Source organism: Mirounga leonina, unplaced genomic scaffold, assembly GCF_011800145.1.
Source record: "Mirounga leonina isolate KUSES-001 unplaced genomic scaffold, KU_Mleo_1.0 Mir_91, whole genome shotgun sequence".
Lineage (NCBI taxonomy): Eukaryota > Metazoa > Chordata > Mammalia > Carnivora > Phocidae > Mirounga > Mirounga leonina.
In genome coordinates, this window is record NW_023270839.1 from 19,007,889 (window position 1) to 19,073,967 (window position 66,079).

The 66,079-nt window shown below is 48.0% G+C and overlaps 2 protein-coding genes across 2 annotated transcripts in view; both read right to left on the reverse strand.

Annotated features, from left to right (window-relative positions):
- Nucleotides 1-13,627: 13,627 nt before the first annotated feature.
- PLA2G4D (phospholipase A2 group IVD) lies at nt 13,628-32,204 on the reverse strand. The gene is made up of 20 exons (XM_034994602.1): nt 32,199-32,204; nt 31,214-31,286; nt 30,888-31,024; nt 30,175-30,306; nt 29,405-29,445; nt 29,001-29,043; nt 27,615-27,678; nt 27,152-27,288; nt 26,278-26,388; nt 26,121-26,158; nt 25,806-25,941; nt 25,374-25,510; nt 23,728-23,950; nt 17,962-18,079; nt 17,485-17,622; nt 17,150-17,257; nt 16,817-17,008; nt 16,376-16,542; nt 15,535-15,721; nt 13,628-14,442 (listed from the first exon to the last, which is right to left on the reverse strand). The coding sequence occupies exons 1-20, from the start codon at nt 32,202-32,204 to the stop codon at nt 14,216-14,218; spliced, it is 2,415 nt and encodes an 804-aa protein (XP_034850493.1). The 3' UTR covers nt 13,628-14,215.
- A 28,624-nt stretch (nt 32,205-60,828) lies between these two features.
- Nucleotides 60,829-66,079, reverse strand: part of PLA2G4F (phospholipase A2 group IVF) — a 16,779-nt gene continuing 11,528 nt past the window's right edge. Inside the window, exons 17-20 of the mRNA XM_034994178.1 lie at nt 65,734-65,928; nt 65,303-65,469; nt 64,290-64,476; nt 60,829-63,995 (exon numbers count right to left, since the gene is read on the reverse strand). Of these exons, the coding sequence (XP_034850069.1) occupies nt 63,742-63,995; nt 64,290-64,476; nt 65,303-65,469; nt 65,734-65,928 (803 nt within the window). The 3' untranslated portion in view covers nt 60,829-63,741. The remainder of the gene's footprint in view (nt 63,996-64,289; nt 64,477-65,302; nt 65,470-65,733; nt 65,929-66,079) is intronic.

Here is a 66,079-nt window from a genome sequence, read left to right on the forward strand (position 1 = left end):
ATGTCCATCAACAGATGAATGGTTAAAGAAGATGTGGTATATATATATATATATATATATATATATATATACAATGGAATATTATGCAGCCATCAAAAGGAATGAAATCTTGCCATTTGCAATGACGTAGATGGAACTGGAGGGTATTATGCTGAGCGAAATAAGTCAATCAGAGAAAGACAAGTATCATATGATCTCACTGATATGAGGAATTTGATAAACAAGACAGAGGATCATAGGGGAAGGGAGGGAAAAATGAAACAAGACTAAACCAGAGAGGGAGACAAACCATAGGAGACTCTTGATCTCAGGAAACAAACTGAGGGTTGCTGCAGTGGAGGGGGGTGGGAGGGATGGGGTGGCTGGGTGATGGACACTGGGGAGGGTATGTGCTATGGTGAGCGCTGTGAATTGTGTAAGGCTGATGAATCACAGACCTGTACCTCTGAAACAAATAATATATTATATGTTAATAAAAAAAAGAAAATGTTTTATGAAAAAAGCCTAAAATTGGTAATAGGAGTGGGAAATGGGAATCAGAGTGGGGGAGGGGAGGCTGTATATTCCTGTTCTGTTATTGCTGGTAACAGGAATGTGTTTTTAAAATTTAAAACTTATGTAAATTTAAAATTTAAAATAAGAAAGGGAAAAAAGTACTTTCCAGAGCAAGTTCAATGAAACCAATTTAATTTCTTGACCGATTTTCAAAAGAATAACACTTTTCCACTTATTTTCATTGGGGTCAAGTCTTTTCCATGGATCATGAAATTTTACCTCTTATAATGGAGCGGAATACAAGGTATTCCTCTACTTGTCTTAGGTCCTTGGCTGGAGCTCTGTAACAAAAGACAAATTAACAAGAGGAAAACACAAATTTTAATAGGTTAAAAAAAAAACAACAACATGTACAAGGGAACCCTCACAAGAAAAATGTAGATCCAAAGAAGTAGCTAGAGCCAAACACTTAGATATACCAAGTTGGACAAAGGGTAGTAAATTGTGAAAATGTGGCAAGACAAAGGGGCTTACGCTAGGGCAATTAATCGTGGAAAAGTAACTAGGAAGATAAGAGTTCATTTAACCAGGTCTGCTGGACAGATTCCTCTCTGCCTCAACACCTCATCTTTGCTGATAAGAATGTTTCTTTTCAGGGTGCCTGGGTGGCTCAGTTGGTTAAGCGACTGCCTCCGGCTCAGGTCATGATCCTGGAGTCCCGGGATCAAGTCCTGCATCGGGCTCCCTGCTTGGCAGGGAGTCTGCTTCTCCCTCTGACCCTCCTCCCTCTCATGCTCTCTGTCTCTCATTCTCTCTGTCTCAAATAAATAAATAAAATCTTAAAAAAAAAAAAAAAAGAATGTTTCTTTTCTCCTGGTAGAGGGAAGGCATCTTCTGCGTGGGAGTTTTACCTCCGGCTTTCAGGAAGAGAAAGGAAGATCAGGCATCCTCTTGCACCTGTTGTTTTTTAAAGTGCCTTTTACTCAAAATGATCAACGTACCAGAGCAGCCTATTTGGGGTGTCAAATCTGGTTTTCTTCAATAGCTTCACCTTGGTGAATTTTCTTTTCTGACTACTATTTCTTAACAAGCCTACTTTTTGGTAGGTCATTATTTTTATCCCCAAGATGTGATTCTTTAGAAATTCACCATGTAAAATTTTAGCTGTTGGTTTTATTGGCTTTGGTTCTTCCTAAAAGTCATGCTCACTGGAAACTGGATACATGACTGATAATTTGTTTTTCTTTTTCATTGCAGAAAGCATTGGTAAAGAAAAGGTATTTCCATGGTATGGTTAAAATGGCAGGATGCTTTGTTAGACTAAAATAATAGTTAGAATGTGGGAAGTCCTACGCATGAAAAAGAAAAAGACATCCTCAGTTCTCTGGGGCGAGTTCTTTAAGGAAAGAAGTTTTCCAATAAGAAAACCCCTCATGAGACATAGAGGGAGAAAACCATGTAGAGAAAGGGGTTGTCAAACAGTATGGCGATATCAAGCCAATCCATAGTAAGTGTTAAAATTAGACCCATTGGTGTTTAAATTAGAATTTTGGGAACAGACTCATGGCACATTTAATTAATTAATTGTGTAAGCAACATTGTATGTCCAGGTTTGGGGAACAGTGGACTTACTTCATAAGCATTGCATCTATCTGTGGGCCTTCGATTTTAGGGAAATGAAAAAATTCACAAATAGAAACATAATACACCTAATAATGTATGTTATTTATTTATTTAAAGTTTTTTTTAAAATTTATTTGACAGAGAGAGAGCAGGGGGAGGGGCAGAGAGAGAAGGAGAAGCAGGATCCCCGCTGAACTGGGGAGCAATGCAGGGCTCGATCCCAGGACCCTGGGATCATGACCTGAGCTGAAGGCAGTTGCTTAACCGACTGAGCCACCCAGACGCCCCTAATGTATGTTATTTAAGTGAACAATGGTCATCTTATATTGTCTGGAGGACTGCCTTTTCTCCAATATCTGTATCTAGCAAGAAGGGAGGATTTGACAGAGTAGTTGGGGAGAGTTATTGGGAAAAATAATACTGTTTCCTGTTTATCCTGGAAGGAGTTGGCTCTGTTTGTAAAGGGCTTACGGTAGAGCCTGGCAACTGGTAGCTACCACTGTCCTCAGCTGTGGGCTCCTGAGGGCACTCTGGTTTCAGGCAACAAAAGCCCCCTTCATTTAGCTCAGAAAAGGCTTAATCAGGGCGCCTGGGTGGCTCAGACGGTTGGGCGTCTGCCTTCGGCTCAGGTCATGGTCCCAGGGTCCTGGGATCGAGTCCCGCATCGGGCTTCCCGCTCCTTGGGAGCCTGCTTCTCCCTCTGTTTCTCTCTGTCTCTCATGAATAAATAAATAAAATCTTAAAAAAAAAAAATTAAAAAAAAAAAAAAGAAAAGGCTTAATCAGAAAGGAGCTGATTCATCTTCAGCCATGGATACAGGAAGGTAATAATCAATTAGTCTTTCTCCTTCCAGATCCATGGAAAAAGTACTGAGTGACATGAGGAAAGTCACAAAAGGCTTGCTGCTTCTCCAGTAGTCCTTGGTGCCAAACTGGATGGAGTAAGCCTGTAGGAAGCTGGCCTGGGCTTTGGGAAGCGCAGGGGTTCCCACAACTCCAGAGCGTTCTACTGGCAAGCTACCCAACCTTTCTGAGCCTTGGTCGCTTCATTTGTAAAACAGGGATAAAAATGATGGTGCCAGCTTCAGAGAAGCGTGAGGCGCCTGGGTGGCTCAGTCGATTAAGCGACTGCCTTCGGCTCAGGTCATGATCCTGGAGTCCCGGGATTGAGTCCCGCATCGGGCTCCCTGCTCGGCGGGGAGTCTGCTTCTCCCTCTGACCCTCCTCCCTCTCATGTGCTCTCTCTCTCTCATTCTCTCTGTCTCAAATAAATAAATAAAATCTTTAAAAATAAATAAATAAATAAAATACTTAATGCTTAAAAAAAAAAACACGCCTGGCACAGAGTAGGCTGCGATCAATGTCAGCCCCTTCTCTGCCCAGAAAGTGTAGCTTCAGTAACCCAGTTTACTACCAGAATTGATTCATAGAACTATTACAGTTCTGTTGAGACTCCTAAAATGATCCCAATATAACAATGATTTTTTTTTTTAACAACTAAAGAACAATATATTGTCTTTTTTTCTTATCCCATGAATGGGAGAGTGGCCATTTTCCTAACTTTCCTTCAAGAACTAGCTTTAAGCATCACTCCCCGGCCCCAGCCCCTTCTGCACACCCTGAGGAGTTCCTCATCAAAGAGCAGGAAATGGGGCAGGGTTTGCTTGAGTTACAATTTCCCTCCTTCCAGGGGCCAGAATGCCTACAGAGGGAAAGGAAGGTAGCTCAGGGCCGGCGTGTGCCTGAAGCTATGGTCTAGAAAACCCTTTGGACCCTGGCACCCTGACAACCCAGGCCTTTCGGCAAGTGGCTGTGGGCTGGTGCATACGGCAGGAGCTGAGGAACCAGAGGGGGTCTGAGCCAGGAAACTGGCGGGCCAGCCAAAACCACCTGCCCCGGGAGGGAGAGGGAGCAGAGGGGCACATCAGGCACATCAGGCAGCAGCTGCCAGTGGGGTCCACGGCCAGCCAACCCAGACCACCTAGCAGTGGGCAAGGAGGACAACCCCAGAGTGAAGGGAGCATCTGTGCTTCACCATCAGGCCTCGAGACCAAGCAGTGGGAAGCAGGCCCATGCTGGGATTGCTTGTGCTACAACAGTGACACCATGTGGCACTGAGAGCAAAAATAGCTGAGAATCTTGGAGGAAGGGAGGTTGTCCATTTTCTTCTCCTCAAGATTTTAATGGCCAAGACCTGCCATCTTTGGACCAGCAAGCATCCCTGGAGGTTGTGTGCTGATCACTGATGGGAGAAATCCAGGGAGGAAAGACTTTATTTATTTATTTATTTTTAAGTAGGCTCCATGCTGGGGCTTGAACTCACATCCCTGAGATCACGAGTCAGACGCTTAACCCACTAAGCCACGCATGTGCCCCAGGAAAGACATATTTTGAAGTGGACTAGGTGGAGGCTGGAAGTCAACTACATTGATAGTTAAAAAGAATATAATCTCAGTATGAACCCCCAGCTAGGGGACTGATTATATGCTATTACCTCGGGCACTAATCATCACCCCCTTGTGTAGATAAAGATCACGTCAAACACGAATGTCAAGTTATGGAAACTTCCTGACATCCAGAAGAGCTCTCATCCCCTTCCCGGAGGATAGGGACTCCGTGATGCTCACACTTTGTCCAGAAGAGAGTGCTCCTCCTCTTCCTATTGCATACTCCAGTAGATGCTCTGTCATCCACCAGTTGCTCAATGGATTAGTCAGGACTATTTCAGTGGTAGGTATCAGGAGCAAGCTTAAGCATAAAGAGCAATTTATGGCCTCATCTAGCTGGGAGAGACACTGGGTTAGGTCACGGAATTGAGAAATGAACATCTTGGGAAGTCAAGGAAGGATAGAATGTGGGGTTTGAAGCAACAGAACTCTCTGTCCTGCTCCCAAGTCCTCTTCCTCTCCTTCTCTTTGCCCTTGACCTCGTTCTCTCCTAATGTGGACAGTCCCCCTCCGCCTGTGGGGTGTATAGTCACTGGCAGCCAAACTCAGCAAGCCCCACATCAAGCGAGAAGTTTTTTCACCAGGTACCCTTGTCTTAGAGAAGGGCTCTGTTCAGCTTGCTTGAGGCCAGTCTCGGCCCCTGGGCTCCCCAGGGTCAACAAGATGGCACACTGTGATAGGCCAGCCCTGGCTACACCCTCGCACCTGAGGCCACTGGGCAGGGGCTGTTGACAGAGAAGAGTGATGGGAACAATTATTAGGTGAGCACAAATTGAACAGCAGTATAATCCACTCTACAGATGCTAATATTCCCAGCATTTTAAAATAAACTCTCAAGTGAAGCCTTCTGTGTGGAGAAAAAAGTGCCTGAATCATAAGTGTGCAGTTCAATGAATTTTCGCTGTTGAGCACATCTACGGAATCGGCACCCTGATCAAGAGACAGAACATTACCAGTATCCTAGAAACCCTCCTTATGCACTGCTCTCCTGAACCCCGAAGGTAAACAGTAAGCTGATTTCTAATATCACAATTCATTTCTTCTATTTTGGAACTTTATATAAATGCAGTCATTCAGTATTCTTTTATGCCTGGCTTCTTACACTCAACATTGTGTTGATGAAATCCATCCATATTGTTGTGTGTAGACGCACAGTGTTCATTTTTACAGCTGCATAGTATTCAGTTACATGACTACACCAAGATTCATTTATCCATCTTATGGTTGATGGACATCGTAGCCATAAAGAGAGAGATTCCTAGTCCTGTTGGGTTGAGATAGTAGTTCAACGAGAGGCTTTATGTAGGCCTCTGAATTATGTACTTCCTTGAATGTATATGCATGCGCTGGTTAGTAATTAATATTTAAGGTTGCTACCTGGGTTTTAAGGCATATTTTGCGGAATGGTTTACGGTGATGGGTATGCGCTATGTATTTGCAATCCACCGCGCCAGGCCTATTTTTTGGTCGTTTGGCATCAAAGCCTCCTGGTGGCAGCTGCCTAAACCGCAACCATGCTTCTTAGAAGTTACTGCCGGCTTTTCAAACCAACCATTGTATCAAGTGTCACAACCCACCAGGTAACTTTTACTTGGACCAGTGATCATTTATGTAAATAAAACGGCTCCGTCTTAATGTCACAGTCAGTATACAGGTCCATCTCTAAAGTAATGATAACGTATTAAGAATAACAACTCCCATTTATTAAGCACCCGCATACCGATGTGACAGCACCTTCTTCACACACGGTGTTCTCGGTCATCCTTACAGCAAGGCTGTGAAGCGATTATTGTTGTCTGATTTTAGAGATGAGAAAACAGACTAACAAGTCCAATAAGCATCTCAAGGTACACAGACCAGGATTTGGACTCTAGCTTTCCCATGGTCCTGGTCTCTAACACCTTCTACGACAGGAGGCGCCTCACTGGTCAAGCTTGCACTCCAGGTTCGTTCCCTCTAGACCGGACCCCTCCCCAGGATGGCTGGAGAAGAGCTTGTGCTCCCTTCTGTGGCTCTCTGCTGGAAGGCAAATGCTTCTACCTCTCCCTCTGCCCATGAGGAGGGGACATGCACTCCTGCTTTCCCTTGTCCATTTACGCAAGGGGGACACATTGTTCTCATTAGTAGAAGCTCAAGACACTGGGAAGCCTGGGTGGCTCAGTCGGTTAAGCGTCTGCCTTCAGCTTGGGTCATGATCCCGGGGTCCTGGGATCGAGCCCCGCATCGGGCTCCCTGCTCAGCGGGGAGTCTGCTTCTCCCTCTCCCTCTCCCTCTGCTGCTCCCCCTGCTTGTGCTCTCTCTCTTTCTGACAAATAAATAAATTCATAAAATCTTAAAAAAAGAAAAGAAGAAGAAGCTTGAGACATTGCCCGGGTCATGTTGTACTAGTGGATGGGTTAATACACTGAAGGTCAAGAGTCACGTGGGGTTTTCTCCATCTCCCTGCATCTGTGCAACGTAGGGCCGCCTGTTCTCTGTCCTTGATTACTGCTCATGACCAGGTGTTAGGATGACAAACCTTTCCTGGTGTGCCCGGACTTGCTGTGTTCTTGCACTGAAGCTCCCAAGTCCCAGGAACTCCCTCAGTCCCAAGCAAGTTGACTTCCCCTCTCAGTCCTGGGCTGTTAGGACCCATGTCGTACCGTGGATTCAGCAGCTCTAGAGCCTGTGGGTGGATGAGACATTCTTTAGGCCTACTGGCTTGTGACATGCCTGCTGATCCAGCCACTACCAGAACTCTGCACTGGGAATGAGAATCATCAGGGGCTTGTCCTGCCTGAAGAGATGGGCTTTGGTGGCACGTGGGTTCTGCAGGTGGCCTGGGTTGGGAGCCTGGCTCTACCTCTCTCACTGGCTCTGTGGCCTTGGGCAAGTGATTTCACGGACTCCAGCCGCACAGCCTCACTCTCAGCACAGCACCTACCTCATTGGGCCAGCACAAGAATTAAATAAGAAAATGCAAAGAGTTCAGCTCACGGGCCACTCTCAATAAATGGCAGCCATCGCTGGTCGCCTCGGTTGTACACAGAGCTGCCGCGTCAGGTGTGGAGACAGATCCTGCTAACTGCAGGCTGTGATGGCGTCCCAGGTAGCAAGCCTCGCTCTTTTATTTATTTTTACTATGGGGTGTTTCATAATACCGAAGAATAGATATCCTACACATTCGCCTATAGGACATAAAAAGTAATAAAACACATATACCCAAGTACTTACCTCCCCTACCGCCCTGGCTTGAGACACAGAATATGGCCTATTCTCTTGGAGCTCATGCGTGCCCCTCTCTAATCATAACTTCCCTGTAAGGGTAACAACTAATCTGAACTTGGGTTTATCAATTTCCTGACTTCTGTTTTATGTTTACTACATACGTATATATCCCTAAATAAGATACTGTTAAGTTTTGGGTATTTGGGTACTAATCCAAATGCAACCATACTTTCTTGTTTCACTCTATGTTGTGTTTTTGGGATTCATCCATATCAATGTGCAAACCCATAGTTCATTATTTTTCCTTGCTGTGTAGTTATTCTACTGTCCAAGAACACTAATTTATTTATCCATTCCCCTATTGATGGACATTTGGATTTAGCTTTTGGGGAACATAAATAGTGCTGCCACAGTTTCATGTATGTCTCCTGGGACATGCGTGCACGAGTGACTCTAGGGTATAAACCTGATCCTAAAATTCTTCCTTGATTGCCCAGAGGCAAAGGCCTACTTTTTCTTCCACCTCAGGGTTCTGAGCCCAACATTCTCCTCTCCATTAAACTCTCTTTTCTTATATATTAGTTAGGATTCATGATTGTGGGCCATGAAAATCCCCACTCAGGTGAGATTAGGCCAAAAAATGGAGGGAACGGGGAGGAACGTATTAGAATGAACAGTCAGGAGGGGGATGGATTTAAACTTGGACTTGACACTGTTGACAAAGCACAGCGTCTCTCTCCAGCTCTGGGCCTGGCCTCTGTTTTCCCCCTATCCTCAGACAGGCTCTTCCCTCCTCATGGCCAGATGGTGGCACTCACTTCAGCCTCGCGTCTGCCCAGGTTCAAGTTCAGTGGGAGAAAGTGCCCACCTCTGTAGTCCTAAAAAAGTCTCTTGGTGTCTCTCTGGCTGCTCACCTATTTGTGTCTAAGCCAGTCTCTGTAGCCAGGAAAATGCAGCATGCTGCTCTGAGGGCCAGGCCCAGCGACAAGCCCACCCCGGAGTGGGGTGGCGAGTCAGAGCCCTAAGCTCCTGGGCTGAGAATGGAGGAAAGGGCCCTTCCTCACAGGGAAATGGGTACTGTTCCTAAAAGGATAATGACCGCAAGATGAACAGTGAGTGTCCTGAGCTTGTCGCGTGATCTTGGACGAGTTGCATCACATCCTCAGGTGTTACTCTCTTTATCTGGGGGTGAGAGTGATGAGCTAAGGTCTGAGATCTGGTCAGGCTTCTGGACTCTGACTGGGTGGGCTCTGGCCGCCTTGTCATTCTCCTCCTTGCTATTCTTGTGCTTTTCAAAAACACAGCTGGTGGGGCGCCTGGCTGGCTGAGCTGGTAGAGCAGGCAACTCTTGATCTCAGGGCCATGAGTTCAAGCCCCATGTTGGGTGTGGAGCCTACTTAAAAAAAAAAGCAACAACAAAACAAAACAAATAAAACCACAGCTGGGCCTGACCTCTTTAAAACTTTGTGTGTCGGCATTTGTTTTCCTGTCTTCCAGAGCATTTCCTTAGTTTAAGGCTCAAAAATGCCAGACTGTGGTTCTGATCACATTCCTCTGGCGGACAACATGATTTCAGAGGTAGCTTGCCACAGGACAATTTCTCAAACCAAGCCCGCCTCAAAGGCCAGAAGTCTTTCTAAAGCACCTCATCATGCTCACCACTGCCTTTCTTTTAGGCTACAAATTCCTTCAGCATCTTCTGTGGATCTTTAACCCCCCTACATCCCTGAATCTGATCTGCCATCGAGTTTGGTCATTTTCTTTCTCTAGAATGTCCCTCAGACCCTCTCTGTGGTTCTCCTTGCTTATTCACATTGATGAAGTCAGCTGCCATGTTGTGACCTGCCCTGTGGACAGGCCCAGTGACAGGAAACCGGGGGCAGCCTCGAGCCAAGAGCACATGGGGACCTGAGTCCGGCAAGCAGCCACCTGTGTCAGCTTGGGGGCAGACTCTTCCCCAGCTGAGCCTTGAGCTGATTGCCAGTGATGGCCCGGCCAACACCTTGCCAGCAGAGGACCAGCTACATCATGCCTGGATTCCCAGCCCACAGAAAGGTAATGAGCGCTAGGAAATGGTTACGAAGAAATGGAGATAGCAGGCATCCTGATCTTGTTCTTGAACTGTAAGGAAATGAGTCTAAGATTTCACCAACCTGGATGACGGGGCATTTTTTCTTCTTCTAATAGATACTGTATTAGTCAGGGTTATTCAGAGAAACAGAACCAACAGGAGATACATATATAGATAGATAGATATGACAGAGAGAAGGAGAAAGAGGGAGAGAGGAGGGGGGCGGGAGAGGAGGGCAGAGGGGGAGAGCTAGTGTCTGACTTACTGTGAGGAATTGCCCATATAATCGTGGCGGCTTTGCGAGTCCAAAATCTGCAGGGAAGGCTGCCAGGCTGGAGACTCAGGGAAGAGTTTCAAGGCATCCAAATGCAGTCTGCTGGCAGAATTCCCTCTTGCTGGGGGAGGTCAATCGTTGTCCTGTTAAGGCCTTCAGTTGATTAGATGAGGGCCATCCACAGTGTGGAGAATAACCTGTTTTACTCAAACTCCACCGATTTAAATGTTAATCTCATGCAAAAACAACCTTCACAGAAACATCTAGAATACTGTTGGACCAAATATCCAGACATTGTGACCCATCCAAGTTGACAGAATTAACCATTGGAGATACCCTATATCAGGTTAAGTAAACGCCCTTCCATTCCTAATTTATTAAGAACTTTTCATAAATCTTGAGTTTGTATTGAATTTTATCAAGAAATTACTTTTATATTATTATTCTCATTTGGTCTGTACATTGTTAAATAAGATGTGATGGGAACATGAAGTACCTCTCAGTTCACTCTCTGTTTGCCGCTCCCACCTCCACCACCTGTGCTGGGCGGAGAGCAGACTGCCAGCAGGGGCCCAGGGGGAGGGATGAGGCAGCTTATAGGGCCTTCCGGTCCCTGAGGCAAGCTCCGGGCCTGGCGCAGGAGGGGCCCACAGGCTGCAGCAAAAGCCTTGCACAATCTCCCTGGAGCCCGTGGGTGGGCCTGACAGCTGCCTGAGCTGCAGTCGTGACTCAGATCAGGAGGGGCTGATGAGACCTCAGGTAGTCAGGGAACCTGGAGTAAGAGCAGCTGGTCAGGGGGTGGGGGGCGGGGGGAGACAAACACACTCATATACCCACACGCGCACTCAGGCACCAGGTGTGGCCTTGAGCCGCAGCCCAGCCCACTCTGGGCCTGCATGGAACTCCTCAGCCCTCTCTCTGGCTTTAGGGAACGTTCCTGAAATACAACAAGTCTTTTTTTTTTTTCCTACTTGTGCCCCTCTCACTCCCCAGAACGTAGGTGCCCTGAATCAGCCAAACTGCGAAGTTGAGGGTGTTGTCCCCCACACTGCCAAGTCTGCCCAGGACTTCTGACCCCACCTGCCAGGGAGCTCACCAAACTGCCGCGTGAGGGAACAGCTGCTATACAATAGGGCCCTGGCTTCAGACACCAGCCACACATTCAGACTTCCCGGGACGACCCTCACTTCAGACTAGCTGGCTGCCAATTCCGGGGCCCCCAGGACCTCAGGTTGGATAATCGGCTAGAATGACTCACAGAACTCAGGAAAGCTCTGTACTTGGGATTACTGTTTATTTTATAGGGAAAGGATACAGAGTGAAACCAGCCAGAGGAAGAGATGCACATGGCAGAGTCCAGGAGGGTTCTACACGTGGAGCTCCCAGTCATTCTCTCCCCACAGAGTCATGGGCGGTGTTCCCCTATCCAGCCACAGTGTGCAACAACCCACAGCATATTACCAACCAGGGAAATTCCCTGGGGCCTTTGGGGTCCAGAGTTTTTACTGGAGCTTGATCACATCCTGCCCACGTGGCTGACATTTGGTCTCCAATCCCTCTGGGATGTTGGACTCCTGGCTTTAGTTCCGGGTCCTCTGGAGGTGGAACGGACACCGACTGTTCCAGAGTTCCCATCACAAATCACACTGTGAGGCTGTGCTGTGGCCAGAGCCCCAGGCAAGCAAAGACACTCCTGTCAGGCAGACCATTCAAGGGGTGAAGAGATCACCTCTCAGTAGCCCAGAGTGAAGGCCAGACCTCTTTTCAGGTTAGGTTAATTCTTCATCGTACAATAGGGCATGCTATAAAATAAGTACCCAAAGATGCAGTGTGGTCTAGCAGTTAGAAACCTGGCTAGATTTTTTTTTTTTTAATTTTTATTTTCTTAGATTTTACTTATTCATTTGAGAAAGACAGAGACAGAGAGGATGAGCAGGAGGAGGGGCAGAGGGAGGGGGGCAGAGGGGAAGCAGACTCCCCACTGAGCTGGGAGCCCAACCCCAGGACCCCACATGACCCCCAGGACCCCACATGACTCCAGGACCCCACATGATCCCAGGACCCCACGCAGGGCTTGATCCCAGGAACCTGAGACCATGACCTGAGCCAAAGTCAGACGCTTAAGCGACTGAGCCACCCACATGCCCCAAGCCTGGCTTGATTTTAAAGTCTCTAGTTCCAGCGCTGGCTTTGCCACTTTTGAGTTTAGGGATCTTGAGCAAGTTGCTTAACCCTTGTTCATGCCCACCAACAAAGTTGGAAGGCTCACAATTCCTGATTTCAAAATTGACTACAAACTACAGTAATCAAAACAGTGTGGTATAGCATAAGGATAGACAAATAGATCAACGAAATAAGTCCAGCTATACACCCTCACATCCACAGGTAACTGATTTTCAGGGAGGGTGTCAAGACCATTCAATGGGGGAAAGAACGGCCTTTTCAACAAATGGTGCTGGAGTAGCTGGATACCCATATGCAAAAGAGTGACGTTGAACCCCTGTTTCACACTGTATACAAGAGTTAACTCAAAATGGATCAAAGACCTAAATGTAAGGGCTAAAGCCATAAAGCATTAGAAGGAAATAGGTGTAAATCTTCATGACCTTGGATTAGACGATGGTTTTTTTAAATACGACACCAAAAGCACAAGCAGCAAAAGAAAAGATAAATGGCAGCATCAAAATAAGAAAGCTTCTGTGCTTCCAAGGATATCCTCAGGAAAGCGAAAAGGCAGCCCCCAGATTAGGAGAAAAACTGCAAATCATACATTGGACCAGGGATTTGTAGCTAAAAAATATAAAGAACTCTTAACAATAGTAAAAAAAACACATGATCCAATGAAAATGGGCAAAAGATCTGCATAGACATTTCTCTAAAGAAGATCTACAAAAGGCCTACAGTATGTGAAAAGGTCCCTAACATCATTAGTCATCAGGGAAAGGCTGATAAGATACCACTTTACACCCACTCTGATGACTGAAATCGAAAGGCAGACAATAGCGTGTGTGCTAAGACGCGGAGAAATTGGAGCCCTGGACAGGCCGACAGGAACGGAAAATGGGGCAACAGCTTGGGAATGGGCTGGCAGGTCCTCAAAAGGTGAAGCTGGATTACATTATAATCCAGCAAGTGCACTCCTAGGTAGACATGCAAAAGAATGGAAACCATTGTCCACATACAGACTTGTACATGATTGTTCATAGCAGCCTTATTCAGAACAGCCAAAGATTGGAAACAACCCAAGCGTCCGTTACCCAATGACCATCAGGTAAAGTGTGGGAATTTTATTCAGCCATAGGAAGGGATGAGGCATTGATGCCCGTTCCCACGTGGATGACCCTTGCACGCATCATGCTGAGTGAAGGGAGCCAGACACAAAAGGCCACATATTGTATGATTCCATGTATAGGAAATGTCCACAATAAGCAAATCTATAGAAACAGAAAGTAGATTAGTGGTTGCCTAGGGCTGGGGAGGGAGGGTTGAGGTTGACAGCTAAGGGGTGAGGGGTTTCTTTTGTGGGTGATGAAAATCTTCTCAAAATGACTGTGGGGAGGTTTGCACAACTCTGTGAATACATAGTAAAAGCCATCAAATCGTACTCTCTAGAAGGAGGAATTATATGGTATGTGGATTGTATGTCACTAAGGTTGCTTGAAGATAGTATAAAAGAAGAGTGAGAAAGAGGAGGAGGAGTCGAAGAGGAGACTCTCAGGACACAGTGTGATTCCTGATGCCTGGAGCCACCTCTCAGTCAGGACCCTGCCCTGCCTGTCCCCACCCCTGGTCTGACATCTGTAGCTGGTACCCCAAATCCGTTCGGCTTGGCATGAAAGTCGTCACATGTGAACATTTGTCTGGTCGGACCAGCTATGCTGCACTTTGGTCTGGCGAGGAGTTTACTTTCAGCTCCTCTCAAGCCAGTGATGAAGGTGAGGGAGAACTTGGGGGGCCGTGAGACCCGCTGCAGAGGAGGCCCAGGCCTGGACAGCCCGGGAACCCCAGCCCAGCGAGGGCTGTGGCCATGCCTAGCTGAGCTTGGGTTAAGCCCCCAGCCCGCAGAGGGTCGTCAGAGTGCTGGGGTCCCTGAGCAGCCTCACTTCTGTGCTGCTGGAGGCCTGGCCCCCAGGGCCCGGTGCTTCACGGCAGTTCTCAAGGCCTGCAGAATGACGCTCTGGCTGTTCCGTATGTTATAGTCACTAAGCTGCAGCAGGCGGTCAAAGTCTTCCTCCTTGTAGGTCATGTTGAACAGGGAGTAGGGTGAGGTGGTCCCAGTGAGATCCACCTGGCCAGCTGGGAGCTCTGCAGGGCTGCGCCGGACACCTGCCCAGGGGTGAGAGGGGTTAGGAGCAGGACCCAGAGGCCTCCAGAGCTGGGCAGAAGGAAGCCTTGTGGCTGGGCACAGGGGTGCGCTGCTCCTCACTTTCCTCCCAGCCCTCTGTGTCCTTTGCCCAGAAATAGAAATGCAGACAGTAGGGTACGATTTTGAGATATGAAGGGTTTGCTGCTCCCCACATTTCCTTGTGGCAATGCACTCCCACTTTTGGGGCAACCCAACAGTCTCTCTGTTTCACCTTCAGGGTCAAGATGGAAACAGCTGGACCACAGTCAGTCAGCTTAGTGAAGGATTCTTAAAACACATGATGGAAACAAGAGTCTGAAAACCAAAGGGATTTTTGCTTTTTAAGAACCAGTCTTAGTTGAGACAGAGAAAGAGAGAATTCTAAGATGGGGGCTGAGCCTGTTAAGGGTAAAGCTGGAAGGTTTGGAATTAGAGCGGGAACCAGAAAGCCAGGAATAACAGACAAAAGCAGAAGTGAGGCTTCCCCACCAGAAAGGGCTGACCAGTTGGCGGAAGAGAAGGATTGGAAGGCATGTGATGAGGGTTTACATTTCAGGGACCCCAGAGTAGAGGCCCACCTTCCCGAGAAAAGACCACAGGCTGGGCTGGGGTGGGAGGGGAGAAGCCAACTGAAATCCCAAGTAGTGTCAGGAGAAATCTGAGAGCCCGGGGCCCGGGGCCTCATCGTCCTGGCTGCCTAGGCCTCCAACAACGTGGTGCCCAAACAGGCATTGGTGGAGACGGCTGCAGACGGGGACAGTGCAGGAAGGCCTCTGGAAGCAGGGATTCCCACATACCACCCCAGAACAGGAGAGCAGAAGAGCCCAGGTGCAGCTGGGGGCGGCGGGGGCCATAGGAGCCTGGGGGCATGACAGGACAACAGCACGGTGACTTTGCTAGCAGAGAGCCCCTGCAGGGATGTGGCATCCCCACAGAGACCAGCACACTGCTGTGTTCAGAGCAGGGCCTGAGGACCCCCTCCCTCCGCCGGCCGCGGGAGCACTGGGAAGGACGCAGGCAGTGCCTCTGAGGGTCAGGCTGCCGGGCCGTGAGGAAGGGAGGGGATGCCTTACCTGGGGCTGAGTGGTCCCTGAAGGAGGCGTTGACCAGCGGGAAGTGCAGCAGGACCGGGGCATCGGGGCAGGAGGGGTCTGAGAAGAGGTGGCACTCTGTCGGCTGGCGTTGGTCCTGAGGGCTGGGCTCCACTCGAGGGAATGGCAGTCCCCGGGCCCGGCAGTACATCTCAGTCTGCTGCAGCACCTGGTTGGGGGGAGGGGGGCCCAGAGAGAACCGGCTACTTCCTGGTCGTCTCAGGTCAGTGGTCTAGAAAATGCTAGAGCCCCAGCCCAACTGATTGCTCAGTGTCAGGACAACCTGGTCCTGGCCTCTGTGTGGTCCAGTTAAGATACATGGTGTCTCCTCGGAGGGAGGCAAAGGATTCCAGCAGTCTGCCATGTTGTTTGGTTAATATCTTCAGGGGAGGCACAGACCTAGCACCCCTGCTTCCATTTGGGATTCTGTTGCAGGTTATGCAAATCCCAGAGCCTGGAGACCTCAGTAGGGGACCCACTTGTGTACCAGGGCCCTATTCCTGCCCCCAGCCCGCCCTGCTCCTGAGTGCCCAGGGAGGCCCTGAGGGGATGGATGTGGACAGGCCAGGGTCTCCTTCCAGCTTCATCTAGCTGCTCTTCTTGGGGTGGGCGCAGCGAGCTTCTTCCCTGTCCACCTGTCCTGGGAGCCCAGGGCCCCAGCACCTCCACAGCCCTTCCCAACCAAGGGCCCTGGCAGGAGTCTGTGAGTCAGAGCCTGTCACCCTTCCCTCCCCTTGGGGACCCAGGAGGTCAGGGTCAGTGGCCCCTGGAGCATGGCCTGGCTGCAGGGTGTCTGGGGTTTCCATGGGGCAATGAGAAGCACCTCAAAGGGTGAGGGTAGGGAGTAGTCGAAGGAGAGAATGAGGTCCAGCCTGCGGCCTGGCCGGAACATGGAGGGACAGCTGGTGTTGAGGAAGTAGCCGGCATCTACCAGGCAGAGCCGGGGCTCCTGAGGGGTCAGCTGGCTAGCGGTGGAGTCTAGCTGGCAGTCTGATGGGGGAGGCAGGTAAGAGTCAGAGGACAGCCACTCTGCCACATGTCTTCTACCCTTCACACTGCATTTGCCTCCATGTCCCCTTCTGTCCTCTGGCGTCACTCTCTGTAGGCACACGCCACCCCAGCCCTTCCCAAGACCTCTGCAGGCCAACCCCAGAAGGGGATGCTGTGACCCGCCCCCCAAGTCCTCTGCCAGTCCTAACCACGGTCCACGTCCCCCCCGGGAGCCCAAGCTTGCTCCCTGCGGAGACACGGCGGGGGCCCTTACCTGCCCAGGTCGAGAAGTCTTTCTGGCTGTTGTAGCCCCTGTGCAGCTGGAGGCCCCGGAGGAAGTTGCAGCTGTGCTGGTGGAGCGGCCTGCCTGTCAGCAAGCCCTTAAACGCCTTGGCCAGGGCCATCCCGGGCTGCAGCCATGAGGCCTCCAGCCGTGAGGAGGTCCTCAAGGAGGCAGGAGACTCCTCTGGGCTCAGAGAAGCAGACCTTGGTCCAGTGAGAGGCCTGGAAATGCCTGGCCCTGCTTCCCCTCGGAGAGTGCCCCTCCTGCAAGCATCTGAAGAGGAAGGCGCTCATCCCAGGCTCCCCTCCCAGCCCGGCTTCTTACCCACGTTCCTGATCTTGTCCTTGATGTGCTGCTTCCGGGTGTCATCAGAGCTGAGGAGGTCATACCAGACATCCAGCAAGTTCAGGGAGAAAATGTTGCTCCAGATACCTGAAGGCCAAGCCCCCACAAAAGTCAGCCTCGGCCTCCCATCACGCGGAGGGCGGGGATGGAAAATGGGAGGCAGGTGGGCTGCTTGGACAGTGGCTCTTCCCCACAGCCCCCCCCCGGTGGCGCCCCACCCCAGGGGCTCTGCCAGACCCGGCTACAGGAATCATGTCCAGTCAGGGAGGCCTGGCCCAGGACCGGCCAGAATCTTCGGAGTAACCACCACTCACCTTCCAGAAAGCAGATCCGGGACTCAGGGAGCCTCCTCATCAGCCGCCCCATGAAGAACTCAGAGCCGAAGAGCTCGCTAGGGACGAAGGCTCCATACTTCAGGAACCCCACCTCGTAGGGGGAAAACTCCACCCACTCTATGGGAACAGGAGTGAGAGGCGGGAATGAAAGGAGAGTGGGCTGGGGGAGCCCCAGCTCTGACAGGGGCCAAAGATGCTGCCCCCCAGTAAGCCCCACCCTTCTCCCTGCCTGGCTGACTCCCTCCATCCAGCCCCTTGACCACATCCCCACCACCTCCACCACCAGGACAATGAACTCTGCTGTCTGGCTCATCAGCTCATCAGAACCGCCTCCCTTCCAGAAGGCTGAGCAATCTGTGTAGGAGTTTCCTGTTTCAATTCTCTGAAGACCCGCAGGGTGCACAGGAGGTGTGTGTGTGCGTTGGAGGGTTACGTGAACGGGGCTGAAGACTGTACCCTTGAAGTCGAGGGTCTCCAGATTGTTCTCTTTGACATTGAGGCTCAAGTAGAGGGGTAGAGGGTTCTGGCCCTGTTCCAGTGCAGCTCTCTGTTCCGACAGCTTCTGATCCATCACCTGCGGTGGGAGGCATGAGGGCCTAGGTGTGGTTGGAAGCGTCCTAGAGGCAGCAGCTCCACCAGGACTGGGTGGAGGAGGGGCACAGCCTGAGGGTGAGGCAGCTCTCCACTGGAATTTGGGTGGCATGGGTGAGTGCATTCATCCAGTTCCCACTCCCACCCCCATATTCTGACCAGATGCAGGGTCGCCATGGAGGGCTATGGAGGTTGTGCACTGCATATCTCAAGAGAATGCCGTTCACAAGGACTATGGTGTCAATAGTGACACCCCACCTCTGCTCCTGCGGTCCTTGGCCCCATCTTTATGGGTTGAAGGGTGGAGGGGATGTGGACCCTGATGCACAGACACAAAGACACACACACACACACACACACACACTGCTTTCCAGAAAGGACACAGGAATCCCATTTTAGTATACACCATAAGCTCTGTCAGGGGATGGGCTGCCTCTTCTAGATTCACACGAATGCAGTCCAATTCTCGGCCCCTCCAGAATGCTTTCCGGGCATCCTTGCCTCCCCCTTACCTGCCCCCCTCTTTCCTGCTTTGCACAGTATGATGTTGTACCCCATTGTTTATTCTTGCCTGTGTTTCCAATTTTCTCGTCAATGGAACACCAAGTTCTGCCTTGATGGCAGGGACTATGGCTTGCCTTTTGGGAGAGCCTCCCAGAGTTCTAGGGGCACAGAAAGGTCTCGTTGTATCCCGGACCAAAGACGCCAATAAGGTTCCTGTCCAGCGTCAGCAAGGTTAATGGTGGTGGCTGCCTGGAGCCGCCCTTGGGAAGGAGTCCGCCACAGGCCGTGGCTGCTTCTGACGGGGTGGGACGTGTACCACAGATGCACAATCCCTCTCTCGGGCTCTCTGAACTGGAAGGCACCTCACTCAGCAGCTAGACCTAGGGGTTCCCAGACCGCCCAATCCGCCCTTATCATCTGATTTACCTAGAGGATGTGCTAAATAGATTAATAGGTTACTTCTGAGAATCAGCAGATTCTCACTGAGGAATCTGTTTCTTCAATCTCCCCAGGTAATTCTGATGATCAGCCAGGTGTGTGTCCCAGGATTCTAGCCCCACCTTTCCAATGAGGAGTCCCCCTCCCACACCCGTGGCAAGGCCCCAGTGTACTTCTTCCTCCCAAAGACCTCTGTCACTGATGGGTCATCTTTCCCCCTAGTTCCGCAGGGGTACCCTATAGGACCTGAGTTATAGGGAACCCACAGGAAAAATCCCCCAATGTGGCTCAAGCCCCTGGCGCTATGCATCATAGCTACAAGTCAGTCCTGCAGGTGTGAGTGGATGTACATACTGAAGTGGGGCGGACCTTGATTAATAACTGCGATTTCCCTTCTCAAAGTCTTTTTATTCAGGAATCCTGTTTGCCTGCTCTTTGGACATGTAAGATGAGGGGAAATGTGATCTTTTACTCCAGATGCACCATTTCTGACCTGGGGGAAAAGGGTCAGCACATCCCTCCATCTACTGAAATACCCAGTATTCTTTTTCCTTTTAATAGCTCACCAGTGGTGGCAGGCCTCTGGATCTCCAGGCCCCCCGTTTCCAAATGAGCATCCCCAACCCTGCAGAGCACGCCTCTGATGATGACTCAAGGGTCCCCTTGAGGTGTGGGGGCTGGGTGTGGTGTTGACCATATGTTGACATGGTCTAGGCACTGTATGGGCAGGGGGTACTAATGGCAAAACCTTTTTGGCCAGAAGTGAAGAAAAACATGTAAGACCTTCTTAACTCAGGAAAAGGCAAGAGAAAAGCTATGAGTTTCCTCCTGAGGAGTGGTGAGCAGCTTCTAAGCAGGTCAGTGCTTGTCAGCAAAAGATTAAAGAAAAAAGTTTGAAAGACATAGTTTTAATATACCAGATTATAACTGGTATATTTTACAAGCACTTTTTCTTTTAACAAAAACTGAAGCAATATTATAGAAGTGTGTAGACTAATAAAGTTCTGTATAAAGTTCAGGGTACACTATTTCTGTAATAATAGTATTAATGAAATTGTTATTTCTTATGGAGTTATATTTTCTGACATTTAAAATGACTTTTGGAGTTGTACATTAGCATAAAATAGAGATAATAAATGCTTTTACCCAAAAACTTAAATTTGAAATACACACTAAATTTGTCTGATTAGGGCGCCTGGGTGGCTCAGTTGGTTAAGCGACTGCCTTCGGCTCAGGTCATGATCCTGGAGTCCCTGGATCGAGTCCCGCATCGGGCTCCCTGCTCGGCAGGGAGTCTGCTTCTCCCTCTGACCCTCCCCCCTCTCATGTGCTCTCTCTCATTCTCTCTGTCTCAAATAAATAAATAAAATCTTAAAAAAAAAATTTGTCTGATTAAAGAATTATTTTAAAAAGCATATAATGAATGTTAGCTTTAAGAGATAAAGCATAATAACTAAAAAAAAAGAATATTTGAGAAGCTTTAATATTGAGACAAAATTTTTAAAACCACATGGGTGCTCATTTTTAAGGATGCATTGTTTGTTCAGTAATACCACAAGATTTCTTCTGAACCAAAAACACCCTAAACCTTATTAAGTTTGTCTTTTAAAAAAAGACTCTAAACCTTGTAGATAATACCATGCATTAAGTCATTACTGAAGGATCAAATGGTAATTAAATAAAAGTCTTTATAGCTTTGGATCAAACTGCATTTTTTAGCACCTCATAAAGTAAACTGTTAAAACAAGCTTCTCCCAACTCTACAGTAATTAATTGTCACTACCAGGCAGAACAGTCATTAATAAAACACAATACCCTCACAACTGAACATGAACTTAAAATACAGATCTAAAGAATACATAGGATATATTAATAAAGTAAAAATACTTCAAGTAGTTACATTGGTTTTATAAATTAAATACCATTTCAATAAAAATTCTTTTTTTAAAAAAGATTTATTTATTTATTTGAGAGAGCGCGCATGCGCATGGAGGGGAGGGGCAGAGAGAGAGGAAGATAAGCCGACTCCTCACTGAGCAGGGAGCCCCACATGGGGCTCCATCCTAGGACCCTGAGATCATGACCTGAGCTGAAACCAAGAGTCTGATGCTTCACCAATTGAGCCACCCAGGCACCTCTCAATAAAAATGCTAACATTTCCCATGAAACATAACTAGCTGATTCTATTACACGTATAGAAGAGCAAAGGGCCAAAAGGAGCCAGGGTAATTCTGAGAAAAACCAAGGTGGTGAATGGGGGTAAACCTGCCCTATCAGATACCAGCATGCATTACCACCGTAGAGTCTCTAAACCAGTGCAGTCTTGGCACATATTAGAGAATCAGCCCCATTGGAATGGAAGAGAGCTCAGGAAGTGTCCCATGAATATATGAAAGCTGACAGAGGACACAAGTAGTAATGCAGATTTGTGGAGAAAAAGGTATAAGTGATATTCGGAAAGTTTGCAATCCATATGGAAAAAAAAAATAAAACAGGGTTTGTGTTCACATCCCTGAAGATATATTAAAGATTAAATTCCTAATTGTGAAAAACAAATCTTTAAAACTTTTATAAGGATACATAGGAAGATATTTTATAACTTTAGGAGAGGGAAAGATTTCTCTAGGGAGACTCTCAAAGCACAGACCATAAAGGAAAAGAATGATACACCAGGTTATATTAAAATTATGCATCAAAATCTAGTGGAACTCATAAAGGATTAATATCCAGAATCCATAAGGAGCTCCCACAAAATAATATTAAAGATGAATTAACAGAAAAATGGAAAAGGACTTGAGTAGGTAATCCATGGAAGAGGAAGTCCCAATGACAAATATACTTGAAAATAAGATCAGTCTCACTAAAAATCAAGGAAATGGAAAGCCACAATAAAATTTTGTATGACACCCATAAAATGAACAAAAAACTAAAAGTCTGAAGAGCATGTAGAGAAAAAGAAACGATGATACACTAATGGTGGGAGTGTGAATTAATGAAACCTTTTTGGAGAATGATTTGGCAATAGGCAGGAAAGCTGAAGATACAAGTCCCCAACTGCCTAACAATCCCACTCCTGGGTATGTATCTTGGAGGCTCAGAGAATCTCTAACATTTGTGCACAAGGAGACTTGTTTGAAACCATCTGTGCAAGTAACATTGTATTTTTCTTAAGGATGTATAATAAAAGGTATATACAATAAAATATATAACAGAGGTAAATAAAGTATGTTATGTAATTATATGTTATGTATTACATGATACAATCATGTATACAGACTGAAGATATGCATGTGATGATATGGGACTGGGGAGGCATCCACAGGGGAGCTTCAATTCTTTCTGTAACATTCTATTTCTTAGCCTGGTTGGTGAGATTGTGCATATTCATTACATTATTCTTTATGCTTTATGCATTTTCTTAGGTCTGAAGATTATTATAATATTTAATGATAAATATTATTTTTGTAAACTAATACATAAAAAATAAGAATGGTTGGTAATTTCCACGTAGCATTGTTCTTACCAGCAAGAATAACATTTAAAGGAAAAAATCCAAAGCAAATTCATTTTTGGTTAGTTTACATGATAATCTTTCTTGGTCAAACTCCTGATACCCAAAGATAAGAAAGGTAAGAATCCTTCCTCTGCTAATATATTTGATAGTTTACTTTTTTATTATGAATGTTAAAGATACTTTTTGTGTGTTTTAGTCGTTTCAAATGCTTCAAAAGAAATGTTCAGATAATTATCTGTGGTAAAACAATAGTGGGAAAAAAATAACTGATTTTAATAATTGTATCAGTTAATGTAAGATTTAACAGTGGACTTACTAAACTTTCCTTAAAGAAGCAAGTTATAAAAAGTGTATCTGCTCAGTTTGGTCTTCATGGCATTACAATAAACAGTAAAGAAATGTAATAGCTGGGGCACCTGGGTGGCTCAGTCGGTTAAGCCTCTGCCTTCCGCTCAGGTCATGATCCCAGGCTCCCTGCTCAGCCGGGAGCCAACTTCTTCTTCTCCCCCCGTGCTTGTGTTCTCTCTTGCTATCTCTCTCTCTCTCAAATAAATAAAATAAAATCTCTAAAAAAAGAAAGAAATATAATAGCTAACAATGCCAACTCTATGCCAAAGCACCACTGAGTGTTCACAACAAGCCTGTGAGGTGAGTACTATTCTCAATCGTCCCCACTGAACAGATGAGAAAACCGAGGCGCGGAGAGATCAGTAACTGGCGAAAGAACACATAGCTAGTAAGAGGCACTGAGATTAAACCTGGGGAATCTGGCTCCAGAGTCTGTGCTTTTAACACTACCATGAAGATATAGAAGAAGAAGACATTCTGTATTGCAGTATTAATAAAATAAAAATTATTCGAGCAATCTCACGGACACTTAAACATAATGTGAAAGTTTTGTTTGCTTAACTGACTTTGGCATTGACTCGTCCCTAAGCTCTTGAGAGATATAGAAATCTCTGTTTCATGGCAAAGAACTGAAAAATAGCCTGACTCAAAAGGGCAGCATCCCAAAGTACAGTAGACACTGAGACACTGCGATCCCCGTGCCGTCTCCCCACAGATCCCAGCCCCCCTCACCCTGTAGGAAATGCGCATGCGCAGTAGCTAACTGCGAGGCTGCCCCAGCGCTGCAGGTGCACGCACGTTGCGCCTTGCCAGCATTGGTGCCCTACCTGGCCGTGCAGCATGAACTCCAGCACGAGAGCCCACAGGTCCACAAAAGTCGTGGGGTGGCCCTGTTTGGCCCGCAGCTCCAGCTCTTGGTGGTAGCTCGCAAGGCGCTCTGGGGAGAAGGCCTCCATCTTGCTCTTGACCAGGTGCTCCCTGGCGTATTTGATGGGTCCTTCGAGGTCCTTCTGTGACCACTCAGGGTCCCCGTAGAGGTGGGCCATTGCCCTGGGAGAATAAAGGGACAGTATGGTGGGGGGCGGAGGCCCACCTTGGCTCGCTGCAACATCTCCTTCCCACCCTCCCACTTCTCCCAATGTGGTGATCCTGCAGCCAAGGCCCTGCCCATCTGGAAAATGTGTCTCGGGGTTTTCTTTCAGATCAGCCCTATCCAATATAAATATAATGTGAGCCACAGATGTAATTTGAAATTTCCTAGGAACCACATTTTGGAAAAGTAAGAAGAGGGCAATAAAAAATTTTTTTAAAGATTTTATTTATTTGACAGAGAGAGACACAGCGAGAGAGGAAACACAAGCAGGGGGAGCGGGAGAGGGAGAAGCAGGCTTCCCGCTGAGCAGGGAGCCTGATGTTGGGCTCCATCCCAGGACCCTGGGACCATGACCTGAGCTGAAGGAAGACGCTTAACAACGGAGCCACCCAGGCGCCCCTTAAAATTTAATTTTAATAGTATTGTCTTAATTCAGTATATCTAAAAATTCTCATTTCAACATGTAATCAATGTAAAAAATTAACATAAATTTATATTTTTTCTAGCTAAGTCTTCGAAATTCCCTGTGTATTTTATCTATATAACCCATTTCAATTCGGACTAGCCACATTTCAAGTGGTCGATAACCACATGTGACTAGTGGCTACTGCATTGTACGGAACAGATCTAGACTCTACACCCATCTTCATGGGCCTGTCCTGAAGCCTTTAAGACTCTGCTTGTCAACAGCTGTCACCTAAAGTCCTCTGAGTTTACTCTCCTTTTACTCCTTAAAGTCACATTTCAATAAGACTCAAAGGAACGAATCTCTAACAGTGAAAAGTCCCACCTCATCATAGGCAGGGTGGGGTTATAGGGAGGCAATGTTGTCTTCAGGTAAGAGGTAAGATAGTATCTCTTCATCTAAATTTCTCCATCTATACTATAGGGATAGCAAAAGAAACTACCCTAGAGAGTGTTACAAGGATTTAAATGAGATAATAATGTTTAAAGAAAAAAGAGCTACCGAATTGGAGTTCCTGGTACATGTCAGACAAGGTAAGTGTTTTACTTGGGCTGCCCCAGGACAATCCTGTGGGATAAGTACTACTATTACCCCCGTTCTGGAGATGAGTCAACTGAGAATCAGAGGAAATCAGTTGCCCAGTAAGTGGTGAGGCAGAGACTCAGACCCCAGCTCCTCCTGAACCAGCTGCCTTGGGCCTCTCCAGTAGCATGGAATGGTGTCCCCCAACGCCTCTCTCACAGGAGGACCTCTGTAATATCTACTTCCTCCCTTCTGAGAAAGCCACCTGGCACATACCAGACTATACTGCTCAGACCCACTTGGCTTCCACACATAGAGGGGTTCCCCGGTGTCTACTCCATTCCCCTTTGGGACCTGATCATCTCTGCTGTTCCAGTCCCTATGGCCCTCACCACGTAGAGCCCGAGATGCCGCTGAAGTAGGTCACACAGTCCAGGAGGCCTAGCTTCTGCAGGGCCAACAGGTGGCCATAGAGAGAGGTCATGGCCCGGGCACCTCCTCCTGTGGCCATGATGCCCACAACAGGGACCTGGACCGACACAGACATAGGCTGGCTTAACCAGGACCAGGATGTGGGGAAGGGACCTCGGGGCAGGGCCTGATGGAGTCGGGGTTAGACCTAGCACCCAGCCCCTCCCCCAGGAAGTAACAGCTCTTGGTCCTGGACAGGGCCTGAAAAGGAGTGAGAACCCCAAAGCTCACCCCCACCCCCCACACAGCCACTCCCATCTCTGCGACTGGAGCGTCTGGAGAGGGCAGCAGAATCAGGTACTTCCTTAAGGCAGTCCAAGGTATTGTACCCACATTCCCCAGTACCCCCAAACCTCATCCTCCTGTAGGTCTCTGTCCAGCTGCAGGGCCTGCTTGAGAGCCTTAGCCACCACTTGCTTCCTCCTGCTCAGGAAGGCTTTCTCCTCTGCGCATAGATCGAAGCCCAGGTGCACAGCCAGCTCCTCAGGGCTGGGGCAGTAGAGGATCCACGGGTCAGGGGCACTGCATAGCTCAGCCACTGGCTGGCCAAGCCCCTGACAGCTGCCAGATTACCTCCCTGCTCCCAACCCCAGGGGCCACCCTTTCCACAGCACTCCCTGCCTCACGACCACCCCACGCCATCCCCCACAGATATGAATGTCTCTTACCAGCCCTCAGTCTTGAGCTGCAGCTTCACTTTTGGGGTCTGAAATCAAAGCAAGAGTCTGGACTAGAATATCCTCAACCCTCAGGGGAATGTGGGTACCCCCTGGGGGCCCCATCTTTATTCTCACTGGCACTTCCCATCCAGTCGAGGCCACTTACATTTGTGGCAGGAATGTTAATGGTCACTTCCTTTCCCACAGCCAAGGACCTCAGGGGCACAGTGAGGTGCCCAGCTGACTTGTCTGAATTCCAGCCATTGCTTGCAGAGCTCTGGAGGGAAATACTCATTCAACCAAACCTTACTGAGTATCTAGACAGTGATCCAGACAGACACAGTCCCTCTCTGATAATGTAAAAATAAGCACAATATTTACAGTTATTATAATACTTATAATTACTAATTATTAAAATACTTGCTGATATTTTTTGTTCTAACTGAATTATGTATCTGAATTTATCACAAAATAGGTAGTGAACGGATGTTAGCAAATGCTACAAAGGGAAAAAAGTGTTGTAAAGGAAATGAGCAGGGTGATATGATACAATAACGAAAGGTGGGGTGTGTGGGGTCTATTTAAGATGGGGAGTCAACAGGGGCCCTTTGAGCTGAGATCTAAAAGAGGAAGAAGAGAAGGAGGCAGCAGCCTTGAAAGGAACCAGAGGAGAACACAGAAGGCCCTTGGCGTGTTGGGAAAGCAGGAAGAGATAAATATGGCTGGGGCATCATGAAAGAGGGGGAGCATGGAACAAAGTGAGGCAGCAGAGGTGGGCAAGGGCCAGGCCGTGCAGGGCCTTAGAGGCACCGATCTGGGAATTTCTTCTAAGAGTATTGATGCAGGCGCCATTGAGAGGTTCAAACCAAGTCTGACAAGGCAGGGCAGTCCCCGGGCCCACGCCAGGCTCCTGGCAGTTCTCCCTGTCTGCCAAGGGCTTGGTGCTTCACTGGGGGAGGCTGGCGAGCCCACGGGGGCCTGGCGTTGGCCTGAGAGGGGCCCGCGCCCACGGCGGGGAGAGCTCCAAAGCCAAGACCCACCCTCAGACGCGCGCTCAGGTTGGCCTCTTGGGCTGCCATGTAATGAAAGCGGAAGGCAGAGGCTGGGCCCAGAGCAGATGTCTGTGTGTCTTCATAGGACCCCTTCAGCTCCAGCTCCAGCTCCAGCTTGTCCTGATCTAGGCGGAGAGTGGGCAGATTAGCACAAGGGCAACAAGAGCCAGGAATCCGAGCAGGGACCCCAGGAAACTGGCAGTATTGCTCGGGCATGGTCAAGACCTGGGAGTTTGGACCACGGTAGACAGGATTCTGGAGAGCGCCCTCCCCAGCCCCCATGGGACTCCCACCTCCTGCAACACACCCTCTCTCAGGTCAGGGGGACCCTTGAGCCCACAGACCTGTCACCCTCATGCTGTGTGAGTAAGAAAGAGGCTCTGCTCGGCTGCTCGCCTGCCGCCCCGCACAGGTGTCCCAGCCACCCCATCTAGCAGAGAGCAGGCCTCACCTGTGACTGTGGCCGCGCTCCCGGCGCTGTCCAGACAGACATCCAGGCAGGACAGCTCTCGGGCCTGGGGCAGACCACATCGTGGGCCGGGGGCTCGGCAGGGGAAGCTGAGGTCCCCTCAACTTCACCCTCTGAGCCCCAGGGATCCAAATCCACCACACACAGAACAGGAAGCGGGGTCCAGCGTGGGATTGGAGGGCCACCCCCTTCCTCTGATCTGCTAGGACTGCTGAGTTGGGTGTTCTGGAGCAGCTGGGTGAGCCCCGCCTCCACCCCGTGCACACCCCCAGCTTTCAAAGATTTGCCAAACTTGGGGGATCTCTGAAGGCCGCCCGGCCCTCAGGCACCGTTCTTTCTTCTCTGTGTTTCTCTGTGGGCTCAGCCTGAGAGTGCCTTCCTACCACAACGGCTCCCAAACAGTAGTATGCAAACCACTGGTCTACAGGATGATGGAATGATCTCCCGGCTGTCCTCCAGTTGACCAGCTTGCCAAAGGAGCCCGCTGCATTCTCTGTAAGGCATGTCATCTGACGCCCGCAGTCCACCCAACTCCTGACTGACTCCCGCACACAGGCTGAGTTTAGCCTCCCACCACTGGTCTCCATGCCCTCAGATAAAAAGCAGCTGCCGTAGGCATGATGATTTTAACGTGCATTTGTAAAAGTAATACTAGCCCATGAAGCAGGCCCTTGTACGACCCTGAGGGTAGAGGCCTCCTTCAGTCTGGGGCTCTAACAGCCTTCCCTCACACTAGGCCCGGCCCTGCTCCCCGGTCATGCCTGCGTTGCTGGCCTGCAGCCTTTGAGTGGAAAGCTTCTCGGGCCTTGTTTACCACGTTCCTGACCGCTGCAGCTTTGTGAGCTTGCTCTGTCTTCGAAGAGCTGACCAGAACTCTCCACCGGCTCAAGGAGGAGCCGACTGACCCCCTGACTCTACCCCAGCGCCCCCAGGTTGGAAGCGCAGCGCACTGGAAACTCCTTCCAAGCCTCTGCTGCTGCAGTCCTAACACCCCAGTGGGACCTGGCTCGCGTGACTTGCCCACCACCCTCCGGGGCTAAGAACTAGCAGTCCATCACAGGGGATGAAACACTGTCAGGAGCACCCGCGATTCCCCCCCACTCCCTCAGCCGCCAGCCTTGGGCCAGAACCTCCCCCCAGCAGAGCCTCGGCCTCCCTCTCTCCATGTTCCCCTAAGGCCCCGGCCCCTCCCAGCTCCCAGCCCCCAGCCCCTGACCACCGCCCCCGGTGACCACCCAGCTGGGAGGCCAGAAGTGGTCTTACCACAGTGCCCTGTCCCTGCCTGTCCCTTCGGCACCCCCCAACCTCAGTGTCGGCTCTGGGGCCCCTCCCTCAGCTCCCCTTTACAAGCCTGGGGAGGGTGGTTACCACAAGGACGCCGTTGGTGATGAGGTTTTCTGGACAGTCTGACCTGGAAAAATCACAACATCTGGAGCTCAGCCTGACAAAGGCAAACGCTCCCTGCACTGAGCTGCCCCCTCACAGCACGGCCTCCAGCCCCCTTGGGGCCTCCCTGGGTGATGCAAAGGGACCCTAAGTCCTGGATACCATTCAGGGTGAGGGAGGTGCTTCTGAAGACTGCAATGTGAGGACAGGGAGAGTGGCGCCAAGGAGCCAGTGACCTTCCTCTCCTCATTCCTCTAAGAGGAACCCCCCCAACCCAAACTGGCAGGGGTGGGGACACAAGGGACAGAGAATCTGGGTCAAAGACAATTTCCTTAAATAAAGCCTGGGTCCTGGGACACTCCCTGGGCTGTGTGATGATTACTCACGTTTTTTCCAGCAGGAACTCCACATCCAGCTCCCCCTGCCCCTGAAATCAAAGATGAGCAACTCATCAACATTTACACATATCTTCACAGCTGACACAGTTCTTTGAACTTGTATTGTCACATCTCGAGCAGTCTTTCAGGGAGGCACGGTATTACAATTCTTCCCACTTTACAGATGCAGAAATTGAGAATTGGGGAAAAGACGGGCTGCCCGCCCAAGTTACCCACAGCTGATAAGTCTGCAGGGAACAGGTCTCCCTCGTTGGCAGGGCTGAAGGAGGAGGTGAGGAGCACAAGCCAAAAGAGGCTTAAGGATGCCCAGGGCCCATCCCCTGTTCCTCTTGAAGGGGAGCTGACCCCAGAGCCCTGCCCTCCCATTCCTCAGCCTTCACCTGCTGGAGAAGGAGCAGAGACCTTCATAAAGCAGGCCTTGGGCACCGCAAGAGAGCAGTGAGCAGGAGTGATGGAGCCCCCAAATGCCAAAGGGTTAGTTACCCTGAGCTGGGTTTTGATTGATATAGGAAGTTCTCCACCACCAGAAACCTTCCTCGGAGTGGACTAAAATCTCTGCTTTGAGTGATTTCCGTCTAGTTAACAGTCTAGTTAAGCCTTCTCCTTTCCTATTAAAAATGTAAATATCTCTGGGAGGGGCTTCCCTCTTTCTGTGAACGCAATCAGCACAGCAGCATTCCAGAAGGGAGAAGCTGTGTAACTTCCTCGGTCTGGAGTGCTGAAGGGTGGGGCGCAGAGGGGTGGGACTCCCCACTCACCTGGGGACCAGCGGAGAAGGTCTTCCGGAGCAGCTCCCCAGGGACGACTTCTGAGACGTCATAGAGAACTTTGAAGCAGGCATCATCCTCCGGGACTGAGTCTTCATCATAGACATTTAACTCCAGAACATTCTAGGGACCCGAGAACAGCAACGTAGCACATTATTTACTCATCACTGTACTCCATACCTGTTGAGCCTTTACTTGATGCCCAGGGTCGGAAAAGATTATTATGCCTCCACACTTTTTACTTCAAAATAAAAATAATAGTAAAACTTTTAAAAGCACTAAAAGGAAATCTGACAAAGTTCCTAATCTGCCCCAGCTAATTTTTATTTTTATAAAAAATAAAATTATTTCAGCATTTCCCCACCATTGCACACCACCCCCCCTTTGCGGGTCCCCCAAGGCACCGTATGTACCAGGCGCTGTGTTATGAGTCTTCCATGCATTATCTCATTTAACCTCATAACAGCTCCGTCAGGAAGGGATTCTTAACTGCCTCCATTCCACAGATGGGCTTAGAGAGGACCAGCAACTTGCCAGAGGTCAGGCTCACAGCCACATGGTGGATCACATGTTCTCTCCCGCATTGCACACCCAGGCTGGGAACAAAGTCACTCCTCCCCCGTGTCTCTGACTGAGCCCTGGAGGAAGGTGTGCTCTGAAAGAAGGATACAGCTGGTCCTTAGGTGGGTGGTCCCGGCCTTTACCTTGACCTGACTCTGGATTAGGAAACTGAAGGTCTCATTCCATACAGGATGACTGGTGTTGGTGATAGTTTTGGTCTTAAACTTTGTTCCAGGGACGGTTGGCAGCTGCAGGGTCACATAGGGGTCTGCCTCACTCACTGGCAATGTCAAGAGAACAGGGTAAGAGAGAATTCCTTACACTCCTCTCCAGGGGCCTTGCCAGGTTCCTACCATGACCTTGGCGGCCACTGTGGGCAGCCCAGCCCAGCCCCCAAGTTCTCACCTGGGCCTTTCCCGTAGGGCCTGGTCATCTCTACACCCCTAGAGCCCCGGAAATAGTTACTCACACAGGTCAGTCCAGCCCAGGTTCCGTGCCTCCAGGACTCGCACAGTGAGCTGCCAGCAGGCAGAGGCCTCCCCCTGGAGAGAAAAACAGACTGCTCTGTCCCTCCTGCTCGGGCTCCAGCCCCACCCCTCTGTGCTGAGGTTTCTCCTCACAAGCTCAGTGATGCTGCCAGGCATTTGGGGGCAAACAGCCTTTGCCCACCACTGTCCTCGGGGCCGTAGTCCTGGGCTGCAGCAGTCAGGGCAGGCAGACCAACGGGGGGTGGAATCTGTGGGACCCCCTCCCCTTCAGGGACAGAATTGCACAGTGTAGAGGTGACAACAGGGAAACGAGGACCGAGGAATGGTCACCACACTGGACATGTACTAAAACCCTGGGGAGGCCACGTCAGCCCACAGCCAAGCACAGCGAGGAGGAAGCAGAACCTGAGTGGGCACGGGCTCATGGGGGCAAAGGGAGCAGAGGTGGTGAAGGAAAAGCAGAAGGCAAATAGGGTGTGCCAAGTCCTTCTGGGGACAGGGCACAAGGGGGCTCTCCTCAAATCCCTACTGCTGAGGTCCTTGCCACTGCCTGGAACCCCGGGGTGGGGTGCTTGTGTTTCTGTTCTTCTTGAGGCCTAGCTATAGTTTGCTCTTTCTGGGTGCCCTGCACCAGTTTCTTATGGTAAGCCCCCGCCATCTGAGGCAGAGGCGGCACTGGGCTTGCAGGACCGACATTCGGCCCTGCGGGGTCCTGGGAAACAGTGTTGTGATGAAACCCAAGAGTTCTTCTGCTTTGTGCCCTCCTGTCACCGGTCCCCTCCGTGCCTGTGACCCCGAAGTCTCCTGCCAGGAACCCGTCTGGGCTCTGCACAGGTGCTGTCTGCTGAGGGTTGCCTCAGTGTCCGCAGACTGTCCATTCCCATAGGGAAATTTAAAGGATGATGAGGCCACAGCAAAGCCACTCAGGACTGGTGCCCTGTGGGTCCTCGCATCTCTCTCCTGCACCTTCATGCTGAGTGTCTTTGTCATTCCTGTCAACTTTCTGGAAGAGCACATGTGATACCCCAACCTTCCTACATTTCTGCCCCCCCCCCCCCCCCGCCCCTCCTCCCCCCAGGGCACACTGGTTTCTCCCTTCTTGGGGATTAACTCCAGGGATGCCAGCAACATTTTGACTCTAGGGGCCTTAAGCCAGAGCTTATAAATGGCAGAGATGTTACGGCTTTTGAGACACCTGGCTCTATTTCCTCCCTGCGCCCAGATCCATCACTGCCCACCACAGAGAAAGTGCTGGCTGGGCTCCCGGGGCCTTGGACAGAGCTGAGCTTCCGTGTGCACACCAAGACAGGGGAAGGACAGAGGCAGCCCAGACTCCCCTCATCCCTGAGACCACAGCCTGTGGGTGGCTCTAGAGCCCACCGGGGCTACTACGAGGTGTCCCCACCTGCTCCTTTCCAGCCAGTCACCATGCCCAATTTAAGCATCGTTGCCCATTTCTCTCTCTGGTCATCAAGAGCCTCTCAACCTCAGAAAGCCCACTGTCCCCTAGCAGGATATTTTTCCCAGGGTGAAACCCCATTTCTTATTACCTCTAAAACCATCACCAAGACAGAGCACCATAGGATGGGCTGTGACAATAAATACAATGACGGGTCATTACTCGGGGAGGTCGAGTGGAGTGGGCAAGGCAGGCTCCCAGCCAGGATATCTTGGATCTAAACCTTGGTCCCCTGCTTACTTGCTGTGTGACCCTGGACAAGTCACTAAACCTCTCAGTACTTCCATTTCCTCATAAGTAGTGGGACTAATTAATAGAGGCTAAATGTGTTAATGCCTGTAGAATGCTTAGCAAAAAAGTAAGCAGTTGCTAGATAATTGGTCTTATTACTATTTATTAAGTGCTTGTTATATTTCTAGGTGCTGTACTAAGCAGGTTATGTATTCCAACTTGATTTATCCTCCCGACACCTCCTAAGATAGTACTCTCATTTCCTCCCATTTTACAGACGAGAGAATTGAGGCTTAGAAAAGTTTGCATAGGCCACAGAGTTAGCAGGCGACCTAGGCAGGATTCAAGCCCTTCTGTCTTCAAGGCCAAAGCTCACATCCCCTGTACTGCTCTACCTCCCCAGGACTTGGCTCCTTTGTAAAAGCATGCAACTTTCCCCCACTGCCCTCTGGATATCGAAACAGAATTTCTTAGATTTGTTTTAGACCAATATGGTACTGAACTAACTAATTGATATGATTCTCCTGAGGGCATTGGGTCTTCCCCTCCCCTGTTGAAATGTCCTCCTGTCTGAAATACTGCCTTAATTGATGACTGACCCTGAATGCTATGGAGGGCTTCTCCAGCAGGAGAAGGCTCCTGTAGGCTCCCGGGAGTACCTCCCTGCTGCGAGTCTCAGCCCCTGTTTCTCCCTATGCAGGGACCCCAGGGCCTCCTCCAGCCTCCTCCCTGTGGAGAGGCTCAGGGCTGGCCCCTGCCCATCACCGGGGAAGTGACCCAAGCAAGTTTGACGGGGCTGGAGTCCCCATACAGGGGTCCAGACCATGGGGTCTTCACCAGCAAGAAGAAAATGAGCAAGCTGCCTTTCCCCCTGCTGGCCCCAAGCAACCCACTGTGGCAGGAGAGGTTGGAGAGAGGAGTGGAGACTTCAGGCCCAGCCTCGGGCCCTGTATCTCCTGAGTCATGCTGAGCCGATGCTCCTGGATCATGCAGCAGGCACGTCCCAGAGCCAGTCCTGGATGCCTGGCCTGCTCTGCCGGCCCACCTCCTACTGCCAGGGCAGGCTCCAGTCCCCTGTTCCAGCAGGAACGAGGCTGGGTGAGGCCACTGCTGAGCCTGCCCTGGGAGCCAACTTGAAGGCTGGGAGTTAAGGGCCTGATCTCTGGGATTCAACCAATCCCAACAGCATCAGCTGGAGGCGATGTGCTTTCCAGGCATGTGGGCAGACTCAAGCCCCCAGAGTCACGGCGCATTGGGCTTCAGTTTTGCCCCTAGGCTGTGTCTAGAGCAGGCAGAGGGTAGCAGGAAAAGGATGCCCAGTCTTCTCCAGGGAGATGAGGATGAACACAGATACATCAGAAACCTCCACAGCTGGGTTCTGGGGCTCAAGCTCCTGATGGGAGGAGCAGACGGAGCTAGAGCTAGGCCCCCTCCACCGCCCTGCTCCTGCAGCCTTGGGGTCTTCCCAGGCAGCCATCTGGGCGTTTTCACTAATGTCCACCTTGGTGAGGGGGCTCCTCTATACCTCAGGCTGACAGGGGCTGGGGCAGGAGGTGTTGTTCTTCAATGGAGGGTTCCCTCTCTGTATTTCCCAGGATGGCCGGGTACCTGGCTTGAGCCAGGCAAGTCTTCTCCAGGAGCACCAGTCTGGGGCTACTTGGCTGGATCTGACTCGGGCCTGGGTCTCAGGGCCAAGGCTCCAGAAGCCTGGCAAAGTCTGAGAATGAGATAAATGCCTCAGGATGGTGAGCTTGGCACACTTAGCCTCTTTCATGGCCCCTGCCTGGGGCACCCGGGGAGACCCGAAGAGCCAGTCCCTCTTGGCCTTGGTCCACAGCAGAGGATGAGAAATCTGGCAGAGAGGAAGCATGTGGAAGGAGTGGGGCTAGCAGTTTGTAGATCTTTTTGGCCTGGTTGCAGCTTCCTCTCTTGGCCTAGGAAGTAATTGGCAGCGGATGGGGACTTGGCCTGCAAAGCTCTGGGGACACACAAGGGGGTTCCTTGGTCCCCGCCAGTTCCAGGAGGTCCACTCCCTGCAATGACGAACTCTGGGCCTGGTGGGGTGTCGTCCTGTGACACACAGCCACTGTGTTCTCTGACGTGGCATGCGAGCTTTGGCGGGGAGGAGGGTAAGAGGCTCTAAGGAGAACACAGGCCCTCATGTCTATGGATATTGGTCATTCATCCACCCTCCCCTAACTCTCCATCCCCAAGCACGGACTCTCTTACCCTCTGCCTCCCACCCTCGGCCTCTGCCTAGGCAGAGACCCCTAGCTTTGGGACCCTGGCCTTCCCCAGAGGCCAGGATCACCTCGGTTTGCGCTGCGTCAAGCTTCTCAGAATGCACCCTGGCCCCGGGCCCTGCCCCAAGTGAGACACTGTTACCTGGTGAGGGTGGCCAGGGGGTCCCCTCGTTGTCAGTCTCTCCATACCAACCCTTCTGGCTCCACTCCAGGACCGGCTTCTGCCCAGATGTCAGCTCCCTGGCCAGCTGGCAGTAACTATTCCAGTGGGATGGGGCTGTGAATCTGCCCACATCCAAGGAGCCACAATCCTATAAACAGGTTGGGCTCCACCCCTGGGTCACTACCTTAGCCTAGCATCTTCCCTTCTTCCCCAAGAGGCTGGGCCAACCAGCATCTCCAGAAACCTCTGGCAGGGCCCCAGGACCCGCAGTGGAGCACCCCTTTCAGACGTGGAGCATCACGACTGCAGACGCAGCGAGGAGGGGAGACAAGTCCTAGGAGCAGTGGCCAGAAGCTGGATCCCCGGAGGCTGAAGGTCTGGGACAGGGTAGGGGCAGAAGGGTGGAAACCCTGCAGCCCAGCCCCCGCCTGAGCCAGGCAAGCCTCTTAGGGAGGAGGGTTGAGCGTATGAGAGCAGAGGAGAGGCCAGACCTCCTTGGCAGCTCTCTGCAGCCAGCAGCCTGGGTAGCATAATAAAGGCAGTCACAGTGGCAGGCCCTGAGCAGAATTTGGAGAGCTACATGGGGCTCTGGTCTCTCTGGTTCTAAGCCCCTCATCCTCAGCTTTACCCTCCCCCCTTCCCTTTGGCTGATCCTAGGAGTTTAGAAGATTTCCATTCGACTCAAACAGCAAACTTTCTAATAAAGGTAACAGAGGCCAATCAGGAAACTCTTAGACTATGAATATTATAGAAGAAAACTTTGTGAAGTTAGCCATTTAAACTGTTCGATGTTGGGGGGCGCTGGGTGGCTCAGTCGACTGAGCGTCTACCTTCGGCTCAGGTCATGATCCCAGGGTCCTGGGATGGAATCCCACATTGGGCTCCCTGCTCAGCACAGAGCCTGCTTCTCTTCTTCCCGTTCATGCTCTCTTTTGCTATCTCTGTCTCTCTCTCTCTCAAATAAATAAATAAAATCTTAAAATAAATAAACTGTTCAGCGTCCGCAGCAACACCAAGTGTTTTCCTGAAATGACACGAATTCAGTTATTTCACTGTCAATCCACTATGTAATTGAACAGCATGATTTGTTTTTCAAGGCAAATGAAACTGAATTAACGTTAACTTAGTACAAATGGATCTAAAAGGTATTATTACAGGGGCACCTGGGTGGCTTAGTCGGTAAAGTGTGTGTCTTTGGCTCAGGTCATGATCCCAGGGTCCTGGGATCGAGCCCTGCATCAGGCTCCCTGCTCAGTGGGGAGCCTGTTTCTCCATCTCCCACTCCCTCTGCCTCTCCCTCTGCTCAAGTTCACTCTCTCTCTCTAATAAATAAGATCTTAAAAAAATAAAATAAGAAGTATTATTACAGAATTGACCAAAAAAAGAAAATTAATAAGAGTCTATGAAAAAGTCAGGACTAACTGAATGGAAAATATTTCTAATTTGCATGAACCAGATGTAAAATGTAATGAAAAAGTAAACATAAAATGTAGAAAACTCTGAAGAACAACTTATTCCAAAGTAGGTCACACATGAAGCAATGCACGGAGTCACACAGCTGGTGAGTGGCAGAGCCCAGGATTATGCCCTCTGGACTAAAAGTCTGTGTCCCCTTCCCCAGTCTGGGCTTAGCCTAGCCTGGAGCCTGCCCGCCCCACCATGGCCTCCAGAGCCATCCCTGGACTGTAGAAGTCCTGAGAAATACAACTCGCTGACGAGTGATTTAACATCTCCCTGAAGTGATGTGGGTCTCATCTCAGACCACCAGATTGTCGAGGGGAGCTACAGAGGTTGAGCTGCAGCATCACCGTCTATGAGGTAACCCCCAGTGCCAGCCCTTCACGCAGGTATGGCAAGGCCAGGCACCCCCCCATCCCCAGAGGATCTGGACCCAGGGCTCAGCTGGTTGGACTCGCAGGAGAGCTTGGTGCTCAGTTTCCCCATCTATGCAGTGACGGTGTGGTTGATGCTAAGCCAGGTGAAAACCATGACATTCCTGACTCAGAGATTCTTAATCTGGGACTAGGGCCCATGGATGGGATTTGGGGCACTCTCAGTGGTTCTGGAAATTATATACAGAATGATGTGGGTATGTATGCATGTGAATGCTTCTGGAAAAAGGGTCTAGAGCAGCACGGTCCAATAGGAATGTCATGCAAGCCACATATGTCAGAATTTTAATTTTTAAAAAATCTTCAATCAACCAAGATAGAGAGAAGATTGTTTTCTATTTGTTCTAAAGAAAATGATATTATAAAATCTGTGTCAAATAAAGAGAAATCAAAGAATATGCAACCAAACAGCAAAGGGAAAGGTACAGAGGTTAATTAATGGCAATTAATTAAATAGTATGTTACTTTAAAAATTTTGTGATGTTTTGGCATTTATCAGCCTTTTAAAATTTGTATTTTTGTGTGATTTTTTAAAAAAGATTTTATTTATTCATTTGAGAGAGACAGAGAGAGAGAGCACAATCAGGGGGAGCAGTAAGCAGAGGGAGAGGCAGAGGGAGAGGGAGAAGCAGGCTCCCCACTGAGCAGGGAGCCCGATGCAGGGCTCGATCCCAGGATCTTGAGACCATGACCTGAGCCAAAGGCAGACGCTTAACCGATTGAGCCACCCAGGCACCCCTATTTTTGTGTGATTTCTTTTATCATTCCAAATAAATACTTTTGTAGCTAATTTTAAATCAACTTCAGGTTCCATGAAACATGGATCTAGGCCATATATCACACCATTCAAAGCACTTTACATATATAACATATTTATTCATCCCCCAAAACTCTACGAGGCAGGTGTTATTATTATCCTCATTTTACAAATGAGAGAACTGAGGCAGGAATTGGTTGAGGGACTGCCCCCAGGTCAGCCTGGGGATCTAGTCCAGAGGCAGTGTTTTTAACCACCATCTGCAAGACGGACTCTCTCCAACAGAACTGCAGGCAAGGGGGAGCATGAGAGTGTCCCTGGATCCAGCCTTGCCTGAAGGAGTAGATCTAGTTCTGGGCTTTTCATTTGGGTCTCAGCTCTTCCCTCACCCACCTTAACTTCAGGAAAGAAGGGTTCAGTTACTCCTCTCCCTTTACCTTCCCCTAGAAAAACACTTGATGACAGTGTCATGGAGGAGAGGAGACACCTGACAGGGGGAGGAGGAGACAGAGCTGATGCCAAGCTGAGTCTCAATTCTAGGCAAAAGTCCTGAAGTGAATGATGAGACAGGTGGCAAGATGTATCGTGTGAGGCAGGGATGACACATGCTTCAGCATTCAGCACTAATTAGCATGTCAAGATCGAGGCACAGGCAGGTCTGCTCTCTTGCCTCATGAGGAAGTGATTATTCACTCTGTTGACAAAAGAGAAAGGACCATTTCCTGTCCAGGACTGCTCAGGACCAAGCAGGAAAGAAGCACTGGTCCTTCTCATTCTAGGGCTATTGGAATGAATAAGCCTTTCTCTAAGCAATGGACAGGATACCACCCAGCCAATCCATTCATTCATCCAACAGGTATTTATTGAATGTCTACCATGTCCCCAAGAGAGGGTGAGCCAGGGCAGTAAAAACAGGCCTGATCCCCACCTAACAAAGCTTCTGTCAGGCATAAATCTGTGTTCTACTCCACGTCTCTCAGCCAATGGAACACATCAGAGTCTCAGAACCTGGGACATTACACTGCAGGTTCTGGAGTGCTGGGGCTGGTATCTGACCCAGAATAGAGCCTCTGGAATTTCGAAATAAAGAGCCATAGAAGAGCTATAAACAAACATCATTCAGCTAATTAATTTTGTCTGGAGGCAGTGGTAGCATGTACATGAACTTCAGGATGAGCTAAGAAATAAGAGCATGTCTCAAGAACTACAGATGTGGGGTGCCTGGGTGGCTCAGTCGTTAAGCATCTGCCTTCCGCTCAGGTCATGATCTCAGGGTCCTGGGATCAAGCCCCACATTGGGCTCTCTGCTCTGCGGGAAGCCTGCTTCTCCCTCTCCCACTCCCCCTGCTTGTGTTCCCTCTCTCACTGTGTCTCTCTCTGTCAAATAAATAAATAAAATCTTAAAAACAACAACAACAACAACAAAAACCCTACTGATGTAACTGGACCAACCTCCCTGTAAGACTCTTCTGCTTTCCCTGCCTGGCTTCCTCCATCTCTAGGGGGCTCTGCCTGCCCCCCATTCTGCCCTATTGGTTTTTTCCTCTCAGATTCCTCTTTTCTTTCTTTCTTTTTTTTTTAAATTAAAGATTTAATTTATTTATTTACTTGAGATAGAGAGAGAGACAGCATAAGCAGGGGGGAGCGGAGAGGAAGAAGCAGGCTCCCTGATGAGCAGGGAGCCCAATGTGGGACTCGATTCCAGGACCCTGGGATCATGACCTGAGCCGAAGGCAGATGCTTAATGACTGAGCCACCCAGGCGTCCCTCAGATTCCTCTTTTCATAAACTTTCCACACATTGGAAATGTGTGTGAGCATTTAAATTTATTATATTTATAACTTTTATGTTCTAGCTCATAGTTTTAAAAAAGATTAGTTAAGCCCTTTATACATTTCAAAACACAAACCAAAACTGAACTGTCGTAAGCATGAATAAGGCCCTCTATCGATTTTTATTTCCGTGGATTAGTTTATCTCAGTAGAAAAAAATCATTCTCTAAACTTCAGTGGTGGCCTCCACCACATCACCAGATTTCACAGGAGAACGCTACCCAGATCCGTGTCCAGAGTTTCAGGTATCCTGCTGTGCTGCCCAGGGTTCATATGAAATATACTCTTCTCTCTCCACCTAGCATTGACTCATCTGAATTGTGGTAGTTTTCCTGTAAACACCCAACAAACCAACAACCTCAAGGGGGAGGACCCTGAGACAATGATCAGCTTGCCAGGGTTTAGGAAAGGTGGGTACATCTGTGCCACCTCAAGGCTTGTAGCCCCAGCCAACCTGACCCCTTCCTGCGACCAACTAGAGTAGCACCTGAGGCTCCCCTCTCATGCCAAGAACTCTTCCTTCCCTCTAGCCCCACGGGGGGTGCAGTGAGTGATTGAGATGGAACTGAGCACTGGGGGTCAAGCCTGGCCCCCCATCATGCTCCTCGGCCACAGCTACGGTTGATATCTTTTCTCATGTAGCAGGATTTTAAAATATATATGTAAATGTGTTTTTAATGTTTTGACCCTTCCTCCTGCTCATCTTCCCCCTCTTGGCCAATGGCCCCTGTTGTCAAAGCTGGAGATGAGAACACAAAAGGGGCCCCCCTCTTCTACTTCAAGTCTCAAAGTCAACTCTCCAGAGACAAGGCCTGAAGGCTAGACATTGTGAGAAAAATTAAGTTGCCAAAATTTCCCTTTACATATCACAAGCAAAGCTTTGAAATGTGAGTCCTGTGTGCTTAGGGCACATGCTCACCCAACTTAAAAATGAATGGAGGGGCACCTGGGTGGCTCAGTCTGTTAAGCATCTGCCTTTGTTTCAGGTCATGATCTTGGGGTCCTGGGATCCAGCCTCATATCTGGCTCCCTGCTCAGCAGGGAGTCTGCTTCTCCCTCTCTTTCTTCCCCCCACTTTGTGCACTCTCTCTCTCTGTCTGACGCTCTTTCTCTCACTATCTCAAATAAATAAATAAAATTAAAAAAAAAAAAGATGAATGGAGAAAGGCCCTATAGTTCCAGTATGGGGAGCATGGAGAATAAAAAGAAGTCAGAGAGTCATGTATCTCAGCTCCTGCTTCAGCCCCAAACCCTGAGAGGGCATTATGCACAACTGTGGGCTTGGTCCTCTCTCCGAAGATGCATCCTGGGAAAAGTCACATCCTCTGAGAGAAGCATCTGTTCAACTTGGTGATGCCCATGGTGTTGTTAGAAATGATTGAGAAAGGGTCTAGGTAGGGCAAGAGCCAGCAACGGTGGCCCCCAATCTCTCTAGGCCCCCTTATGGTATGGAAGAGATCCAGGAGTCTTTCTGAGCTCTCACTGAGGGTGTAGAAGGTAGCTAAGCTGAGAGCCAGGGACCAGTCTAGTTCTGCCATGGAAAGGCGTGAGGTGTGACAGAAGCAGACACCAGTCTAAGCCAAAGGATGGACAGGGTCTGGATGAGGCACAGACTATTCTCAGCTGCCAAGAGAGCTGAGGTGGGTCCGAGTCAGCAGGGTCCTGGCCCTGACCAGGCCAGCATAAAATAGGACAGTTGTGCCACCAGCTGCTGGTATCAGCTATGGTGTAAGAAAGAGCCCAAAGCCCAGGCCCAGGAGACCCCAGAAAACCCCAGGTAAATGCTGGGCTACATCCCCTCAAGGCTGTTGAAGCTCCCCGCTATGCTTAGCTGCCATCTGGACTACAGGATGGTGGTGGAGATCTCCAAAATAAGCATTTCCTAAAAGTGGTTGAGTTTACCCAGAACCAAACCTGAAGTGGCAGATTTTAATTCCTCCCAGCCCACTGCAACCTCCCCCTTTACACAATTATCTAGAAGCTCAGGGGCTGGGATATAAGATAACACAAGTAATCAAAAAGAAAAAAAATCTAAATGGGATGTGTGGAAAAAGGTTCCCAGAGGAGGAATCCTTAAGAGGAGATTTGGAAGATGAGTTAGTACTTACTGATCATTGCAACACCAATTTACAGTATTCTGTGCTATTTAAAAGTGGAGTACCAGTATATTTATTGGTATAAAATGTTATTTCAGAAGTCATCCAGCCACTGTGCTCAGACTTTTTGGCTCTCTGCAGCCCCTCCCCATTTTTACCACTTCCCAGACCCTCTTCCCACAGCCCCTTCTGGGCCATCTTCATCACTCAGTTCCTACAACCTCCTGTCTTGCCCATATCATATTGCCAGCCCTTCCCATCCTCCCGCTTCCCAAAAAGGCTGAGTAGAGGAGCCCTGTGAAGCAGATGCTTCCCACTTAGACATGAGTCAGGCAACCACGAGACCCTCCCATACACCTCCCAGTGCAGAGGAGTGGTCCAGAAGCAGAAGTCCTGGGAGCCCCATTCCTGGAAGGCTCGGACAAGAGGCAGGGGACCAGCTCCATCAGGGGCTGCCCCTCTGAGGACACTGGGTGGGAGAGCACTGAGATCAGAGGTGACAGAGTCAGACTTTCTTTTGGTATCTAAAATATGGAAGAAGAAAATGAAATCAGTCTCTACATCTTAAAGCCAATATCAATGACTGTTGTTCCATTTATACTGAGAATACTTGCCAAACACAACTCTTCCCTGCACAGTCTGTCACTGCAGTAAAATTCTAAATCAAACTGAAGTACATTCTGTACATATTGAAATTAATAATAACTTTATATAGAATACTCTGTCTATAGGTGATGAAACAAAAGACCAAGACCATCAGTAAATGCTTTCTTTGAAACAAAAAATGTAGCTAGGTATTAAAAGATTGCAATCTCTACAAAAAGATAATTAACAAGTTTCAGTAAGATGTTCTCAAAGTTATCAAATAAGAGCTGGCCAGAGGATCCAGAGGAAAGTTAGAAGTTTGGAAGTTTAAAGTTTGAAAGTTTTTTTTGTTTGTTTGTTTTATTGAAGTATAATTAACATTGACTTATATAGATTCAGAAAGAGATTTTCCAGCACCTGGGATTACTGGCTCTTAATTCCAAGATAATAACTTTACATACTTAGTTTCTTAAGAACACACTTCTAAAAAATATCAATATTATTTCTGTCAATTTTTCATTATTAAATATTCACCTTTTCATACAGTTTTTAATTTGCTATTTTAAATATTTTTGACTTTCAAAGCTAACTATATATATATGTTTGTACATATATATGTATTTAATATTAATATTTATGTAAATGGAGGGCAAAGAGCAGTGGGAACAGGGGTGCAGGTCATGAAGCAGGCTGACTATGGGCAGCTCAGCACTGAGGGGTGCACTGGTGGGAAGGGATGAGACCACTAAGTCAGAATGAGTCTCCTTTTCACCAGCCTAAAATCTGCTGACCCTGAAGAAGTTCTCAGTATTTGTTGGCTCAAAGAGGCTTGGGGGAATGAGAAACAGGGACAGAGAAACAGACTTGCTCAGATCAAAGGATGCATCCCTGACAGAGCCAGAAATCTAGATCAGGATCTCTCACACATGTACACATACATACCCTTTCACACACATCATTTAGCTTTTGAAACAATAAGCCCATGTTTACATGGAGTGGCAGGTGTACAACTGGCCCAAGTTCAAAGAGCCAACTGTGGATAATTAGGGAGGAAACTGTGCACACCCATCAGCAGGAGCCATTCCAGCATGGGTCCATCACCCCATACCTTCAGGAGGCTGAAGGAGGCGCTGGATTGTGAGGGGGGATGGGGGGGGTTGGAGAGTCAAGAGAAGGAGACAAAAGGATGGTGAATCAGAAGCCAAGACCAGCAACTGAAAACAAAGTACCAGTACAGACATAATGGTGAGTGAAAGAAACCAGACACAGAAGAATACACACTGCAGGATTCCATGATTATCAGGATCTGGAAGAGACAAAATTAATCTTTGGTGATGGAAGTTAAAATGTGGTTACTTTTGCTTGGGATTATTTTCTGGGAGGAGGCACAAGGGAATCTTCAGATGAGATGAAAATGTTCTATGTCTTGACTGAGGTGGTGGTTACTCAAGATGTATTTTTTTTTTTTATCTGAGAGAGAATGGGAGACAGAGAGCATGAGAGGGGGAGGATCAGAGGGAGAAGCAGACTCCCCGCTGAGCAGGGAGTCCAATGCGGGACTCAATCCCGGGACTCCAGGATCATGACCTGAGCTGAAGGCAGTCGCTTAACCAACTGAGCCACCCAGGCGCCCCTCAAGATGTATTTTTATGTAAATATTCAACTAGCTGTATATCTATGATTTTGTACCTTACTGTATAAGTTATACTCAATTAAAAAAAAAAACCCAAAAGATAGAGTTGGGAGTCTGCATTTAGGAACGGGGTCTGAGAGTGAAAAAGTAAGTTAATTGGTGGTTTAAAACACTAGGAAAGCTTAGGTACCCCTAAAGGGAGAAGTGCAGATGAATCTGAAAATAGGATGATGGATTGGAAACTGGTAGAAGAATCCTAGTCTCACAGATTTCCTGCCAAATTCCAGCAAAAGATGGAAAATTTACTCTAGGGAGAGGAGGAAGATTTGAGGAAAACAGACAGCTGTGAACAGGCAATTTGAAAGGGAGTCCATGTACTGAAATGGGTGTCACCACCTCCACTTCTTTCCCCACTCAGCCCTCAGAATGCTGGCAGCCAGCCACATGCCTCTCCTGTCACCAACCATTACCAACACCACCAGACAAGAGAATAGAGATTCCCTTCCAGGGAAACTGAACAACAAAAGATAAAAAGCTACCAATACTAACAGGTAAGCATTTTACTACACAGTTTTAGGTCTCTGCCTAATCAACCTACAGTGAAGTCCCTACTCAACCAGGTCAGACTATATGCACAGAGCTTCTGAGGTCACTTTAGTGCCTCACTCTTAATGTGAACTAATAGCCAGGTGTCACCAGACATTTGAAGAAATCCTCTAAGTCATCTAATGAAGACAGAAGATAAAAACTACAAACTAAATAAAGAGACTTAGAGGAAACAGAGACAATGCAGGAGGGAGAGGAAAACTTAAAAAAAAAAAAAACCTACACTTTTTCTGGTGAGATAAAAAATATGATGTACCTATGTAAGAAAAAAATGGGATGCCATAAAATGGGACATCCAGAGAATATAAAGAACTCCTGTACATTAAAAATATGATGGCAGAAATAAGTAAAATTAATAGAAGAATTAGTCAATAAAGTTGAGAAAAATCTCCCTAGAAGCAAAACAGAGATAGGAAGAAATGAAAATAAAAGATTTAAGATAAGAAAATTTAGAGAAGTATGTCAGGAAGTCCAATATCTTCCCAACAGGGAGTTCCAGGAACAGATAATAAAGGAAACATTTGGAGAAATAATACAAGAAAATATTGAGAACCAGAGTCCCCAGATTAAAAGGGTTCACTGAATATACAGAACAATCAATAACAATAACAAAGACCTTCACCAAAGCACATTATCATGAAATTTCAGAAACCTGGAAATAAGAGTAAACAAAAAACCACAAAAAGGTCACACACAAAAAACCAGAAATTATAATGTAATTAAACTTAACAACAACGCTGGAGGTTAGAAGACAATGGGAAAATATCTTGAAAATTCAGATAGAAAATGACTTCCAACTTAGAATTTTATTCCCAAACTATCAGTCAAAAGTGAGAATAGAATACACGTATATAAATAAATGCAAGTTCTTAAATTATTTTTACCCCTCTTGTGAGCTATCAGAGTGCTTTCTAAGCCTTAAAGTACACATGGATCACCTCGGGAACTTCTTAAAATGTAGATTTTGATTCAGTAGATCTGGGGTGGGGCCTGAGATTCATCATTTCTAAAAGGTTCTCAGATGATGCAAAGCTGCTGGTCCATAGACCATCCTTTAGGAAATAAGGTACTTTAAGAAATAAGGTCCCACCAAAATGAGAGAATAAGCAAAGAAAGAGGAAGGAAGAAGATCCAACATAAAAGCAAATCAAAGGAAGGAAGATCCAGAAGCACGCTGAAGGGAAGTCCCAGGACATTACCTACAGGGCAACCAGTAAATTGGGACATCAAGGAAGTATCAAAAGGAGGAGGAGGTTAAAGAGGAGAAAATAAGTCGATGAATCATCTGACATACTGAGAGATTTACATTTCTGGTGGAGAATTTGAGGACAAATTAGTGACAGTAACATAGAAAACTAAGCAAATGAAAAAGTAAGGCAAGTATTAACTCCAAGGAAAACTAAAAGTTAAGAATGAAAGAAATGTAATCATATACAACATAGTCAAAATAATATAAACAATAAATATTAACCAAAAATTATAATAATATTGGGGAGTTGAGGGAGGGTAGTATGAAAGAACTAAACCCTCATCTTCCATAAGAGGAACTCAATAAAAATCAAGAAATAACAGTATAAGCATGTAGTTTAGCAATATGGAGGTAGATACCTAAAGGAACAATAAAAGAATTCAAAGCAGATGCTGCTGGGTGGATTGGAGTGGGGCAAGGAATTAATGTTTTTTTCATTATAAGCTTTGTAAAACTATTTGATTTTTTAAAAACTAAGTACATGGATAATTTTAATCAAAATAAAAATAAAGAAAATGATTTGGATGTTTTGTCATTAATAATAAACCACTTCTAATATAAATTACAACACGTTGCCACTCCTCAGGGGCAGAAAATATTTGGGGGTACATCAATAACAAGTTCCAGAGATGGTTCTGAAGCCCCCTGGCATCTAGGAGGACACTGGATAAGGTAATACTATGCTGTGCCTACTTTTGCAAAGGAAAAACTTTTCCCTCCTGGGTTGCCTATTTCAGTAAGCAGCAATGTCCATCCAGTTACCCAATGGATTAGTCAGGATTTTTTCAGTTGCAAGTACCAGAATCCAAATTCCAACTAGCTTAAGCAGAAAAACAATTCATGGTCCCATGAAGCCCATGAGAAACCCCGTTTCCAATCCTACCTTCAACATTCATCATTGTGCAACTTGGACAAGATACTTAAATCACCTATAAAATGGGGGTGATAATAGTATTGTTGTGAATATGAAATGAGTTAACATTTTAAAGTACCTTGAATAGTGCCTGATGTACAGCTAACGCTCAGTAGGTATTACCTATTATTATTACAAGCTATTATCCAGGAATCACCACAAATCTGGAGGACAAATAAAAATATTCATCCTGGATACATTGTAGTGTAACTGCAGAACACCAAAGATAAAGGAAAAAAGTATTGAAAGCTTTCAGGAAGAAGAGAAAACCTACAAAAAAATGGACAATTAGGTTGGAGTGGGCTTCTCAACAGCTATAATGAGAAGCCAGAAGAACATAAAATATCTTCAAAAGGCTGAGAGAAAAAAAACTGCCAAATTCGAATTTTAACACAGCCAAACTATTTTTTAGGATGGAGTGTTAAATGAAGGAGAACTTACCAGATCAACAACTGAAAAACTATTACCAACAGCTCTCACCAAACATGTCTAAAGAATCACTCCAGGAAGAAGGAAGTAGAACAAAGGATGACATGCAAGAAGTATCGATGGGAAAATAAGTTAGTAAGCATATGGTAAGCCAAAAAAATATTGACTATACAAATAATCATGATGATGACTAATAACGGGGAATAAATAAAAGGAAGTAAAACACAGAGTGATGACATGTGAAATAGAAGTTGTGACTAGAGCTGAAAAATTCTGAGGGCATGGTATTGTTCTGGAAGAGAGTGAAAAAATGGATCAACTTTAAACTCTGTGCATTTAAGTAAACAGGTTAAAATTTGGGGGTAGTTATAAAAAGAATAAAAGTAGAGCATATAAATCCCAAAATAATAGAGGGGGAGGGAAAGAATCAAAAAAATTCAGGAAGAAAAAAACTGAGAAAAAGCAGAGTAAATAAACACAAGATAAGATAGTAGTAATGAATCCACACATCTCAATAATCATAATAAATGTTAATGGACTAAATTCGTCAGATTAAAAACATAAATTTAGGGCGCCTGGGTGGCTTAGTCGTTAAGCGTCTGCCTTCGGCTCAGGTCATGATCCCAGGGTCCTGGGATCGAGGCCAGCATTGGGCTCTCTGCTAGGCAGGGAGCCTGCTTCTCCCTCTCCTATTCCCCCCGCTTGTGTTCCCTCTCTCGCTGTCTCTCTCCGTCAAATAAATAAATAAAATCTTAAAAAACAAACAAAAAATATATATATATAAATTCACTTTTCAATATGATTGAAGTTGATCACAATACAACATTTTTAAAAGGGAGATTGTCAGTCTATAGTTTCTAAAAAAACACCTATAGCTGTTTTCAAGGGTACACTAAAAAAATAAGGACACAAAAAAAGTTGAAAATAAATCTAGAAAAAGCTACACCAGGTAAACCCTGATTATAAGAAATCTGGTGTAGACATAGATAAAAGAGACTTTAATACAAAAATCATTAGGGATAAAGAGAATTGCTATGTAAAGATAAAAGGAATAATTCACCCCAAAGATATGACAGTTTGAAACTTGCATGTACCTAAGTAACATGCTTTTAAAGTGTTCTAAGCAAAACTTGAAAAAATTACAAGACTGACAAATCCACAATCACATCTCTCTCACTAATAGATAAATAAAACATACAAAAATATTAATAAGAATATAGATTTGAATAACACAGTTAACAAGTTTGTCTACTGGACATAGATAGACCCCCTACAGCCACAACATTCAGAGAGAGAATACACTTTCTTCCCAAGCACAATGGAAAATTTATAAACATTGATCATGACCAAAGCTTTATGGTTAAGTCTCAAAAATCGAGGTAACATAACGATAACATCCTTTCACCAAGACACAAATAAACTAGAAATCAATTTGCCTTAAAACGTGCCTTAAAAAATTTATGATTTGAAAAATATGACTTAAAAAATCTATGCCTTAAAAACATGCCTTAAAAATCTATGATTTGAAAAATATGAAACACATCTCTACATGGACACATAGAATAAACGTAACCTTTAAAAAAAATGAACTTTGTTTTTTAGAACAGAAAAATTGTGGGCGCCTGGGTGGCTCAGTTGGTTGAGCGACTGCCTTCGGCTCAGGTCATGATCCTGGAGTCCCAGGATTGAGTCCCGCATCGGGCTCCCTGCTCGGCAGGGGGTCTGCTTCTCCCTCTGACCCTCCTCCCTCTCATGCTCTCTGTCTCTCATTCTCTCTCTCTCAAATAAAAAACAAACAAACAAACAAAAAAAACTTAAAAAGAAAAATTGTGAAGATAGTACAGGATGCTCATATATCTTGTGCCCAGTTTCCCTATTATCAACATCTTACATTACGGTGACACATTTGTTACAATTAACTGATACTGATACATTGTTATTAACAAAATCTTTACTTTATTCAGATTTCCTTGGTTTTTACCTAATGTCTTTTTCTGTTCCAAGATTCCACCTAGGATATGACATTACATTTAGTTGGTCATGTCTCCTTAGCCTCCCTCTGGGCTATAACCGCTTCTCTGAGTTTCCCTTGTTTTGATGACCCTGACGGTTTTGAGGGAGTACTGGTCAGGTATTTTGTAGAATGTCCCATGATTGAAATCTGTCTGATGTTTTTCTCATAATTAGGGTTATGGCTTTGGGGAGGAAGACCACAGAGGTAAGTACCATTTTCCTCACGTCACATCAAGGGTACATACTATCAACATGCCTTTCCATTATTGCTGTTGACCTTGATCACCTGGCTGAAGTAACACTTGTCAATTTTCCCTATTGTAATTTATTTTATTCCTCCTTTTCATACTGTACTCTTTAGTCACTAAGCGTAGGCCATGCTTAAGGGGTGGGGAATTATGTTCCATTTCCTTCAGCAGGGAGTATCCACATAAATCCTTTGGAATTGGGCACCTGGGTGGCTCAGTCGGTTAAGCATCTGCCCTCAGCTCAGGTCATGATCCTGGGGTCCTGGGATTGAGTCCCACATCGAGTCTCACGTTGGGCTCCCTGCTCAGCGGGGAGTCTGCTTCTCCCTCTCCCTTTACCCCTTCCCCCTGCTCATGTTCTCTCTCTCTCTCATATAAATAAATAAAATCTTTTCCTTTGGAAATCTTCTGCACAGAAAACTGATTTGTCTCCTCTCTCCGATTTACTTATTTATTCAATCGTTTATATCAGTATGACTCCATGGATATTTGTTTTATGCTTTGGATTATAAATACTGGGTTATTTTGTTATTCAAATTTATGTGCATGTAATATGTTATATATTTAATATATTATATATGTATATATAAACCTGTGTGTATATAACATATATCAAGCCATGTGTATACCCATATCTATAATTATTTCTATATCTCTCTATCAGTATCTGTATCAAGCTAAATGTGAATTCATTCTCATTGAGTCTCTAGTTCTTTTTTTTTAAAGATGTTATTTATTTGAGAGAGAGAGTGAGAGAGAGAGAACATGAGCGGAGGGGAGGGGCAGAAGGAGAGAGAGAAACAGACTTCCCATTGAGCAGGGAGCCAGACGTATGGCTTGATCTCAGGACCCTGGGATCATGACCTGAGCTGAAGGCAGATGCTTAACTGACTGAGCCACCTGGGTGCCCTAATTACTAGTTTATTGTTTAAAAAGGACTTACAGATGATGAGAGTGAAGCATATAGGCCTGTACTAGAACTAGAGACTTGATGGGGCACCTGGGTGGCCTACAGGTAGACTCCATATCTAAAGATGTCAATTCTTTTAAAAATAATCTACACATTTAAGGGCATTCCAAATGAAGCCCCAGAAGAGTTTGTAATAGAATTTGACAAGCTCTATCTAAAATTTATATAGAGGGTCCAAAAAACAATAACAGCCAAGAAAATTTTAAAGAGGAACATGAAAGAGAGTTGTCTTACTATAAATTAATTAAAGCAGCTAGGTCTTGGTGCAATAGACAATAGACAAATATTAACAGAATATGGAGCCCGGAAACAGCTCCACCCATATTGGACACTTGTTAGATGGGAAAAGTTAGATCAGAACAGAAAAGATGCACTAAATGGTGCTGGAAAAAACATAATTTAGGTCCTTTATTTTAAAAGCAAAGAGATTATTTACAGCAACAGGGTAAGGAAAAGTTTCTTAAACAAGAAATGCAAACCATAAAGGAAAGCAATTATACACTCAATTACATTAAAACATAAAATTTCTTTTTAATAAAAGACACTTTCCAAAGTTGAGAAAAGAAGCTACAGACTGGCTTTTTTTAGATCAAAAAAATATTAATATATACACAAGTCAGCCAGACAAAGACAAAGAACTGAATAGAAAAATGGGCAGAGTATATCAACAGGCATATCACAGAAGAACAAACCAGAATACCAAGAAACATACAAAATATGTTTAATCTCACTAGTATTCAGGGAAATGCAAATTAAATCCACAGAGAGATACTATTTCACACACATCACACTTGCAAAAATTCAAAAACCTTATAAGATTTTAAAATGGTGCAGTAAATTCAGCATTTTCCCTTTGGAAGTCATCCAAAAGCAACAGGATAAAATAATAACAGAAACACAAACTCCACCTTTGATGAGACTAAAAGACATTTATTTGAATCCCAACCTACAAAACGCCTGGAAAGACTGCCCAAAGCAATGATGATCCATCAGGAGGGAGCAGGTAGAAGGGCAGGGAGGTGGGCGGATGCTGAACTCAGAGCCAGGGGCAGACAGCACATACCGAGGTATAGAATATGCCCTGAATTGCAAAGCCAAAGTAAGGAGTGGGTGCGTGGGCTTGGGGAAAGAACTTTGTTGGAATCAATTTAGTTATAAGAAATGTAGGAGGTAGAGCTGATTGATAAGTCCTGGAAACAAGCTCTCTTGAACAAGAAGCTGAGTATTCCAAAAGCTGAGCAGACCAACAGCTGCCTCTCCTTTGGCTGAGTAATGGCATCCAAATATTGGGATGGCCAAGAACACAGGCTGATTGACAACTGGATGGGCCACCCTACTCATCTGGTTGTTCAGTCCTTCTTCTGTAAGTGGTAGGCCCGCCATTAGCGCACAGATGCTCACCCTTTGAGCCCACTCCCATAAGTCCATCCACTTCCCAATCCATCCTATCCATCTTCTCCCCTAGACCACCCCGTTCCCAATCTTCCTTCTCCCCAGACTTTGTGTCTTGTTCTGCCCTTCACAAAGGCACCCAGCTGAAGTGCCCTGGCATGGGGCTGGGTCAGAATTAAAGAAGGAGCACATTTTGTATTTTATCCACCCAAAAGAGATGCTTCTGCAATTTGCTAGTGCAGAAAGGGAATTGCTTTGTACTTTGTGTGTCCACAGTGAGTGTTTTATGCAATCATTCACAAAGGTTCTGTGAGCCCATTTGATAGGGGACAGAATGAGAGGTTTTCGTCATATCCTATAAAGTCTTTGTCATTTTAATCAAAAAAAGCCAAATCCTAGACGAACCATGAGAGACGATGGACTCTGAAAAACAAACTGAGGGTTCTAGAGGGGAGGGGGGTGGGAGGATGGGTTGGCCTGATGGTGGGTATTGAGGAGGGCACGTTCTGCATGGAGCTCTGGGTGTTATGCACAAACAATGAATCATGGAACACTTCATCTAAAACTAATGATGTAATGTATGGGGATTAACATAAGAATTAAAAAAAAAAAAAAAAAGCCAAATCCTGATTAACCAGAAATAGAAAGTGTAGCAGTCTGGGTCCAATCAAGAGTAGTTCAATATAATATAAAAAATGGCTAGTTGTGGTAAAAGAGTAACTCTAAGATATAAAGAACCTTTGCATGGTCCCCTAGCATTGTTGGAGAAACCAGGTTCAGCCCACCGGATGGCAGAGCAGTTTGCTGGTTTGGCCACCCAGAGTGAGTCTGGACTTGCTCGGCAAGCAGTAGGCACAGCTCCAGAGTTTAGAAGGGGGAGCAGGTGACCAGGCAATCCCTGACTCTTGCTGTCCCCACTCCCCAGACTGACCCTCAGGCCTGTGTTTTAAGTCCATCCTGCTTGGGCATGAGAATAGCTCCTATGAATATTGTTTGGTTGACCAATATTCTACACAGGTAGCTCCTCTCAAATCAGCCATGGACGTAAGGGAGGGTTTTAGCCAGGATGCAGGTCCAGGGCCCTAAGAGCAGCTGCAGAGGTGGCCCAGGCCTGGGAGAACTGGGAAACGCCAGCCCAGGGATGTGTGTGGCTGTGCTCAGTGTAGACTGGGTTAAACCTCCAATCCTTGGATGGCTAGAGTATGGCCTTTAGGGTCTCTGGGGGCCTCCTTCTGCACCCACCCACCCCCCAGGGCTCAGTGTATCAGGGAGGTCCCAAGGTCTGCAGCTGTACTGTGGTTATACAGGAGACAAGCAGTCAAAATCTTTCCCCTCGGACGTCATATAGGAAAAAGGACAGTATAAGGAGAAGTGAAAATGTTTACTTAGTTTCCCTGGACACCAGCCTCAGTGGGGAGAGGAGAAGATTAGGAACAGATCCCAGAACCACCCCCCCCCCCCCACTCAGCTGGTAAGAAGAGGCTTCCAGGTTGGGCACAGGCTAGCCTTCCTGCCTGGAACTGGAAATACTTGGGAGCTGGTCCCCCCTGAGAATTCAAAGGGGCCATTGCTGTTTATCTCCCTTTTTTCTGAAATAATAAGAACAGTCGTCAGTTCTATTTATAATAATTCACTGACATCCATTTTCAACCTGCTTGCCCATCACTTGCTTCATTATACCCACTCGACAGCATCTAACCCTGGTGGAATCTGACTTTTGGACCACTTGCACCCACATGGCCAAATGTCCCACTTTAACTCCATGACCATGAGCCTCAAGGGGGTTCTTGTGCTGCCTACAGGCCTAGCCCATGTTCTAGCCCATTCTCTCTCCCACTCAAAATACTTGGTCATATTTCCTCCTCCATCTGGTTAACCTCCCAAACCTCCTCCAAGCTCTCAGCCAATGACCTCGATCACCATTTCACTGAGAAACAGAAATAATTTAGAAAAGAACTTCCCTAAGCTCCCCCCACCAACCATCTGTAGCCATGCTGTGTCCCCAGCCTTCCCTTCTATAACTAGAGGTCAATCATCCATCTCCTAAGGCCAACCACCTACTTGTCCACTAGGTTCCATTCTCTCTCCCCTACTCAAGGACACTTGTCCAGAAAATTTCCATTCTCTCTCCTGCATCATCAATTTTTCTTCTTCTGTTGGATCATACCCATCAGTGACTAAACATGCAGTAATCCTTCATTGTCAAAACAAAAATTCTCTTGCTCCCCCCATAGCTCATCCCTTTAGCTACTTCCCCATTTCTTTGTTCTTCTTTATAGCTTAGCTCCTCAAAAGATTTATCTGTATTGTCATCAATCTGTCTTTCTTGAATCAGTCAGGTTTCTCTCCCACCGCTCTGCTGAACTGCTTGTTCCGGCCCCCAGTGAACCCGTGTTGCTGGTCCGACGATGGGTCCTCGGTCCTCACCCTACCGGGCCTCTCAGCTGTGCATGATGCTGTCAGTGATGCTCCCCCACTTCAAGTGCCTTCTTTTCCTGGCCTCCTGGACCCCACGCTGACCTGGTGTCTCTCCTGCCTTGCCAGCTGCTCCCCTTCAGTTACCATGGCTGTTTCTGGCCACCCTCCTGACATCTGCACGTTGGAGTCCCCATGACTCTGTTCTTAAATTTCTTTCCTTTTTTTCCCCTTTTTTCCTCTACATTCACTTGCTTAACAATCTCTTCCTTTTTTTTTTTTTCCTTCAGAGAAATCTATTGAATGTAGTCTGACCCATATTCAGTGAGCACTTTGTACAAGCTTTCTGATTGCCCCGCTAGGAGACAGTGCCCTGGGTGGCTTCCGGATTTGGTCTTGTGTTTCTTTAAGTCCCTGCCATGGTGGTTTTCAAACTGGGTCATGAGGCTGAGCTCCTGATGATGCAGTGAACACTGATAGGGCATCAGGTGAACAGACGATCCAGACATTACGCAGCTCTTCTCCACCAAGTCCAGGCTTGAATCCCTCGCTCCTATAAAGCCAGGGGCATGGTGGCGAGGTCCCAGGGTAGTTATGTAGAGTGGCACCACCTTGACCAGGCAAGACGTGTCAGGGAGACAGAGTGAGGCTGATGTGATCACAAAAGGTCTATCTATGCACCTCTTCTTCAGAATCAAAGGCTCTGAGGGCACCAAAGTCTCTTGGCTTTGGTGATTTCCAAATTTCTATTTCCAGACCACAGAGAGCACATCTACCTGCTAATGGACCATGTTCTCTGGGAAACACAAGAATTTCAGGCTGTTGCAGGCTGTGGGGGCAAGCCCCTGGCCACACTGTCCCTCAAAGAAAGGGGATGTCTGGCCCTGGGACTCCAAACTGCCTCTCATCCTGGATTCCCCCAGAGTCAGCCTGACCTCACAAGCAAGCCTTCTCTGGGAGTTCCACTCAGAAACTGCTTGTCTAGACCCAGGTCAGACCTAGATTCCAGAATCAGGGCTCCAGAAGCCAGGCATAGTCTGGGAATGGGACAAGGAGCCTCAGGATAGTGGTCCTGGTCACATGTAGGCCAGCGTATGGGACACTAGAAGACTTGAGAAGGCAGCCAGCCTGCAGTAGTTCTCACTCAGAGGAAGGCACAGATCCAGAGAGGGGTCCACAAGGGCTTTACTGAGCATGAAAGTCTGTAGGTGCAACTGGGAGCCCCGGCAGCCTGGTGGGGGCAGGGCAGGGAGCCTGTGTAAAGGCTTTGGCCTCAGCTCTTGATCCTAGCAAGTAGTTCAAGAATGTTATGACTGAGGAAGGCCAGGTGGTGCCTTTGGTCTGTACTTGCAATTCCTTCCATCTATGGCCCTCCTATCCAGCACGGTCGCTGACTGGGCACACTAGGGTAAGTGGACATGTCTGCAGGAAGCTGGAGGAGAATAGTTGAGAGGGCTCTGGACACCCAGGCCCTTCCAGCCACCTAGAGGGCTGAGGGGCTCCATGTCTCCATTCAGGAATGTCAGAGAATAGTAGCCAGCGGCTGGGAAGCTCGGCCCTCAGTCCTCGGCTCCTGGTTCACCCTGCCAGTCCCTCCTGCCCGGGTTCTGGCTCCCTTCCAAGCCCATCTCTTGAAAAAGATCCCTGCGCCCTGGGTTGTGGCAGTGAATCTTCACAGCTCAGCAAGGCACGGATTTGTGAGCTCGGAGCTCCACCCTCTGGGTGGTTCCCATGCCAAGGGCTTTTTCCTCACCTCTTGGAGGTCAGCCAGCACTGCCAAGAACCTCTGGTACAACTAATAAAAGAAAGAGAAAGTACATACGTGTGTACACAGGGGCATAAGAAGGTGGGACACCTTCTCCCAGGCCAGGAGGAGGGAGGGAAATGGGACACATCCATGGGGCGAAGACAAGGAGCAAGTCCTGTGAAACATCCCAGAAGACCAGGTCCTTCCCCTGGCCCTGGGGAGGGTTAGGACCGGAAGTTTGGTCACTCTGCCCAGCTTAAGCAGCCACCCCCACCCCAGGAGTGTGGCAGCAACAAGCCCAGGTCTGAGCCAGGCTGCCTGTTTGTACCTGGCAGTGTGGGGGAGCAGCGAGGACCGCATCATTTAGGACAAGCCCAGACGCCACTCTCAGCAGCTCAGAGCACTCAGCACCCCGTGTGAGAGTAACGAGCATGTGCTGAGGACACGCAGGTCAGCCACAGTCGCAGCATGTCACATGCTGATTCGTCCCACCCTCACGGCGCCCAGCAAGCGGCCTCTGACAGCCCTAGGGAGGCCGGCCGGCGGCTCTCAGACCAAGAGGCTCCTTACCCTTTCATGTGTCAGATCCAACTGATCCCTCAGAAGAGGGGACATTAGTTCAGCTTGATGGTTCCTTTGGGATCCCCAAAATACACTGGGGATCAAAAAACCCTCAGATATTGTTAATAGAATAAAATTCTATGTAATAATAATAATGCCTAAAATTTCTTCATTATTTAGGATATACAAGTTAATTTAATCTAAATTGTTTCTTTAAAAGACAAGTTCGTAAAATTTACTGTGTAATTAAAAATCACTAAATTTATTTTTAGTGTTGGGAAGGGAAATTGGAAATTCTCCTTCGCAATATTTTACTTACCACCAGCACCAAACCCATCAGATTAATGATGGAAAAGATAGAAATAGATTAACAAATTCAGAAGCCATGATTCAAAACAAGAAAGAATCAGAATCATAATTTTGATTTTGTTTAAGAATCAGAAACCCTGAGACAACCCTAAATAAGAGGACAAGTCGGAGCCTTAGCAGTATGGGGCGCCCTCCTTGCCACGGCTGAACCATCCAGCCAAGGGCTACAGTGCAGCCTCAAGGCCCTCACACAACCACCCCTTCCACCCCTTCCACCCCTTCCACCTCCTCCCCTAGCCCCACACTGCCACCTGGAGGCCACCATTACCAACTGCATGGCCAATGACGAGCAGGCCATCACAGCCGAGAGCTTGTAGAGAAGAATGCTCTCATAGATGAGATTACAACCAAGAATTACCAAATACATAAAGCAGGCAAAGTCTATGAAAGAGGGGCAACAAAGAACTTACCCCAAGGAAATAGTTCACAGAACATTCAGGAAAATGTTTAAAAATTCCTATGATAACACCATCTGAGGTAAAGGAGCGAAGCACATCAATGCAGTGAAAACAGGTAGTTTTGAAGATCCTGTTAGAGAACTTAAATTGAAAAATGTGATCGTCAAAAGTTAAGCAAAAATCCCCGACAGATGGATAAGGAGCAGACTGGATACAGAAAAAGAATGTATTCGTGAACTGGGAAGCATGCAAGGAAAATTCCCCAAGAACAAAGCACAAATGGAAAGACAGAATGTGTAAAAGGAAAGTTGAGGGATATAGAAACTCAATACAGAGACTGTGATATCCGTTTGAAAGGAATTTCAGAAAGAGAATGAAGAAGAGTAGTGTTTTGATAAAATTGGTAGACTATTTCTCAGAGCTTCAAAAAGATATGAGTCCAGAAATTGAAAGAGTTCACTGGTATTTTTTTTAAGGTCACACTTCAGAAAAATCTTAGGGAAAATTTTCCAACTTAAAGACAAAGAGGAAGCCCTAGAAGTTAAAAGACAAATTACCTACAGTGGGATGAGAATTAGACCGACATCAGATTGTCCATCAGTGATATTGAATCAAGAAGGCATTAAAATCTGACTAAATGTAAGTTTAAGTCAAGAGTTTTATATTCATCCAGACTATTATTCATAAGTCAGGGCAAGAAAAGATAATTCCAGACATACAAGAACTCAGAAAGTTTACTACCCATAGACCCTCCTTTAAATACCTGTTCAGCTTTGAAATCAACAGAAATAAAAATAAACCCAAAAGGAAGAAAGGAGTTATAAGAAGCAATAATGAGCAAGTAAATCAGTAAAATATATTGTAAAGTTGAAATAAATATTTCTACTTTAAAGTTTCATTTTTGTTTTAAGACTTATTTGTTTAGTTGAGAGAGAGAAGGGGAGAGAGAAAGTGCATGAGCAGGGGAAGGGGTAGAGGGAGAGAGGAAGCAGACTCCCCACTGAGTGCAGAGCCCAACTCAGGGCTCCATCACAAAGCTCAGATCATGACCTGAGCCGAAACCAAGAGCCGGACACTTAAACCAACTGAGCCATCCAGGTACCCCATCTATTTTGAAGTTTTTAAAACACTGGAAATAAAATTCAGGCAAGAGCCCCAAGGTAGTTTGTGGAAGGTCTGGGTGGCTGGGAAGCCAGATGTAGGGCAGAAACTAGAAAATGTGTTAGCATGCACAGGTTCTTGTCTTATTTGGGGAGAGAAAATGGAGACTGACTGGCTTTTTAAAAATAAAAGTTTAAAAGCTTTATGAGAACCCCAAACTGGAAATAACCCAAATTTCCATCAGCAGGTGAATGGATAAGCAATCTGTGGTATATCCACAAAGTCCCAACTTAGCAATAAGAAGAAACCAACCACCGGTACACACAACAGCATGGATAAATCTCAAAAGCACTATGTTGAGTGGGAGAAACCAGACCCAAAAGGGTACACACTATATAATTCCATTTATGTAAAACTCAGGAAAGGACAAAGCTGGTCTATAATGACAATAAGCAGATCAGTGGGCACTGGGACCAAGAGTGGGAGACTGATTGGGATGGAACCCAAGAGAACATTTTGGGTGATTGAAATGTTCCATATCTTGATTGTGGTGATGGTTACATGTGTATGTAAACTTGCTAAGATTCATTGAACTGTGCACTTAATCTTTTTTTTTAAGATTTATTTATTTGAGAGAGAGAGCACATGCACACAAGTGGGGGGCGGGGGCAGAGGGGGAGAGAAAGGGAAGAGGGAAAGAATCTTAAGCAGACTCCCGCTGAGCATGGAGCCTGACATGGGGTTCGATCTCATGACCCTGAGATCATGACCCAAGCCGAAATCAAGAGTCAGTCACCCGACTGACTGAGCCACCCAGGTGCCCCAAACTGTACCCTTAATCTTAAACATTTACTGTATACTTAGAACAGGCGCATTATATTATTTATAAAATACACTTCAATAAAATTGACAAGGGAAACCATCAGCATTCTAGAAATAGAAAGTAGAACTTTCATACTAGCAGAGGGGGATAGTGGAAGAAAGAGAATTAAATCAGAAAGCAAGAAACAGGAGGCTTAGGTGGTACCTGCCTGAACCAGAGATCAAGGGGTACCTGGGCCTTATTGTAGAGCCCTCAGCCCAGGTCCAGAGGACTGAGTGGGGGTGGCTAGAACAGGGTATATGGCCTGCAGGAGACCGAGAAGACCCAGCTTAGACATCTGTACTGTTTAAACTCCCCAGGTGATTCTACTGTGTGGCTACATTACGGAGTAGAGCACTACTCTGAGCCGAAGGATAAAGAGGCACAGAAGTCTTGCAAACCACCAGCTAAGCAGCCAGAGCCTGTCTCCAAAGCAATTGCCCCACTCCCTTCCGCCACCTACTCACCCCCTCCCCACCCGATTGCCCCTCTGCCTTACTCATATTTTCCTCCCTCTGTCTTTCTCTGACTTTTCCCCCAACCTTGCCTCCTTTTATCACTTACTTTTCCAAAGCTTGCCACCTAGCGTTAGCAACTAGACTTTTAGAAATTCTCATTAAATGGCCTTCTATTACATATATATTTCTTCAAAACCAAAGTCTGACTAAAGTAAAAAAAAATTTTTTTAAGATTTATTTACTTATTTTAGAGAGAGAGTGCGCATGTGGGAGAGTGGGGGGGGAGGGGCAGAGGGAGAGGGACAATCTCCAGCAGACTGCCCAATGAGTGCAGAGCCCAACGTAGGGCTTGATCCCACAACCCCAAGATCATGACCTAAGCCAAAACCAAGAGTCAGACGCTCAACCAACTGAGCCATCCAGGCGCCCCATAAAATAAAAGTTTTAAAATATATATGGGCTCCTACTTGCTTAATATTTCCTGTGCCTCACGTGGCCTAATAGAAAAAATTAATTCCCAACCCTGAACTCTGGTGACCAACCTCCCTGACTGGCAGGACAGCCCCAGTGTAGACCCCTCTCTCCTGCATGGGGAAGAGTCCTGGACTCCCTACCCTGTTCTGTGTTCCTGTGGATTTTCAACCGCTATAGAGTGGGGACTGGGGGGGAAATGGAGGCATGCAGAGTAATGCAGGTAATCCTCCTTTCCTCCTCTCCAAGAATGACTCCATCTGAAGTGAGGGAGCTTTCATGTAAACTCTGAGCAAAAGAATGGAGTAGCAGTGAGGCAATTAGCTGCAGGGACTGAACTCTGGAGAGGGTGGGAGGGCACCTATGCCAACCCACCCCCTGCCAACACCAGAGGCCCCCTCCCGGTGCTGTGCCAGCCAATGAAAGAAGAAAACGCTTCTTTTTCTTCTGTCTCTCCTTTCCTTCCTTCTTCCTTCCTTTCTTCCTTTCCCTCCTTCCACCCCCACATCTGCCCTGCACCTCTTTCTTTTTTCTTCAGGAGACTCTTGTGAATGCCCAGAGATATATCTGAAGAAGCCAGGAGGCCTAGTATTTGAACCAGTGTCTGTTCTCACACACCTTGGGCTAAGACTGTGGGCCCAGGGCTGCCATGTGGTACAAGCCCACTGGGCAAGTTCATATCGTCACTTCATATGAATGGCACCTCCTGGGATTGTGTAGTATACAACGTGTGCAGCCATGCACGGCAGCCTTGGTGGCCACCCTTTTCTTCCTTTGCCTGATGAGGGGATCTGACAAGAAGGAATGACATCCTTGCTCCGGTGTTTCTGCCCAGCCTCAGAGTGAATCAAGCTCTGTTCCTGGGGCCAAATCCCTCCAACCTGGTCACTCTCGGGACCTTGAAACATGTTTCTGGCCATCTTGCGCCTGGGTTGGAAACGGGGCAGAAATGCAGTAGAAATAGCCTTAGATCCCTCCTCACCAAGGAGCAGGAGCCAAACTGGCCAGGTCATCCTTGACCCCCAACTCCTCCCTCTAGTTGGCTCCCAGATTCAATCCTGGTGATGGTTCCCCATTCCCTGGCTGAGCTCACCCCTGCACCTGCTGACCAGTTTCTTGGCTAGGGAGACCAGCCTCCCCTTTCTAGCTCTCCCACCCTTATCTCATTACATCTTCCCGAACCTAATCTGAGCCAAGGTGGCATTTCCTACACTTCTGTGTGAATCAAGGTACCTCCCAACTCTGTACAAGCCCATGTGCCTGCTTTAAACCTCCCTGGAGAGCAAACACCAGCCCCTGCACCCCGGGGTGGTGATCACAGAGTGAAACAGAGCTCTTGTTGTAGGCAGTTTTGCATATATGTGTGCATTTTTCTTGGGAGAGTGTCCATGGCTTTCATCAGCTTTTCAAAAAGGTCCACTTGGGTTAAGAACCACTGGAGGACAGCGGTGTACATCTTTACGTGGTTGGGGGTTAATGATCCGTCTCTTTAGAATGTAGGATCCCATTCATTTATTTGTCAAATATTTTTGGAGCATCTACTATCTGCTAGGCACGGCTCTAAACACTGAAGATATAGCAGCAAACAAAACAGACAGAAATCTCTACCCTCCAGGAGCCAGAGACAGACTGGGGCTATCTGAGGCATTAAAGACAGACTGACTGAAGATTCTAAGCAAAGATTCCTCCACGAAGATCTAAGAACTCTACAAAGTTCTAAATTATGAACTCTATGGGGGTCTTAATAAGTTACTGATGATGTCATCACAGCAGGGGTGATGACAGTGGCCATAGCGGGAGCTCAGGGGCCAGCCTGGGGCTACCCCAAAGGAAACTTCTCATTGCTGAGCCAAGACAGGGCTGGTGGTCTATGACGGGCAGCAATGGTGAGGAGAGAACCAAACTGGCCCCCCTCCCCATGCCAGCCCAAAGCACTGGGCCTTCTGAGGCCTGGCTCCTTCAGCCCTCCTGCTCATGTCCAGCTGGAGGCCTGGGGGTCCCAGGTCAGGCCAGGCTGGGGGCACAGGCTGGGATCTAACGACCTACCTCACAGCTGGGAGCCAGAATGAGGGTTTTCTTCCCAGAGTCAGGACGGGTGAGGCTTCCTCTAATAGGTGTCCCTGACTGAAAGAGCAATTGTGACTTTGGTCTAGAGAGGATGGAAGGGGAAGGCTGCAGCCCAAGAGAGCACTCTGGAGGAGAGGGCAGTAGAAGCAAGGGTTCAAGAGAGTATGGCATCCGGGCCACTGAAGGGCCCCAGGCAGCTCCACGCTGGGCGGGATGGAGGTAGGGAGAAGAAGCCTGCAGAATGCTTATGGCCTGAGGGCCCCCAGATCACACCTAGTCAGAGTGGATCTCCTCTCTACAGACGTAAAATCTGGCCATGCTAGAGATGCTCCTGCTATTCAGAGGATCCCATGTGGGTCAGGAGAGATGAAAGACAGGGGGAGAGAGGGGCAGATTGCCCAGATCATAGCATGTGTCTGTGAAAGGGGCAGGAACCCAGGCCTCTGAGTTCCCAGCCAGGCGCCCTCTACCACTCCCCATCCCTGGCCAACAGACAGGTGCTTGCCCGCCCCACCCTCACTAGGAACATGCACACATTTGCAGGCACACACTTCCTGTGCTCCCCGATAAACAAACGCACCCTCTAGACACACCCATTGAGCTTCCGGGAATGCCGAGCCTATTTGCAGGAGGTAGCAGCACATGAGGAGAGCGCGTGGCCCGGGTTTAAAGAGCGAAGCATCAGTAATTAACAGGGAGACATGAGCACACCCATCAGTGGGAGCCTCACCAGGATGAAGGGGTACCATCCCACAGCCTTCAGGAGGCTAAGCAGAGGATGGTGAGCAGTGAGGGGCACAGGGGAGGCCAGGGGCAAAGGAGAGTCAGCAGGCTGAAGGATGGAATTAGTAATCCAAACTGGCAGCCCAGGAGGCCCCCCTTTATTCATGATAGCACTGAGCACTGCATCCAGGAGCCTGGCCATTTGCAAAAGTGTAGATTAGATGGAGGAATCTTTGCTTTTGGCCTCAGCTTAAGGAGAGAAACCTGTGCCTCAGCTCTCACAGCTCCCAGTCTGGTGAGGGTCTGAAGACCTGGGCCCTCTAAGGTCCTTCTGGGTTTGGGGCAGGCCCTGGGGCTAGACTGTTGCCTGATCCCCTCTACACTCCAATGTAAAATGAGCATCGCTCACCTCTGCCCCCCTTCCCCAAGAGCCCCAGAGAGACATACTGCCCCATCATATCCCAGAAACACCTATGAGAAGGGCCCAGCCCCAAAGCCCAGCTGCCATTCTGCAGGAGCTTTCTGGGCCTGGAGGACTTAAGCAGGTCCCTGTAACATGGGAAGCAGGAGCCCCTCAGCATCTACCACTCCTCCTCCCTCAAGCCCCGGTCTGGAGCCCACGGTGGCTACTCTCCCTCACGGTCCTCCCCTCCAGCCTGGTCAGCTCCAGCCCTGTCCCCAGCCTGCCGCTGCTCCAGAGCCAGCCGTAGGGCGTGTCTCACGGTCTCCGCGTTGTTCAGAACATTGTATCGACTCAGAGCCACCAGCCGCTCAAACTCCTCAGGCTCATAGGTGAAGTTCATCATGCCATAGGGAGTGTCTGACCCGTTGACGACGAAGTCCCCGAAGGCCTTCTCCTCAGCTGTTTGTCGCTCCACACCTGTGGGTGGGAAGTGGAAAGAAGGCCCAGCTGGGGGCATTCCGAGGCTAGGAGCTGCCAGGCCAGAAGGCGCCCCCTCCGCCCCATTGCCCTAGGATATCTGGCTGGACCCACATTTCCTCTCTCTCGACCATCAGGATGAGCTGGGCCAGTGTGAACACTGAGGCCCCGGAAGCAGAGGGCAGCAGTGGCCAGCTCGGGCCCTCCGGGAGGCACGCTTCAGTACGCGGTCCCGGGAGTCCACTCTCGGCACAGCACCCCACCACCAGTCCCCAGCCCAGGGCCTCCCCTCACCTGGGGCCAGGTGTGTGCGGAAGGTACGGTTGACAAGGGGGAAGTGTAGCACGATGGGTGAGCGGGCGTCCTCAGTCTTGGCGAACACGTAGCACTCGCGGGGCTCCTCCAAGTCCTCAGGGAGCACCTCAATCCTTGGGAAGGGGATGCCTCGGTCCAGGCAGTACTTCTCTGTCATCTGTAGGACCTGGGCGGGGAGGCCAGCTTCTGACCCTGCCTCCTACCACCTGCGCTCACACAGCCCCGTGCCCCGCGCCCCGCCGCCCCACTAGCTGAGTGACTACAGGCAGGTGACATCGCCTTTCTGAGCCTGTTTCTTTACTTACAAAATAAAAACGGGAAAAATTCTAGTGGGGTGGTTGTGTAGATTAACAACAATCACCAGCGTTCTCACGGTCATTCCTCCCATAACCACCCCCTGCTTCCCTTCTCCTTCCTCCCTCTTAGGGGCTGATTTCAATGTCACCAGGTGGAGACAGCATGATTACAGAAGGTCAAATGGGAAGAGGCTTTATCCGTCATCTAATCCGAGGCTCTCCTTAGACCCAGGAGGATAAGGAGGAGGAGGAAGCCAGCAGCTCGACCAGAACCCTCATCCAGATGGTGGAACCTGTCCACTACCCCGCAGGGCTTGAGGGAGCTGCCACTGGAGATGCCCCAGGGGGAGCTGATGGTTCTGTTGTTACCCCAGTACCTAAGGGACAGCAGACCCAGACACAGGTGCAGACAGGAGCCAAGAAGGCTTTCAGAAACAGGCAGGGGCCAGAACAGGAGCCTTCTCTTCACCAGGATGGAAGACTCCTGAGGATTATCTTTGGCCTCTTCTCCCGACTCCCGCTTCAACCCATAGCCTCAGCAATCCCCCTCCTCCAGCTGGGGAGACCAGTGCCACTAAAAGTCTTCACGAGGTACCCTCCTGCACATTAGAACGCAGGTCCTGCATGAAGGGCAATCTCCAAATGCCCAGCCAGGCTGCCTCAACAACCTCAATTCCTCCCCACCACACACCTTACCTCAAAAGGGGCCTCCAGGGAGTAGTCAAAGGACAAAATGAGGTCCACCGCTCTCTGGGGCAGCAGGTTCAGTGGGAATGGAGAGTTGATGGCAAAGCCCCCATCTACCAGGCACAGGCAGTCCCGCATGGGAGTGAGCTGGTTGGGGAAGGCATCAGGGTGCGTAGCTGCAACAGGGACAGATGCTTGCTCTTCTCTTTGCATTGGGAACGCCCCTCTCTGTAGAGATCTCTCCTCCCCTGCTTCTGATGGCAACAGAGTCTCCACCCCAGCCCCTGGCCCTGCCTCCTAGCAGACATCCCAGTCCTTTGCCCTCAGCGCCCCCAGGGCAGCAGGAGTCCACAATCCAGCCCCCAGGGGAAAAGGCAGCGCAGGCCCCAGTGAGCCAGAGGTGCAGGCAGCAGGGGATCCCCACCCAGAGCAGCACCCACCTTTCCAGGCCATGAACTCCTGGCCAGCTACGTAGTCTTTGTGTAGGCAGAGGCCCCTGGTGAAATTAAAGTTCTCCGCGGAGGTAAAGCGGGAGGTGAATATGTCCAGCACAGCCTGGGAGAAGGGGCCCTGGGGGGTGAAGAGCCTGGTCTGCAGACGTGTGGGGCCATGCAGCTGGAGCTTCTGGCTGTCATCTAGATTGGGGTGGGAGGGTGAAAAGTAGAAGTGGGGCCCTCCTTTGTCCAGTGGCCCTTATGGCTCAGGGGAACCCCTTTATCTCCTCCCCACATTCGTCCCTCCTTTCCCCCCAGCTCCCAAGCCTCAGACTGCTGCTTCCCAGAACCT

Bases quoted from the DNA above. Each gene is read 5' to 3' on its own strand.
- PLA2G4D (XM_034994602.1), bottom strand. The intron at 17,009-17,149 runs GTAAGAAGCCGG...CTCTGAGCCCAG, and splicing joins GGACAAGATCAGGAACGTGG to AGGAGTCTCCTGCCTCCTTG. The intron at 15,722-16,375 runs GTGCTTCTCATT...CCCCCCAACCAG, and splicing joins CCCTACCCTCACCCTTTGAG to GTGCTGCAGCAGACTGAGAT.